The sequence below is a fragment of the Molothrus ater genome, chromosome Z, assembly GCF_012460135.2.
Source record: "Molothrus ater isolate BHLD 08-10-18 breed brown headed cowbird chromosome Z, BPBGC_Mater_1.1, whole genome shotgun sequence".
NCBI lineage: Eukaryota > Metazoa > Chordata > Aves > Passeriformes > Icteridae > Molothrus > Molothrus ater.
The window spans coordinates 12,922,093-12,994,181 of NC_050511.2; the positions used below are offsets into that span (position 1 = coordinate 12,922,093).

A 72,089-nucleotide genomic window follows, 5' to 3' on the forward strand; every position below is an offset into this window, starting at 1 on the left:
AGTTATCTGCCTTTTAAAATGATACCTCTTTGAGAACTATCCTTCCTCCTTATTCCAAACAAATTTTCCAGTAATTGTCTGCGGGGTTCAAAGGTCACTGAGGGAGATGGACAGGTAGGTTCAATGACAACATAATTTCATCAGCCTTGTTTCCTTGTGGAATTTCTGCTAAAATCTGGATGGTAATATGACAATTCTTTTGTCCTTTTGTAATGTGCCTCTGCTTTCTCATAAAATCTTTAACTCATTGATATAGTCAAGAAACAGTGATGAACTCATAATAGCTCTAGTGAAGCTGCATGTCGTCATAAACATCTTGGTCATCTGTGCCATGCATTAGAGGTAAAACATAGGGCTGAAATAAATCTCCAAGGGCATTTTGCTGAAGATAATGACTCTTCAAAGTTCTCCTCTAACAATATACCGTCAAGCAAATGATGCTACATACATTATTCTTGTAATTGTGCTGGATTTGAGTTCTTGAAAATCAGTTTGAAAACATGCTAGAAATAATTATGAAAAAACATTAATAAAGAGACACTCCATTGACTAACAAAGATGGCATATTCATATTCTAGTTACAGCAACAGATAAGTAAAAGATACAGCTACTGTATCAGCACATCTCTGGTTATATGTTTATAGTTTATTACTTTGTTTTGATTACAGATCATTTAAGCTGCAGGTACTTTTAAATCACGCCATTACAGTGTCCTGGTGTAGATAGCTGGCCAGCAGAAACTGTGATTTGTGGAACTGGTTTGGAATCCATTAATGTTTTCTGAAAAAAGATGAAAAATAGTGAAGAAGTGATACGAGATAGTAGCTACAACATATCTATTTGGTCAAAATTTAAAGGAAGTTTTACTCCCATAGCTCACTAAGGTCATGATTTGATTGTGTCCCAAATATGACAGTAGTATAAAAGAATTGTAGTGAAGAACCATCTGGACACAACTGTGTGCCATGTGCTCTGGGATGAGCAGGGAGATTGGACCAGATGAGCCACTGTGGGCCCTTCTGACCTGATCCATTCTGAAACTCGGTATGATTCTGTGAAGAAGCCAAATGATTAAGGTTAATATTTTTTCCTATGCCATAGCAGAGGAAACATTGGTGAAATGTGCATGTCATGAATAATCATTGTGGTGTTTGCTCTCATGGTTGAAGTAAATGTTAATGATACAGTGCAAGAATAAAATTAAGCTGCTTATGAGGTTTGTTTTTATTTTAATAACACCAGCTTCATTGAATCAAGCAAAGGCTAACTTCATACCCTGAATTTAATAAGAGGACAATAATACTGACCTAGGAGTAGGGAAACACATAGTAATATGTTCCCAGAATACAGAATCACAGAATCACTAGGTTGGAAGAAACCTTCAAGATCGTCGAGTCCAACCCATGCTCTAACACCTCAAGTAAACCATGGCACTGAGTGCTACATCCAATCTTCTTCTAAACATATCCAGGTATAGTGACTCTACCACCTCCCCAGGCAGGCCATTCCAGTACTTTATCACTCTTTCCATAAAAACCTTTTTCCTAACATCCAGCCTATATCTCCCTTGGTGCAGCTTAAGACTGTGTCCTCTGGTTCTGTCAGTGCTGCCTGGAGAAAGAGACCAACCCCACCTGACCACAGCCACCTTTCAGGGAGTTGTAGATGGTGATAAGGTCACCCCTGAGTCTCTTTTTCTCCTGGCTGAACACCCCCAGCTCCCTCAGTCGTTCCTCACAGGGTTTGTGTTCCAAGCCCCTCACCAGCCTTGCTGCCTCCTCTGGACACGCTCAAGAGCCTCAATGTCCTTCCCAAACTGAGGGCCCAGACCTGCACACAGAACTCAAGGTGCAGCCTCACCCGTGCCAAGTACAGGGGGAGAATGACCTCCCTGGTGCTGCTGGCCACACTGTTCCTGACACAGGCCAGGATGTCCTTGGCCTTCTTGGCCACTGGGGCACATTGCTAGCTCATGTTCAGTTGGCTGTTAGCCAATACCCCCAGGTCTCTTTCCACCTGGCACTGTCCAGCCACAATAGTTTCCAATCTGCAAAAATTGATTCTTGAGAGACTTCCTGAGTGAGCCTGATTATCTACCTTTAATAACCTTCTATTTTTTGTGTTGAGGTTTTAAAATGCATACTTACTTTTGGTATGCCCATTGTGTGGGCATACCATTGTGTTTAAAATCAGTCTGTTTAAAATCTACCTCTTGCTGGTTTATTTAATTTGTACTACTTATATCTGTCCTTCCAGATCTGTATCATATTCTTCTCTCAATGAAAGTTTCAAATCTGCTTTAACACTAGCTTTGATGGATTTCAACATTCTATTTATCAAGTAAGAGACTTCAGTCTCCTAAACTGTCTTAATATTTTCTTTCCTGGAAAGTCTCTTCCGTCTCCTTAAGACATAAGCTTTTTGATGGGTAGTCTGACTTGAAATGAAATCTGGTTTTTTTTGAGGACTGTATTCTTAGTCTATTCTTATCCAGAATTCTATTCTAATCCTGAGTTCAGTAATATAACATTACTTGTCAAAACATTCAAATACAAATCTAACAATTCATAAATTCAATAAACAGTGGTTGGTCAAAAGTAGTTTCAAATCACAGATTTAAGTGAAATATGTAAGTGAACTTACCCATCACTTACTCAACTGCATTTCTGAAATGCCCCAAATATTGGCTGAGCATTTATTCTAAACTGCAGTAACATATTTAAAGAGGCTGCTTACCTGGTTTTGAGGAGCATAACTATTTCCCTTCTTCACAGGGCCGTTTTTCAATGCTTTCTCCCTGGCATGGCCTGCCACCAGGTCCTGGTGCAGGATTATTACACTGGCGAGTTCGAGTGCTCTCTCCATTGATGCAGGTGGACCAGGCAGTCCAACAGCTCCAGCCTCCATCAGTCACAACTGATATGAAGACATCATACAGGATTAGGCCATCTACCTCTTTCAAGGTAGACCATGATTCAACTCAGTTATGGTGATTCTGCAGATCATTGCAGCCTCCTGAGCACAACCCATCACAAAGATTTGACATTTAAAAATGCGTTTGTCAGTGGCAGTGCTTAAGAACCCTGGGCTTTCAACATTTTTTGTCATGCTAGGAAACAAGCTCTGAGGTCCATTTTGGGTACCTGTGCATTACAAACCTGGCCCCAGAGAATGAATTTACTGCACAGTAAATTTTTTTAGTTGTGGAACTGCATTCTTTTCCCTTTCCCCCAACCTAATATTAAACTAGCACCGTAATTGTGAAACATGATCATGTGCTAGCAGACACCGAGCTTTTGCAGGAAACTGAAGACAAAATAATTTAAGACTTGGTGAGATTGCTTTTGCCTGAAACTGGTTTACCAGTACTGCACAAGACTTCAATACTCTGTACTTAAATGAACTTTGTGTCACTCTAAGACACAGTAATGTATGTGGGACAATGAACTTTAAATTAGAGTACCCTCTTAATGGAAAGAACCCAGCAACTTACCTTACCTTCCATATGTATTTGACAGCAGTAGGTATAAAGGAATGCTATGTTCTTATGAAGGCTCATTTTGTCAGCATATTGTTACAACAGATATGTTCATTTTAGTTTAATTTGAGTATTTACTCACCTTTCACTAATGTAGATTTGGGAATTTGACAAGCAATTCCCTTAAAATAACTGGAGCACAGGCATGTACAGACTCCATCTACCAGCACAAGGGTGCCTCCATTTTTGCAGGGTTCACATTTGCACACACTGTATTCGGAAATGTAGTCATCAATTGCCCTTTCCAAATTTTGTTTCTTTAAATATGCATCTCTCATCTTAACTGGAACAAGTGTATGTATTGGAGAAGGCTGTAGAAGGAAAAAAGCCCATGCATAACACACTCTTCCAAAGTTCGGAATCCTTTTGATATAACCATCACTAGAATAAAAATCTGAAGAAACAGTTAAGATAAAGGCAATGTGTGAAAGTTCATTATAAACTTGGAATCTCTCCTCCATCATAGAACAAAAGCTTTCAAACTGTAAAAAGCCACAGCTTTGAAGAAGCTATACTTACCCTTTGCTGTATCACTACTGGAGCATCAACCAAAGATTTAGCCCATTCTATGTAATCCTCTACATCAACTGCTTTGGCTCCTCGTAGTAACATTTCTTTGATTTTAACTGAAAAGTCAATCTTCCCTCCCTCAACTAAGGAAAGGACATCATCAATGACAGCATTATCATTCACTTCTGCTGCAGAAAGAAAAAAAAAGAGGGTGAAGCAGGTTGTTTAATGTCCATGCATCTGGAAGAACAATTGTCCTCCTAGTGCAGCCAGTCCCTCTTTGTAAAATGATTATAGAGAGAACTCTTGGTTGTAGCAGAATTCAATATCTCTTTGCTTATACCTCTTATGTGGGAGGAAATCTTTAATTTTGAAATTAAATTTGAAAACCCTAGAAGGAAAAGAAAGGATAGGACAAACAGACACATTATGGAGATCACAGTCCTTTGAGATGAGCAAAAGATAATGAGTAATTCTACTGTATCCCCTGAGCTAAACCAAAATAGGTCAGGAATTAGAATAGTAGGAGCTTTTGCTTCATAATTAAAATACAAGAGCAGAGCACTGAAAATAATTCCCTTTCTTATGCACTAGTAGGAAATATCCTTCCCTTTTGCAATTTTTATTCCACGTGAAACAAAGCCCATCTCCAGACACTTATGAGGAGCTGAGGGCAACAATGACAGACAGGGGAAGACAAACAAAGTAATCAGAGAAAGGAGCCCCTGCTTTGACTCCTCCCAGGCCTGTTCCAGCAGAGCCATTAGCCCTGTAGGATGGGGCTGAGGATGAATCAGCAGCAAGATGAGTCAATGGAAGGGCTCTCTGGATGCAAAGAATGGCATTTTGTGATTGCATTAACTTAAATTCTTAGCATATATTTACAGGAGTGATGTTGAAAAAATAAGGGGGGTTCAGGGTGGCTTTGGGAGGAGCAAACTTGAGAAAATGAAGGGATAAAGGCAAAGAAAAGGGGACTGATTGCATATAGACAAATGACTGATCTGTGAGCTACTGTGCTGTGTATTGCCCTTCATCTTTGCAGTCAGTCCTGGCCTACCATTAAATTCCATTCTAACTTTTTCCTAGGGTGAAGGGACTCTATTCTGTGTGCATGCATGTGTATAGAGCCCTGTGTGCCAGCAGCTAGAGCTGGACGAAGGCTGATAGGCACCTGGTGTTTGTGGTGGCAACCCCTGGAGCAAGTGACAATTCATATGCCAGGGTGTCAAGCCAGACTAGCAGGTGAATATAGGGTAAGTGGCTTGGGAGCCAAGTACCAGAGCAGCTGCTGCTTTGGCTTAGATCTGGTGGCTTTCCATGATGCAGTGACAGCAGCAGTCAGCAAGGGACAACCAAGAGATGTCATCCACCTGGCCTTCTGTAAGACCTTTGATATAGTTCCATGTGACTGCCTTATCTCCAAATTAGAGACATATGGACCTGAAGGATGGACTTATTGGTGGGCAAGAAACTGGCTGGATGGGCAAAGCCAGAAAGGTGTGGTCAATGGTTTCATGTCTGGGTGGAGGCTGGTGATGGGTGGTGTCCCTCAGGGCTCTATTTGGGACCAATTCTCCTCAGTATCTTCATCAGCAATAGAGTGGGGTCAGGTGCACCCTCAGAAAGTTTCCAGACGACACAAAACTGAACCATTAACACAACAGAAGGATTGGATTCCGTCCTGAGACACCCAGAGAAACTTGAGAGGTGATCCCACAAAAACCTTATGAAGTTCAGCAGGTCCAAGCGCAAGGTGCTACACCTGGGTCAAGCAATAGTGGGCCTGAGCACAGAGTGGGAGAAAACCTGTGGAGAGCAGCCCTGCCCAGAAGGGCTTGGGGGTGCTGTGGGTGAGAGGCTGCACATGGCCCAGCTATGGCACTCACAGCCCAGAGAGCCAAACGTGTCCTGGGCTGCATCCAGAGCCCCGTGGGCAGCAGGGCAAGGGAAGAGATTGAGCCCCTCTGCTCTGCTTTCATGAGATCCCACCTGCATTCAGCTCAGGGGTCTCTAATACGAGGAAGATGTGGACCCTGTGGAGAAAGTCCAGAGAAGGCCGCAGAAATGGACAGAATGATGGAAGACCTTTCCTATGAGGGACAAGCTGAGAGAGATGGGGTTGTTCAGCCTGGAAAAGAGAAGGCTCTGGGGAGACCTCATTGCAGTCTTCAAATACTTGAAGGGGACTTATAGAGAGGAGGGCAATATTTTCACTTGGTTAGATACTCGCAGAACAAGGAAGAGTAATTATAAACTAAAAGAGAGGAGATTTAGATTAGATGATAGAAGGAATTTCTTTACTCAGAGAACAGTGAAGCAATGGAACAGATTACCCAGAGAAACTGTGCCTTGTCCCTATAAATGTTCAAGGCCAGGTTGGATGGGGCTCTGGACAGCTTGATCTACTGTGTTGAACCCCTTTCCAAAATCATGTGCTGGAACTAGATGATCTCTAAGGTCTTTTCCAGCCCAAACCATTCTATGCATTTCTGTCTCCAGAGTGAGACAAGTGGAAGAGCTGGGTACTGGGTTTATATGCCAAATACTGGAGAGACCTCACAGTTCTGGGTTTGACTGAGATGTTTTCTCTTATGAGTGCGCTTCTGTCTAAGGCAACTGGAGGTAAGATGGTCTAAGGGCCAATTGCTGGATCGACTGAGCCCCTAAGGCCAGTCCCTGGAGACATCCACAGTGTGTGTATCTTGGTGTGCATCAGAGAGTCTGCACCAGCAATGGGAGTGGAACTGTGGGCCTGGTGTTATGTATCTCTGTTGCTAACAGGACAGGCTAAGGATGCAGTTGCTGGTTCAACTGGATATTTAAGGTTAACTGCTGGAGTTATCTGTACTGATTATATATAAATATTGTGAAGGGACTGAAGGCATGTGTTGCCTTGGACAAGGTGGCCTCCAGAGGACCCTCCCAACCCTCAACTTCCCTGTGATTCTTTGATATTGCCCACTGAAAGACTTCTCTCTGATTAAATGGAGAGGAGAAAAAGATGAAACCATTTGTACCATTTGTGTTTGCCTGAGCACTGTCTGTATTTCGTCTGTATTTATTTGTGGCCAGTGATCTGTGTGTGTGTGTGTATGCATCATGCTGTGTTCATGTGTGTGCAGGCTGGGAATGCATTCTCAGGCTGTCTTGACTTGGGAGCATGGAAGAATGTGAATCTCACCTGTAGTGCTCTACTGGATTTGTCTTTCCCCTGACAGCAATAACTATATTGATTATTCAGGGGAAGCAGCTGGTATTATCTTTTCTTAAGCAAAAGATATACTGTAAATCAAGAATATACTTACATTTGTCCTTCCTATGAATATTTTTACATTTACCACCATCAACATTAAAATTGGCTTGTATGTTTTCATATGCAATATTGGCACCTAAGTGATAGCCAAGGCATTTTTTTACATCATCTACAGTGATTCCTGGAAGTAGAAATAGGTAATTAGATGGATTGAATAAGCATAAATAACAAGATATTATTATTCTTACAGAATACATTTCAGGCCTATTGGAAATGTTTGTGGCTTTCCTCTTGCCATTTATCTTTTACTTTTTCTTTGTCTATCTAATGAATATGAGGATGACTGTAATTGAAATGCCTGAATAGATGCAGGTGAGATCTCTAGGAAAATACCAAAAATGGATTTCTGCTTTCTTTATCTAGTAGAAAGCAGGTTCAAGAAAATGGTCCATGAATTTTTTTCCTTTTATTACATTGAAATTTTGTCTTTTGCAGTTGCTCAATATTTACTTATTTTATATACTAAATTACTGAATTCTCTCAGTCTCTCTCTTCTAACCTCAATTATGTTTCTCCACTCCTTTTCCCCATAAAATTAATCAAGGCCACTGATCTCTTAAAAGTATGCTTTTTCCATTAATTCTAATCTACCTCTACCCACTACTGTTTCCAACATCTCCTTTCTCCTTATTGAACCCAAACCCAATATCATCTGCCACTTCAGCACCGTGTTCAGAAAGAATTTTGTGTAAAACCAGGACTTAAAAAATCCAGAACTACAATCTCGAGGTGATGAACAGACTAATAGTGGGAAATGAAAGTGACATATTTGTCCTATGTCCCTTTTCATAGCCTGAATATTTGATAGTAATATTGATATTGGTGATGCAAGCATCAGGTACTGATTTTCTGATCTCCAAAATCAATGTGAGAATTGTCTTTTCTCACTTTATTCCCGTGTGATCACTTTAATCCAGCACAAACCCACATATATCTGAACTGCACATGAGGGAAGATAAAATTTCTACTTTCCTATTTTAATGAGGGCATGGAATATTCCAGTGAGAATGTTGAGAACTATGAAATCAATTTCAACACACTCACATACTCTATGTGGTTTCTAGAAAGCACTTAAATTTATTCCTTGTATTTTGTCACCACCATACTTGTAGAGTGATTGTACCACAAAAAGTTACCAAACAGGATTTAGGGTTTAGGCAGGTTTTCTTGTCTTTGGACAAGATCTCTTGAGAATGATGCAATTATTGCTAGCGTGTTCATGAGGTTTGTTTAAGGTTTCTTTGGCCCCCTCAGTCACAGACTTAAAACAAAATTTGAAATAGTTTTGTTATGAAATTGACTCTTTTCTCTCTAATCTCACGTAATTCTATAATCTCACTGGTGTGCCACAAGCAGCATGCAATAAACTGCACTTTCTCAGTATTTTTCCACATACACAGATCTACCATCACATGTCTCTTTGAAAGTCTGGGAACTTGGTCATAGCAAGGCCAACAGAAAGCATACCTTGTCGAGACATAACATAATCATCCAGCACGTAAACAAGTTCATATTTTCCTCCTATAGTTCCAGAGACTGCATAGTGGGTTCCATAGTCTTCTAGGAATTTAAAATACTCCCCCTTGTCATATTCAGCAGGCAGAAATTTTAAATCATCAAGGAAACTATCTGTGAGACGAACATCACGACTCCGAATTTGGAACCTTCCCAGCTGAATCTGTCCTTTTACATGCAGAAAGGTTTGGTTCTGAACGCAGGGAGAGAAAAAGAGAAGAGAGTGCCATTCTAGTATGCAGCACAGCACAAAAATCTATTCTGTTTTACTTGTAAAGAAGCTGCAGCACTTTTCAACATGGCATTTAATCTAGCATTATGGAAACGGGACAAATTTGTTTTATAACAATTAGAAAGCTCTCTGATCTAAACTGAGGAAGCAGCAAGAGAGCTATTTTAGTTCTTCCAATTTAGAACTCTTCCTTTATTTCAACAAGGCCTTTGTGATCTATTTGACAACAGGTGTCTTGAAGCACAATACCTACTGAAAAGTGGCTTTCTGACTTTTGTAACATTGAAAAGTAGTTCTACATGGCTTGCTAAATAGCAGAAGCTGCCCACTCAGGTCAGATGGAGTTTTCTCTTTGTTTATAGTCAGAGCAGACCTAAGTTCTCTCTCTTTTTGGACCACTTCCCTGTTATTCTCAGATTGTCAGAAGGAAGGGCACAGCTCCAATTAAAAACAAAAAACCCCAAACCAACATCATAAAAGGAAAATTAATGAGGGAAAAACCCTCCATATTATGTATTTGAGCCATACATACATTGTAAATCTAGATATAACAACTGATATTTTTGTAAATTACACTCCAGGTGATTTTATATCACATTCTAAATTAGGACCTAGCTACTGCCCATAACTTGTGAAATAAAATCTTATTAAATAGTTGCACTTAAGACTCTAAGAGAACACATGCCTTCTAAACTCCATTATTATTTGCAGTATTTATGTGACTCCCTTAATAATAGTGCCCAATAGGAGGTATGTGAAAGGGACCTTGCTACTGACCGTTATGTTATCCAGCACTGTTAAAAGGATCTTAAACTGGGATCTTGACTCAGATGCTGCTCAAGACTGGTAGAAATCTTCAGGTACCTAAATCACTGTCAGGAAATGTTTGTAGGTGCAATATTCCTGCCAACCAGCATACACAGTTTCTTGCCAAGTGCGTCCAGACACCTCCAGGATTATGACTTTAACTTTCAGGTGGGCCCTAGAGGGTTCTCATGCAGGGACTTTCACTTCACTACCCTGGAGCCCTGTGACTTTGCAGTGATAGAACTCTTCTTGTGACAGGTTGTGACTCATTCTCTGATCTCTCAGCAAGAATTTGAGTCCAAACTCCTATCACAGACCACTAGACTATAAGCAGACATTAAAACCCCCTGAGCTATAGTGCTTGATCTTTTACATCTTTGAAGATTCATGGTTTGAGGTTGAAATAGTTTGTTTCCATCCCAGGAAAACCCATAAAACTCATTTTTTCTCCCTGCAGTACAAAGGCAATGTTGGTTTCAGCTTATCTTTACTGTGCCGATCTTTGTCTTCAGCATTATTTCAATTAATCAGTGATAAAACTTAGTTTCACTTTTCCTTATATCTATTCAACCTCCAGAGCTCTGAATGGGTCCTAGGCAACAAGACTGATAAACTTGAAAATATTAATTAGTTGAGGCAAATCTAGTATTCCTTGCACATGGAGCACTTCAGCTCTATGGAGTTGATATGCCTTGTATATGATGGCATATTGGAGTCACAGACCTTGGCACAAAGTGTGGAAAATTGTAACCTGATCAGTTGATTCCATTGGCACACAGCTGCTGGATTAAGCCATAATGTTGTGTTCTGCTCATTTTAGCTGAGGAAAAAGTTAATTTTCTTCACAGTGGCTAGCATGGGACTGTGTTTGGGTTTTTTGCTGAACACAGGTTTGATAATGCAGAGATGTTTTTGTTACTGCTGGACATTGCTTACACACAGCCAAGGCCTTTTCTTTTTATACTGCTGTGCTGGCAAGGAAGTTGGGGCTGCTTGGGAGGTTGGGGGATGCACAGCTGGGACAGGTGACTCAAATTAATCCAAAGGATTTTTCCATACCTTATGACACTGGCTCTGTATATAAAACAGGTTAAAGAAGGAGGAAAGGGGAGGGTGTTTGGAGTGATGGCATTTGTTTTCCCAAGTCCAATGTACATGTTATAGAGCCCTGCTTTTCTGGAGGTGCCTGAACACCTGCCTGCCTGTGGGAAGCCATGACAGAATTCCTTGTTTTGCTTTGTTTGTGTGCATGGGTTTTGTTTTCCTGTTAAACTTCATCTCAACCCCAGAGTTCTCTTGTGTTTACTCTTCCCATTATCTCCTCAAGCCTGCTGGTGGGGGAGTGAAGAAGCAGCTGTCTGGGGCTTATCTGCTGCCTGGGATTCAACAACAGCATGTCTAACATCACTTTTTGTAGTCTATTTCATTTTGACCTCACTAAATGCTAACTACTTCTTTACTATCAAATAAAATGGGGTAGGGTCTTTCCACTGTTTCAAAGGCAGGTAGAGGTATGGCTTATGTACAGTCCCAAAATGGGCTTGCTTTTCTCTAGGCTGTCTACAAGAACATTCCCTTCAAACATGCTGTGGGGAAGTGCAGGATAGGCATTGCTTATGAGACCTAGCACTGACTTAAATTGTGCCAGCAAGTTAGTGAAACTGTGGATTATCTTTATACCAATGCTAGTGCCTGTTCCCTATAGCCCTGGCTAGTTTATTAGTACACATGTACTCACATATCTGAGATTTGGCCTTTTGGTCATTATTCCTAAATTTTTTTTTTTTTTGCATTTATGTAGTATAGGCCCCCTCAGTGGCAATTTTTCATCACAAGACTTATCCAATTTGCCCACATTGCACTAGCTCAGAGCTGCTCTTTAATCAGGATGAGACCAGACATCTTGATCCTTTCTAACACCAAGCCCCTGATGAAGATGAGGGTGCTTGCTAGTCAAAGATAAACGGTGGAAAAAAAAGATACTTTGAGTTGCCAATTGGCTGTGACTGAAATCTTAACCCTATTGTCACTAGTATTTCATTAAAAAAAAAAAAAGCAGCAGCTGAGTAGAATACTTAGATTATTATTTAACAACAATAACAATTTTAACACTGCATAAACTGTACCATTTGTAAAATAGTTACATTAAAACCTTTAAAAGAATTAATCTCACCCTTTCTGTGTTACTTTGCAGGATGGAACTAAAAGTATAAATCTTTCTGTAGTCATATGTGAAATTTCCTCCTAAATTAGTTTTGTTGTTCGCAGCAGTAGGTGTGTATTTCAGAGAGGCACCAACACTAAAATATTTCTGTTTTCCTATGTAAACCTCTCGTAACATCTTCACACGATCATGGTAGTACACAGATGAGAAAGTTGTGTCTGCTTTTGTCTGAGAAAAGATAGAAAAATGGTTGTATGAGAAAACAACAGGCAGTAGTTGAAAAATCTGTGTAGCACTTTAAAGCTTTACTTGTGACAGAGCACATCAATGCATTTTCTTACAGCTCTTTTTCCTTTTAAACCAAAACAAATGGAAATAACATTCCCTCCACAAACTATCTCATTGGGATCAGTTCAGTGGTTCAAAAGTGAACAGAAAGCTGCAGTGACCATAATTTAGTGACTATTAAATCTCAGCATGTAACACTGTAAAAGTAATTTATGTGTGTCAACAGTCCCTTTACACTGTCTACAGCTTCCTTGTAAGGGAAGAGGAGAGGCAGACACTGATCTCTGCTCCCTGATGACAGTGACAGGACCCGAGGGAATGACCTGAAATTGTGTCACGGGAAGTTTAGTTTGGATATTGAAAAAGTTTCTTCTCCCAGAGGGTGGTTGGGCACTGGAACAGCTCCCCAGGGAAGTGGTCACAGCACTATCCTGGCAGAGCTCAAAGAAGCGTTTGGAAAATGCTCTCAGGTGTGACCCTTGAGGTGTCCTGTGCAAAGCCAGGGGCTAGACTCAATGATCCTTGTGGGTTCCTTCCAGCTCAGGAGATTCTATGATTCTCTGTGAGGAATAATAGTCTCTCCTAAAACAGAGTTAAAATTTGCTAAAAGCTCCTGACTTCTGAAATAAGTCAGAATTATGATTCAGCCTTCTTTTCTTACAGCAAATAATAACTAATCCAGTTATTTTATTATACTCTAGCAGAACATCACATTTTAGCAACTGAAAATTGTTATACATCATAACCAAACATAACCAGATATCTCTGGGTCAGATTTACTCATTTCAGGAAGGATCTTGTTTAAATTGTATTTGTTTTATCAAGTTCCTACTTACAGTAATTTAGAAGGCAAAATTGTGCTCTGATTTCTGAAAAGTGTCTAACATTTTTTTCAACAATCATCAACATTTTTGGTGTTCAAACCTCACTGAAAGTCATAGTCTGAAACTTAAAAGCCTAACAATTTTTCCCCAATGGGACAGAGAAAATCATCACTGGCTAGAAAAAAACAACTAGGACCAGAATATTGTATTATTATGTCTGCCTTTTTATCAGAGGCTTTTACAGGTCCTTGAAAATGTATCTTATTTTGTCTTCTACCTAGTATAAACTGGGTATCGTAATCCTTTCTGTGCATCTTCTGTTCATTTCTCCTGCTCATGTTTCAAACATTCCAGAAAGATAGCTCCATTTATTGTGCAAAGGTTCAGCACAAAGATGTGGGAATTTGTCTGGCATAACTGAGCTTAACTGCCGAAGTAAAGGATAACATAACCTCTTTTTCTTTAGCACAAGCTTGAGCCTAAAAAGCTGCTGTCTGGCTCAAGAGATATGCTGAGCCTTCCAAGAGTATTCCAGGAGCTGGCATTCAATTAAGCACATGATATCTTGCAAAGGATTTAAACTTACATCGTAAATGAGAACAGCCACATTCCACGGCTTGCGGTAGTACATCCGTGTGTTCCCATCACGCACCCGCTCACAAAGACCATTGAAAAAGTCATTGTCAAATGGGCTGGCCATTGGTTGCATCCCTAAAACATTGATTCTACAAGAGAAATACAAGAGAAGTTATACTCAAAAGAGAGTGTGCCAGCACACGTGATCTGTAGACTGGAAAAGCTGTATTCTGTCAGAAATGGAAACTACAGCTGTGGAACTGGATCTTGCTCCATCCAAGCAACTTGTCTCATCTCTTGTGGCTTTTCATCTCTGTACTGGAGATAGTTACATATCTTGTAAAGTTCTTGAAGGATCATATATGAGAAATAAACAAATAAAAGTCATTAAACCTCAAACACGGTGAAAACCTTAGGCATAAAAGGAGGTAAAAAACTTTCTTCCTTACCAATATATTTGTAAGAAAGAGCATTTGTTCTTGACAAGTACATCTGTGAGAAAGCATTCCTTGTAGACTTAAAATGTACATATCAGCAGCCGTATGTATTTTTAATAACAGTTTATTTGCTGGTAGGCGCTTGTTTATCAAGCGTGTACAACATCCATCAAATGTTTAGAAGGAATATACAGCTACTCCTAACATTTTCTCTTCTTGCAGGGTGTGATTTAGTGGAATGGCAGCATTTCCTGGAGTATAGAGAGAAAATCTAAACCATTACAAAACCAGGGAGGCAGGCACATCAGCTGTATACCTCTATGCATCTATATACTGATGTACAAGAAATACTTCCAAAAATAACTCCTTGGAGGATTCTGTATAATTTATTCGCCCTCTTGTACATGATTCATACATTTCAATCTTTTCAGTATTTCCAATATTTACATCTGGCAAACGTATGTTCACCTTTCTGAGTGCAGAAAGTGGTAAGCAAGCCATCAAAGTCGCCAGATTAGTATCATTACTGAATCTCTATAGAACACTTTTTCATGCAAGATTTTAGTAACAGATTGTAATAGAAGCTTCTAAAATTGTATTTATGCTTAGTTTACTTCCCCATGCTAAAAAACCAGCATTTTTGCTCTTGCACAGTAAGAAATTAAATTAAAAGGATGTATAGTTTTCATTAAACACATCATTAAACTCTGGTGCAGTAATATACTTTTATCTTCTGTTCAGTTTGGATTGCTGCCTTCTAACTCTATTTGTAGGTAAACAATATGTCACATTTTCTTTTTGTTAGAGATGAAAGAAATCCAGCAGGATCTGAGAACAGAAAGATTAATTTTCTACTTAGATTAATGATGAATGCTCCTGTAAACAACAAAGATCAGGACGTGGACAATGAAATACTGGAAGAAACTGGGCATAAAGTGTTGTTACAGTAAGGCATCCCATTATATAAATAGTCAAGAGATATTTTCTCCCTTTTAGACATGCATTTTAATAAAGTAATTGACAATTACTGATTGGTTGTGAAATATCATTAGAAACAAATCTATACACCTCTAAAATTTACATTTGAATAAAATGTAAGTTTATTCATGTGACATGTATGTGTGATTCTGTTTACTAACATTATGACCCATTTACACTGTCTGCAGTGCATATTACACTGCACGTTTTATCCTCACAAGTATACAAAATAAAATGGTAGTTAAGTGTTCTTGCAAAGGCTACTTAGCATTTCTGAATACAAATGCTACTATGATTCATATTCCACTTTTGGGAATGTCACTGTGACCGAGTTTTTTCAGCTGGCTTTGGAGACAATCCCAAACTCTTCACTAGGCCCTTTTACTACATACCCATGTCCTGCAGTCCTGCCAACTTCAGACACATCAATGTCATGGTTTCGGCATGGTGACCGTGGGTCAGATTCACAGTCATCTTCATCAGAAAAGTCTCCACAGTCATTATCCACATTGCACACAAGTCTTTGCTTTATACATCGACCTGATCAAGGAATAAAACATTTCCTGAATGCACTTTTATCAAGATGGACTTTAAATGGCATCCTCAGCTACTCTTAATAAAGATCTTCCTCTATGTATTTCTACTGCTGTCTTGAGGGATTAAAATCCTATGCTCTGCCACTTTCAAATGAAAAAAAACTGCATACTACTGTTATTTGTAAGTTAGTAGGATGACTGAGAAAAGTAAGTTGCAGGAGAACTGCTGTTATCTGAAGAAAATCTTTGCAGTCTAGACTGTTCTATAATAAAGTTCAAAAGCTTGGTTGGTTGGGGTTTTTTATTTGTGTTAAGAGAATACAGGGAAATATCAATTCAACATCAACAAAAATTCTTTCTAAATCATTTAAATTGTTGCTGTTTGGGCTATATTATTTGAATAATATGGACATGTAGTGTCCAAAACTCTAGTGATTTGTGCCCTAAAGCAGCAGGGAAGTAGTAACTTTCCTGAGTTTACATATGATGTAGTTTTATAAAGATGGTTGTTTTTTTCCCTACAGGATTTAAAGACTTTAGTAAATTAGCTGTAGCATAATAAATCAACATTTTGATATCATCAACCTCACCTGTAAATGCCACACAATCTCTGTGAACTAGTAGGTAAAAGTTTACTTTCTAATTTTTAATTGCTTTATTTGCACGTTTCAGTGTTTGACTTAAAAGCAATACAAAAATTGGCTTGGAACTTCAAATTCATTTACCATCATTGTGTTTTTCTTTTGACTAGTTTTTACTCCTATTAGCTTTTCCTACTTTATTTTGATTTCTGCTGAATCTTGAGCACTACATTTGTATGCCTTGTATCACTTTTCAAATTTATATCTTATTTTGGATCTAGATGCATGCTGATCTCCAACTAGCATCTATCATGCCAGTTAGATTGGTGGACATCCACATCCATTCTGTTGAGATTCCTTCACTCCTAGCTTTTTTTTCCTGGTGATTTTTTTTTTTAAACCTAGTGATCCAGTAGGAAGTGGGGCAGTTAAGATAGAAGAAAGGATGTGGTCAGTATGGTGCTTCTCACCATGGAGTAGAAGCTACAGAAGAATTTAAATTAGGTGCAAATTAAAATGGAAGATGAGAGGAATGTACCGCTTGTTAAGGGGTTTTGCTGCTGTGGTTTTGGCATTTTGGTTTTGAGCCCACCTGTCCATGGACTGTTTTTAAGGGCTAGGTTGAAGCTGATGTAACTTATTCACAGAACTAAAATGTGGTTTCTGAGTTACTGCTTTACTTGCTATGACATGAAAACAAAACCTACCTGAATTGCACTGAAAGTCAGCACCACAGTTTGGTTCTGGGTCTTCAGGACAGGCTTTGCTGGTTTTACAGGTTTGTGTGTCTCCTAGGGTGTCCAGGCATGCTTTTCCACCAAACTGCCCAAATCTTTCAATACGTCTGGAGCGAAACTTGAAAGAGAAATAACACTATTAATGCTGCTCAGAGAGAAAAGAGAACTCTACCAGAACTTATGGGTTTCCAGCTGAGCTCAGAGCTTTTCAAAACTAAACCTCTTTGGTGAAGTTTTTGTTGACAATCCACAGGCAAAATTAATAAATAAAATAACATTGAAATAATAATTATGATTAATAATACTTAGATAGTATGCAAAGATGCTAATTTTCATTATTTAGTTTACTAAATAGTGTGGAAATAAATAATTTATATTTTCATATATATTTTCATATATGTTTTCAAATTTTTGATTTTTTAAAGCCCTAAAAGAACTCCCCTAAGAAAACAAAAATTTTCTGCGGAAAAGAAATTATGGTGGGGTTTTTTTTGTTTGTTTTTTTTTGTTTGTTTGTTTGTTTGTGGAGTTTTGTTTTTTTTTTAATTTAAAAAGGGAAGAATGTTTTGAAAAATAAAGTTTTAAGCATAGATACTTTCTACAAAAGTTTTTTATAGATACTTTCTATGAAAAACCTTTTTGAATGAGAACACTTGAGCAATATTTCACAACTGGTTGTAGTATTCTCTTACTCTATGGCTTCAAATCTGACATTATTGTGGGTTTCATCAAATTATGAACATACATAATTAAGAGCTGAAATCTGACACTTTCTGATAACCAACAGGCATACAGACATCCCTTTGGTTGTGACTTTGGAACAAAGACTTCCAAGTTCAGCTTACCCTTTGATTGGTGCATGGGTCGCAGGGCCCCCACGCGCTCCAGCTGCTCAGTTTGCAATCTATTGGAGATGGAGCATTCAATTCCCTTGTTCCCCTGTGGAAAGATTTTTATGAAGAGCTGTCAAACAAAACATTCCAGTACAGTCCTGGGCAGTATACTAAAATCACATGTAAGTTTGTATTTAAACCATAGACTAATATTTTGGAAGCACCTTCAAGCGGATTTCTGTTTCACTTTCATAGCAGTACTTAGATGTATCAACAGCTGCCTAATCTTAAATTCTTTGGTGGTTTAAAATTACATTAAAAACAGCTTCAAAGACTTAATAAGCCAGGTCTTTCTTCCTTTTTTAGATCTTTGTGCATACAAATGCTCTTCTGGTGGGTCATGTTATTGAAGAGAAAGAAGCAATAATACGCAGAAAACATCTGCACTTTCCTATTCAGAGAGTGGTTGTGCTCCCCAATATGTGAAGCTAAAGACTCACACACAGCAGCACATCTCAAATGGATGTAGCACTTCAATACATGTTAGCTAATTTTAGCTAATTGACTTTGATGGTGTTGCTCTTAACCCTGCATAAAAGCATAAATGCCTTCCAGAATTGAAAGAAATCTTATTAACAAAGGTAATGTGATTAACTTGGTAATGGGATAACTCATATTGCTAGAAAAAACAGACATGTTTAGCTTCCTTACTATTGTTCAGCTTGCCAAGTTGAATACTTTTGCAGCTAGGCCTATTTTTCTGAGAGTGACTTGTCATTTTGGTGCTCAGTTTTAAATATAATCAAACTTCCAGTTCTCAGTACATGTAAGGCCATTACTTAATAGAAATCAAGTTTCTTTAAAGCACCCACTGGTAGATATTAAAAACTGACGCATTATAGCATAAACTTGATTTATATCAAGTTTAAAAGCCAAGGCTATTACTTTACTGGTGATCTTATCTTCAGAGGTAAATAGCAAAGGAATAAAGGAGCATTGAAGTATGAATTGCCTTTTTTACTCTCAGTAACTTATTCCAATTTGGCTTTACATGATGATTATTCATTCTCTGTGAAGCAATTCTCTCTGCATCTCTCCAAGTTAAGGCTCTTGCTTTTGCTCTACAATGGGACCTTCCTTGCTGAGCCCAGCTGGTTGGCAGATCTGCAGCTCCTGCAGTGTGAGGTACCAATGGGTTTTCACTGCAGGCAGGGCATGCCCTCTGCTCTTTGACCTCCTTACATCATACAAATATTGCAGGAGTCCAAACAAATGTAATCTGATTCCATAAGATTAAGAAATCTGCAGTTTGGAGAACAAAGACATAGCAGTAGGTCCAACTTTCTGGTGCCATTTATTCTACGTTAAGTTTACATATGCACAAAGTTGTCATTGAGAAAATGAATCTACCTCTTTTCAGCTATCAAGCCTTAACCAGCTCAGGGATCACAGACTTGCCCAAAATTTTGCCATGACAGCTATTAAACATAGAAATAGGCTACCCAGGGAAATGGTAGAATGTCCTTCCTTGGAAATATGCAACACTATCATCAGGACTCCTGGATAAATTAATCAAAAGCCCTGTTTTGAACAGGTGATCTCCAGAAGTTCCTTTCAACCTAGACTTTTCAATGTATACAGCAGTTCTGTGAAATTCTGGAAAGTTGTATTGTATTTGAAATTTGATGTAGCTCCCTAGCCTCTTCAAAACTAACTCTTCCATCCATAAATAGGTCATCTTACAGGTACCCCATACTAAGCAAGTAATCCTTAAAAAGTTCCTGTGCAGTTTTCTATGTATTTCCCACCACTCAGCATGACAGTATCATCAACAGGGGGGAAAATGAGAATTTTTCCCTGGTAAATGGATGAGAATCAGCTTGTTCCTTACTGTATCTCCAGGATGCCTTTCCATTTTCTTACTGATGAAGGACTGAAAACCTCTGAGTAACAATATCTATTCTGGCATCTTGGGTTGAAGACTGACAGGTTTTCCTTAAAGACAGTAGAAGTGAGAAACGTTAGATGCTAGACCTATAGGATATATTGACACATCTGATGGGGCACCTGGAAGCAGATAGTTATCTTATTCCTAGCAATTACCAAGTATTCTGATGTTAGACAAATTTACATTGAAATATATTTCTGAACTGTTACATTATTGCTGTAAAAACAGAGCCAAGAACCCTTACAGGCAATAAGGATTAATCATGGAAAGCAGCCATGTGCCTAAAAAAGCAATCAAACTCAAGCTACCTCACATCCTAAAGATTTTCCCAGATGTTGTTGTGAGGCATTATTTAGAGTCTAAAGTAAAAATCACAGGCAGAAAAGACTGAGTTGAAGTCTTCAATGCAAGTGGAAGCCTTGCCATCAACTGTCTGCAAACTAGAACTGATGGTAGTCTCTGACTTTCAGGTAGCAGTATTTTTTCACATAATTAAAGATCCTTTTCCAACCTAAGTGATACTTACATTTATAATCCCAATTAGCAATTAATAATAATCACAATTTAGCAACTTTACCAAGAATATTCATTGAATGATGTACACACACCCAAGGGCCTTCTCCAGCAGTGTGCATGAGGTTCACATGATTTGCTGCAGATTTAGCTTTAGGGTTTTGAATTTACTTGAGGTTAGATAAACAAAATAAAAAAAAAATCAGAAAAATCTCATTGCAAATTATTCATAAACTCTGAAACACCACTAATGCATCCACTATTATCTGGGAAATCATTTGGACATATTTTCAACAACATTGTTTAAAAGAATCAAGATACTGCAAAAATTTGCAAACCTCTCACCTCCACATTAAATTTGAAGAAAAGGTGTTACAGGAAAACCACATTGAAACAGATACTAAGTTGCTAAGTCACACAATTTAAATAGGAGAGGAGGTAAAAATATTTCAGCTACTGAAGAACATCACTGAAGGTGACAGTTCAGAGCACGAATTTCAGGGGTGGGCATGGAAATCAAAATACCTTCTCTTCTGTTCTTTATTGAGAGGTTTCAGAGACAGAAGAGTACTCTTTGGAAAGCAAAAGCCATTTCACAATCAGTACACACAACAGTTTGCACCTTGTCTTGGATTGCACAGTACACTCTAAACACCTGCAGGCCACACTGCTCTGGTGGTTTGTTATTGAGTCATAGTTCAGAAGAGACTTCACTGCTGACTTCATCAGTTACAAAAAGGATGACTCAAAAAAGAGTCTTGATTTGATAATTATCACTCACCAAGAAATAAGGCACATCTCTCTTGAATTTGAAGACATTATAGCATCACATGAGAGCATAACTTTGTCAACAGTAATTGCTAGCACCATCTTCAAGCTGCATAGCCTTGGGTATGCTGGGAAGCCAAGCTGCTGGCCAATGTTTCCTGATGGGGATTCTCTCTAATAATCAAATCTTCTGTCTGGACCATTTCTAACTGAGCATGCTAAACCTGTGCTTTAATTGGATCTGAATGTTAAAATAAAAATGACCATCAAAACAGAAGGAGCAAGTGCTTGCCCAATCTAGTGGCCTTCTATGGTGGAATGTCTCCATCAGTGGACAAGAGAAGGGCTGCAAATGTCATTTATGTGGACTTCTGTACAGCCTTTGACATGGTCCCTCATCACATCCTTCTCTCTGAATTGGAGAGAGATGGATCCAATTCCATACTGATAGATGGATAAGAAAGTGGTTTTATGGTAACATCCAGAGGTTAGTGGTCAATGGCTTGGAGTCCCAGGGACATGTGTGACAAGTGGTGTCCCTTGGGATCCATATGGTGGTAAGTGTTATTTGATATCTTCAATAATGACACAGACAAAGGAATCGAGTGTACCCTCAGCAAATTAGCAGATGACACCGAGCTGAGTGTCATCTGACACTTCTGAAGAGTGAGATACCATCCAGAGGCACCTGGACAAGCTGGAGAAGTGGCCCTTGGGAATCTGATGAGGTTTAACAAGGCCAAGTGCTGGTGCTGCACCTGGGTAGGAACAACCCCACTATCAGCACAGGCTGGGCATGAACAGCCCAGAGCAGCCCTGCCCAGAAGGGCTTGGGGGTGCTGTGGGTGAGAGGCTGCACATGGCCCAGCCATGGCACTCACAGCCCAGAGAGCCAAACGTGTCCTGGGCTGCACTCAGAGCCCCGTGGGCAGCAGGGCAGGGAGGGGATTCTGCCCCTCTGCTCTGCTCTGCTCTGCTGAGACCCACCTGGAGCACTGCATCCAGAGCTGGGGTCCTCTGAACAGGAACAACAGGGACCTGTCAGAGAGTCCAGGGGAAGCCACTGAGATGATCAGAGGCATAGAGCACCTCTCCTGTGAGGAAAGGGTGAGAGAACTGGGATTGTTCAACCCGGAAAATAGGCAGCATAGGAATGACCTCACTGCAGCCATCCCATATCTGAAGGGAGCCTACAAGAAAGATGCAGAGGGCCTTTTTACAAGAGCAAGGAGTGACTGGATAAGGGGGAACAGATTAAAAGAGAGTAGGTTTAGATTAGATGTTAAGAAGAAGTTTTCTGTTGTGAAGGTAGTGAGGTGTTGGCACAGCTTGCCCAGAGGGGCTGTGGATGCCCCATCCATAGAAGCATTTAAAGCCAGACTGGATGGAGCTTTGAGCAGCCCTGTCTCATGAAAGGTGTCCCCGTGCTCAGCTGGGACTCACAGCACAGACAGCCAAACTTGTCCTTGGCTGCATCCAGAGTAGAGGCAACCTTCAAGATCATCTTGTCCCCACCTTCCTGCTGTGTGCAGGGACACCTCCCGCTAGACCAGGTTGCTCAAAGTCCTTCCCAGCCTGGATTTGAACACTGCTAGATCAGATCCTCCCTGGGCAACCTGTTCCAGTGTCTCACCATGCCTACACTGAAAAACTCCTTCCTAATATCTAACTATAACTGCCCTTCATTTAGAGTGTGCCCATTACTCCTCATCCCATCCCTGTAGTTCCCACCACTCCAGGTACCCTGTAGGCACCTTCAGATACTGGAAGGTCTGAGAAATATAAGGTCTCCACACAACCTTCTCTCCTCCAGGCTGAACAGCCCCAACTTTCTCAGTTGTTGCTGTAGGGGAGGTGCTTCAGTCTTCTGATTAACACTGTGGCTTCCTCTGGACTTGCTTCAACATATATCAATTATAAGGCCCACATTTTTTCATCACTTAGTTTTGACCATTCTTGTGAATGACAAATTTCTGGTGTAGCAGCTCTTCAGTTTTTTTCACATGACTATTTGGTAGGGACCAGGCCTTCCTTCTCTGTGGCAGCAGCTCTCTGGCCACAGAGGGCAACAGACTACTTGCCTGTGTTTTCCTGGGGGAGGCTGTGAGAAGATCAGAGGAAAGAATGAGTAACAATTCTTATCTCCACTTGCTGCACCTGTTGTTGTGCATATGTGGAATGTGTTATGGACATTTGTTTACCAAAGGGTGATTTCTTAACTGGACACTGGATAGTGTTCTGAGGGATTGACCAATTAGGTCAAAGCTGTATTGGAGTGTCTGTAAGGGCTGTGAGCTTCTCAACAAGTATAATATAATATAGTAGAATAAAGCAACTGATCAGCCTTATGCAATCATGGAGTCAATGCTAATTATTACCCAGCTGTGGGCCTGGGGCAACAGTACTCCTCCTAGCGATACTTGCAGTGAAAACACAAAAGCTGTATTTCCAAAGATTAGAAATAGGCAGTCTAGAAGACTTTAAATATTAAGAGAAGTACTGTCAGCACAAAACTGTTCAGCTTCAGGAAGAAATAGATTGAGATTAGGTATTTTCACACAGCATGCAACAGAAAAAAGGTACCTGAGCTTTACCTGCCTGCAAATATATGCCTTCAGCTGCTTCAACAGGCACCTTTATTATGTCACATATATCCAAAATAAAGAGATAAATCATTGTTATTTGACTCCTCAAAATACAGCAAGAAGTAGGGCTTTTTTTATAGGATATCTGAGCAAGGTACCATTAGAAATATCCACACTGGATGTTTATGCTCTATGTCAGAGAAATGAAACAGTGGAGACAGCTGCAGAAGAAAAGGAACACTTACCTTCTGCTTTCCTGCCAAATTGAGGCAACTGTCTCCACATTGCATAGTATGGCTATAAGCTGCAGAATAACATGCATGGTTCTCATTTTGTAGGTAAGCAGACTGGAACTATTGTGACTGAATTTGTAGTTTATTTATTTGTTCCTTTAGTTATTTATTACCAAGAGAACAAACAAAAAGCAATGTGTACTGAAGAATGCCAGTAACTGCCCATAACTGCCTTACTGTAAGTGCTCTAAAGTCCACTTTTCAGAAAATTCCACTTTTTCCCTGAATGGGGAAATACTGTGAAGCACTTGCAAGGTTAAAAATAAACCAATTTTGTTTAACAGTACCTTTTGAATATAGAAAAGAGATTATATATTGAATTAAGAGAGCCATTATCTGCCTAGTGAAAAAGTTGTTGTAACTGTGACTCATGTAAAGAACAAATAGTTCCTAAAGCAGAGCTGTTTACAAGAGCAAGTTCAGTGCATAACAGCTTTGGAATCCTCATTTGGAGTACTGCAGGGCTGAAGTCCCAAGATTCTTCTTTTATTCCTCCCCCAGCCAATATAAAAGAACAACACATTATTTTTGTGGATTTAAATAAGACTAAAACTCTTTTAGCTTTCACTCTGTCAAAAAATCCAAACCACAAGCCAGCTCTTTAGAAGAGCATTTCTTTTCAGTGGTTTGCTGTAATCCAGATTTAAGGCATCATGTGTTGGACACAGTCACAAGTCACTCATAAATACCCTTCTGTTTAGCTGTTAAGAATTACATATTTGGATACAATCTTAAAATAATAATCTGAGGTAAAGATTTTCCAAATTACCATGGGTAATTGAAAAATACAACAGAAGCAATTTTATTTTTCTCTATTCCCTCTTTTTTGTGGCAGGGTGAGGGAAGTGTACAAAGTAAGACAGGCAAATTTGCCCCCTGCTCAAGCCTTGATTTGGATTATTTCACTTAAGGAAATCTTCATCTGCTGCAGCCTCAGTCCAGCTTGATGAGTCCAGTTACAAAAAAACTCATTTGTTAGGCAAGAATGCAAGACACAGACACTTGTAATATTGTATTGTTTCATCAAAACTGCTATCACAGTTCTTGGTTCTTTAAGACAGAGACTCAGAGTGAGCAGCTATTCAAAGTTAGCTAGCAGACCAGCAAGTATCTTTGGCCAGCTTGTCAGAGGGCCTGGTGAGCCAGATGCACAACATCCTGATGGCCGTTTCAAAATCTGAACAGCAGTGATTTAAATCCTTAACTCAAATGCTGGTAAACATATTCCTTCATATTGGCATTAAGGCAGTCAACTGTCCTTTTATTTTTAATACTAAATGATATATTGCCATGCAGTCAAGAAGATAAAAAAGCAAAAAACAACAAACAAAACCACAAACTGAAAAAAGCCAACCAACCAACCAACCAACCAAAACCCCCCAAAACCAAACCAAAAAACACCCAAAAAACCCCATTGTGATTCTGCAGACCCTCTTAAGACCTATATTTCAAGCCGGATAACAAATCCCTTGCAATGAGTTGTTTTTAACCCCTTAACCATCAAACAATATTAGAAATAGGAAGAAAAGTCTAAAACAGCAGCTTGCTAATGGATTTATTATTTTTTTAATCTATCTCTGTTAAAGGAGTATATAATTTCTTCTGAACACATGAAGATGTTCTAACTGAGATTTCCCAGCATCAATTTAGATCTCCTGCAAAGCTGGAATATACAAGCTGAATTATTGAAACTTCTGAGTGCAATGCAATTTAAGTACTTAGCTCCCACAGTCCGGCAGAAAGAAGCAAGAAAGCATCTTCAACATCAACAAGCTCAGGCTGAGCAGCCAAAGTTCTAATGATGGTTTTTACTAAATCAGTTTGAGATTTTTATATTTTAATATGGCACAGCATTTGTTGAACAGGTCCTATGCAAGAAGTTACAGAAAGGCACTTCGCCATCAGACAGCTACAGAATCTGTGAGGAATGATTCTCGCCAGGCTTTGAACTTCTAATGTCAACTAGACCACAAGACAGTTACAGAGGACAGAATTAACAGCCACACTGATGCTCATTTGGTATGAAGAGTTGCTTCTTTTTAATGCCATTAAGTAACAGGTACTACAGTTTTATATAACAGTGTAACATCAATAAGTTTCTACATTTCCAGTTTGAGACAAATACTTAAATTCATGATTTTTTTTTTAATTTTTAAAAACATTTTTGCATTACAGAAAGTGCAAGAGAAGTTTGTATACAAGACTAATTGCATGACTGGCTGTATTGGGTACTAAGGTGGTATTCAAGTTGACTTTCTTAGTTCTCCAGTTTAGCAATGGCTTAGGCATTTGATTTAACAATAACATTTCAAGTTTATACTTAACATTAACAGAAAAACTTCTGACACATCAGTCATCACCACTGGCCAAGAATGTAGCTGTCACAGGCAGTTGTAACTGGTTCCAAAGCCTGTTAGTAAAGAGGCTCTTGAGAAAAGGCAAGCTTTCCAAGAGATGATTTTTTTACCTCACATTAATGGCACAGAGGTGGTGCATCTGTTCACCAGGAGCCTAGGCATGGAGTGAAGCCTTTTTGGTGTTTTTGTTTTCTAGCATGCTGGAAACATACCCCAGTACACCAAGTGACAAATCAAACTGAGCACATCAGGAATTCACAGAGATATAAGCAAGAACCCCACCTGCTTGTTTCATTTGTTTGCCAAGCCACCTTAACAGGAAAGTAATCCTAGTAGTTTTCCCTCCCTGAAAACTGCCACATTAGCACCAAGACAACAGTTAGTGTCCACAGCTACCTAAATGTTCTGCAAGAAGTTTTTCAGCTTACAGTGTAGGCCTCTAGTACTCAGGGCTTCAGCAGTGCTGTTACAGACTCCGCAGTCCCTTAATGACACATTTATGGTGGAATGATGCTTTTACTTTTAGTTAAATAGACCAATATTAGATTATTTTCCTCTACACATAGTTACATTTTTGTGGCTAAGACACCAAGTATTCTGTGCAGTCACCAATTAGACCTCCGTAGCATCCCCTTAACTTTACAACTGGCTGCTGCTGTCATCATGGGCAGCTGACCTACTTGTTTAAGTTGTGGAGTTTCAGCTACTAATTCTACACCCTTATGCAAAGGCAACACCTCTCCCCTAGGAACATTAAGCTCCCCTCTTTTGGGACAGTAAGTGCTATGTAAAGGGAAGTGGTACAAGACACATTACTCAGTGCTGCCAACCTCTCTGTAAAGGAGTGCAAAGAACCAAAGTAAAGGTAACATCCACCAATTTGAATTTGGGTTTTCAGCGTGAGTCAATATCCCCATTTGCTTTGCCCTGAATTATTGTCTTCACAGCATGTTCTTTGCGGGTCCATGCTTCAATCCACCTGGATATAGTTTAGACTGCAGACATCATGAAACATCAGCAAGAATAGCAGACAGCAAAGTGAAACACATAGAAAAATCACATTGAGAAGAGGTCCAGTTATTCCATTTGTTCTTTTCTGGTTACACCTAGGATGATGGAAAGGAATTAGTGTTAGGATGGTTATGAATTGTGCTTTATTGCTTAAACAGAGCCACTGAGAACAAAATTCAAGCAATAAATATCAACACTTGTTCTTCTATCAGAAGCAAAACAGTATTTCAGGGGAAGACTGAAGGGTGTGGGAGAAGATTTGCTGGATCAGTAGATCATGCTCTTCAGTCAATGGTATGAAACTTCAAATTACATTAGTTTCTAGCAACAAAAATTCTTGCAACAGCTTTTGATAAAAAAATCAGAATAATAGTCTAGTAGCCTTACTCTAGTTTTATTCCAATTTACCCAGAGTCCAAAACAGCCATTGTTGAGGTGATTAAACTTCAGAAAGCTGTATGCTGAATAAATAGCACTCTATGCTAACATTCCCCACAGGTATCTGAAAGTGTTAAAGTCAGCTCCTCTGAGATCTGCAGCATGTATATAGTCATTAATTTTCCTCCAGGAAAGGAAATCTACATCTACCGTGGGCTTGGGATTTAAATCTGTGAAAGAATGAAATCTTTATTTCTAACAAAGTGAAGCTGGCTAGGCTTAGACAGACTACAGCTATGTACAAATCTGATAGAGGTACTCTAGCAGAAGTTCCTCCAAGCACTGTTTGCCGTATTTCAGGGAGCATTAGTGTGAAGCTACTGCAGTTTTTGGATATCTCTTTGCCAAACATTTCCTCAATAAATTTCAGAGGATGAAGTAGGTTGGCTTGTTAATGGAAGACTTACCTGATCTATGCAAATGGGTTACCAAATTGATCATCAAAAGGACCAGAAGGTGGATTCTGAGATTCCTTCTAAGGAAAGAGAGATAAGCTGTTAGTGGATTTCCAGTTTTCACCAGATTTACACTGCATGGCTCTAGGAGCTATTTCCTGTTCAAACACCTGAAAAGAATACTTCATAGCTCCTGCTAAACACACATTTACTGTACTGCTTCAAAAAAGGAAGGGGGCTCTAAGCCATGTTAGCTTTTATGCTAGTCCAAGGCAAGGACTTTTCTTCAGAAAACTGTTTGCTACTGACACTCCTTTGGAGCAAGTGGAGTCATGATGAGTATATTTTAGTCAAATGCTAGAATTCTTAAGTCAGCACTCTGGTATTGATCCAGAATTTTCACTGACGGCTTTAAGTGCTCTGTCTCAATTAGAGTGATCTGGTGAAGCCACTTTCTCCCGTACAGAGCCCTGAACATGGAACCTCTCATTTGTTCAGCTAGAGAGCTTCACAATCCACATGGCTCAGTCTGCTCTAAAGAGTCTAATGTATAACCAAAGTGGAGTATTTCTGCAGCTACATTGTGGTACTCTTTTGTAGAGTGTCCCAATACTACAGGACTTTGCACCATGGGCAACTGGTTGTGGTGCCAAGCCAAGTGGAATAATGCTTTGTTAACCTTTGTTAACCTTCTTACAACAGATACCCTCTGTTAAATCACATGTTAGCCTCAAAGATGCAAGTTTTTTGTTTGTGGCCTCTAAAGCCAGAACTAAACTAGTGCTCAAACATTGGCAACATAGTTATTAAGGAAAAAAAAAGGGTTTTGATGGCTTTTTTTGTGGTGGTGATGTCATTTGGGCGTTTTGGTGTTAGGGTGTTTGTTTGTAGTTTGTTTTGTTTTTTATTTATTTGTTTTGTTGGGTTTTTTTACTACTTACAGATGAGGCACTGAAAGGGTCTGTTTTATCTTGACTCTCAAATAGGCCTTCAGCTGGCAACGCACTTTGTCGAGGAACAGGCTTTGGTGGTTCTAAAAAAGAGAGACATACTGCTATAATTACTTGACAGATTTAGCAACCACTCAGGTCTGCTTGTATAGCACCACCACAGCTCATCTAATTAGAAACACAAAAAAAAATTAACTGGAATTTTCTTGGAGTGACTTTGAGTCACAATATTAACTCCTGCCTGTCCCTCACTAAGCTTAAAACAGGTGGAAATTCTATCAACAGACTAAGGTTTATCTCGTTCTTGTCAAATGATTCAGGCACTAGGTGTCAGTGTTCAGCCATGCTGCTGCTAAGTCTTCGCTTTTTCTAGTTGAGCCAGCCCTTCAACCTTCTATTTCAGTAACCATTAACTCCAAAATGTAACCAGTCATTTTGGCAGACAGCTTGCTAGCTGCTATTTCATCATGATCTGTACCATCTTTAGAAATGCCTACTTTACTACTATAGTAACTGCTGAGAACTCCAGGAGCACCTGAAAGGCTTTGCTGTTCTCCTCTCCTTGCTGGTACTGCAGGTGGCTTTGTCAGCTGGAAGTCTTTGAACATTTCCTTGACATCCTTCATTTCTTTATCCCCAAGTGGATCCAGAGCAATGAACGCATCGCTCTCTTTCTTGGACAGCTCCTTCTGCAGCGTAGTTCTGGGTGGTGGCTGGGGTGGGCTAGCTGCTGTTGACATGGAGGGCAGTGCTGAGGCTGTCTGAGCTGGGAGTGTTGGAGATGCGAACATGCTGCTCTGGAAGGGATTCACAGCACTGGCTGGCTGTGCCCAGGAACTGGGTGTAACTTGTGCTGGCTGTGACCAGAGACCAGAAGACTGAGCGGGTGTGGCACCAAAAGATGAAGACTGGTTCCAGCCTGGCACTGCCTGAGTACCAAAGGCAAGTGGTTGAGTAAATCCTGGAGACTGAGCAGGCATCATTGACCCATGAAAGACTGATGAGGCCTGAGTGAAGGAAACTGTCTGTGGGGTCCATGGTGATGAAGTTACTGGCAAGCCACCTGGGGGGAGATTGTTGTTACACAGCACTTCAGTCATCTGAAGATCACAAGCAGGAGTGCATTAATTCCATAAACAGTATTAGCAAAAGATTTTCATGTAGTGTTTGCAAAAATCTCTTGATTTGCACTTCCAAATCAAATCATTTGGGAGAAAGGTGGTGGGAGAAAGGGTTTAAATTTTTACTTTGCTGCATTTCAGTGCTGCAAGGACATAATTGAGGTTGTTTGTAAGGGAAGAAGGAACATACTTAATTCTAGCACAAAAGTGACAGATGGATTTGCTCCTGTTTAAATTATTATTAAGACACTATGCAGCAATGTTACTCTGACCTCAAGTTGTGCTTGGCTCACTTGAGCCTTGTGTACCTGAAGCAGGTAACTGCTTTAATCCTGATTCAGTTGAGGATGCAGAGTTTAGCACTCACAGAACTTAATAGTTTCGGGCAAACAGCACATGGGTTAAAGGGTATAGCACTACAAAAGAAGTAAAGGAAGACTAGAATCCCTGTTTTGGTGTTAGAAGATATCTTGGAGTAGAGCAAAACATTTACTTTTGTAAACTAACCTAGAGCAGCCAATGGAGATGCTGTGGTAGAACCTTTTTTGAAGAGGTCCAGTGGATTAGTTGGAGAAGCTGCTGGCTGTGGCCCTGAGCTCAGGCTCTCTGTAGATGGCACAAAGAAGTCTGAGCTGAACAAGTCATCCGATGCAGCCTAGAAAGAATAGGACAGTGAGATGCCATGGCAGAACACATGCTAGCACAATCAGGGCTCCCTAGTCCGGAGTCCAAAGGAGACTTTTTTCATCTAAAGCAGAGGAGGGAGTTTTGATGTAGCATTTGGAGTATAGGAGTTTCAAACATCACCCTTTTGTTCATGCCTATGGAGATACATGGCATTAAATAGGTAAAATCTGTAGTAGTCACAAACCGACAGCAGAAGAGCAGGACTGATGGCTAAATTATTTGCTACAAGTGAGCTTCCCTCTGCACCCTACCCCTTTAAACTCTACAGCTTAGTCTGCAGAAACCCCTGTGGTTGTGGCAAGGCCAGGAGTTTTGCATAATTTGAGTACAAGACAAATGAAGCTGATCCAGGGCTACACTCTGCCTAATCAGGCAAGTTAATTTCCTTCAGTAGGCAAATACTGAGAAACCACATGGGCTTTGGTAAGCTAGTACTAGTATCTTACTGTCACGAGACCCTAGGTTGATGGGCATACTGCTATCATAAAAGGTTATACTGCTATCATAACAGATTCTGGCATGATATCAAGTGTTAATATGCATAGCAGCATACTTACCAGACCTTTACAGGAGTATGGCAGCATTAAAGAAGAGAGTATAGAATTTAGTGACCATAGCTACTATGAAGCATTCATTCATAGATATTAGAAGGTACTTTGGCTGCAGAGAGGTTAGTGTGAGCAGGATAGGCAGAAGCAGACATGTTGTGAAGCTAGGTAGCCAGTTATACAGTAATAAGAAAGAAAAGCTTCCTTCACCCAGCTTCTCCAAATAAAATCATGCATATCACCATAAATTACTTGAACACTCTTCACCTTGACGGATCTCCTTCCTCTTCCTGGCTTGGTACTCTGTGGTGGTGGGCTAATTGTTATAGGCTCATGTGGCGTGAGTTGGATATTGTTTTCAGAATCCAGTTTTACTCCATTCTGCAGAGATGTTCCTTTGGAAGCACCTTCCAGAAACAGGTTTGTTGGGGTTTCAGGAAAGCCATTTCTTTCTCTCTCTGGTATCACATTGGGAATTCTTGCTGCAGGTGACTTATTCTCAAGTGGCCACTGGCATGTTAGTGCTTCTCGTTTGCCAGTTCTATTAGAAATCTGGTCAAACTGTTTATCAAAGTAGTCAATATCACCATTTGGATCACCATTACCCCCTGATGTCAAGGTAGTTGGACTTTTCTTCTGATCAGATTTTAGAGAATCAAATGAAGGTGGTGCAGATTGGGCTGGCTGTGTGAAAGGATCATCACTGAAAGGGTCTGGATTAGGTGTAGGAAAGAAGCTGAGATTGGTAGAGAAAGAACTCTCAGGCAAGAAGGGTGTCTGTGCCTTTGGTTGTGGAAGAGAGGCTGTGATGCCATTCAAGAAGAGATCCTCTTTAACAAAGGTTTGTTTGGTCTCAATTTCAGAATTAAAATCCACTAACAGAATCTCTTTAGCTTCCTATTTTTTCAGAGAGAAAAATGAAGTTAGTTATACATAGATTTTGCTGCACAGTGAAAAAGATCAAAGAAAATAGCTGCAAAAGAAGAGATCCTAGTATCCAAAACATTATACAGGTAAATAGTCAAAATCACACAGGAAAGCACTGGTGTTTATAGTCAAATTACAGCTATTTAGTCCCTGAAATCCAATACTGAAACATCTGTTTTCAGATCCCCTAGTTAAATATCAGATACTTATTCTTCAACCTAATGACTGTAGAATGAGTAGGAACTAATTACACCTAGGCTTTCACCTGAGTCACAGACCCCTGCTTGAGTTCCAGTCCTTAGTTCTGACAAGTTGTGAAATCACACTGTCTTGGTATGACTTCAAATTGCAGTCTCAGCTTCAGAATAACACTGTAGAGCTAGTGGAAGGTAACATGATAATTCTCCACCAAACATGCAGAAGAAGGGTGAGAATTGGTCACTGGCTGGGTTGACAGCACCAACTGCATCCTGCTGATGGTGGCTTGCAGTGCCAGGTTTAACATGATGGATTTTTGGGGTCACTGAGCTATGATAAGGCTCATACACTTTTTTGTGCAATTAGGCCAAGTTTTGAGCTAGAGCTACTGGAACGATGTTAGTAGAATTAAGTACTAGAATGACATCTAGTGGCTAAGTGGATACTTTTATGGCCCTACCCCACTAGCACAGTGATGACTGCTAGGCGAATGTCTCAATAAAACCAGTACTAGGACTAAATTTGCTTTCAAAGAAAAAGCCAAGGCAAGTAAGGTGGACTCTACTTACTGTGGGACTGCTCATATCAGGGGGTGTTGACATATCCCCAAACAAGTCCATCTGGTCAACTCCCTTGAAACCAGAAATATTGAAAGAATTGGTATCTGTTAGAGCTCTCACAAGAAAAAAAATCAATCATCATGCAGATATACTGTAAAATCTGCAGTAAACACTATAAACACTGCATTTCCTACCCAATATGGGGACAGTCAGTTTTGGACTCTTTAATGCCATCAACAAAAAGTTTTGAAATTTAACCTACCGGTTTCATTTTTTCAGCTTGATCAGCAGGCAGTTCTTCACCATCATTCTGTAATAGATGGATAACAGTGTCAGAAATTATTGGAATTTCAAAATTTGCCTTAAGCAAGGAACTCATGGGCTTTAAAAAGCAAGTGACAGGGAAGGGAAGCATGAGAGAGATTACTACTCAATATTAGATCCACAGACCCTTTTCACTTCCATTTCAATGTAATTGGGCATCTGACATTGCCTTCATAATGCTGGCAGCATAGAGAAAGTAAAAGTTAGATGTGGTCCAGCAGCATACCTAATCAACAGAGGCTGATTCCACTTCACAGTGGAAGTGACCTACCTCAGTCTTACTTACTGCACTCTAAAAAAAAAAGAAGACTTTTAATACCTAAACATCATGTAGAATATCAAAAGTCTCTCACTTTGGAGGAGCTCACCAGACCTAGGCAGTCAGACACCTGGCACAACTGCCAACCAATAGCTTCCAGTGTTTCTGGATTTAGGCAGAGCTTAGCATCAAGTCTTACAAGAGCCCAAAAGTCAGCCAAAATTGAAACAAGCTTTATGCAGACTCCTGCAGTTTCTAGATTTTTACTCACCTTTTTCTTTTCTTCTTCTTCCTTCTTCTTCATATTATAAATTAGTTGGAAGAGGTCCTTAAGATCAGAAACCAGAGGCTCGGCCTGGAAAAGAATGTAGATTTTAGGCCATGTATTACTTTTACCTGGACTTCTACTGCTGCAATCAGTGCAACAAGCCAAGCTTCCCTAAATGGTGCAAGACTTAGGTTGAGATAACAGGAAAATCAGGAGTTTAAAGACCTGTTTAGTCTTCATACAAGATTCTGCTTATGCATAATCCAAGAGGAGCAGAACACAAACAGTGTAGAACTGTTGTTAACTCTACAAAAGTGGCTGTACATGAATTTGTGCTAACCTGCTATGTTTTTGCTAAAAAGCTAATGGCAATACTTCTTAAGTTCATGGCAAGTCCTAGAACAGCAAAATTTATCCAAGCCTTCTGGTAATCTCCAGAGAGGAAGAATATTTTGCATTTGTCTATTTGCTACCAACTCTAGCACTGAATGTGGAGAAAACTTCTATATATAATACTATTTTACTTTAAACAGTGTACAAATAGCAAAGGAGCAAGGCAAGCATAAAGTAAGATTATCATCACCTCAAATGTGTAAAGCTTTAGAGACCAGCTTTAAATGGGATCTGTGACATGATGACAGTTTAGTGTGGATTATAAAGGCAAGGCATGCCCTGTGCATCCATTAACAAGAATGTTGTTGTTGAGATGGTGGTGAGTTTAGCTGCACTGCTTTGGAACACTTGTCAGTGCCTGGAGTAGGACACCTTCCCATCTTCAACCACTGCCATTGGCACAAGCAGAGAATCCTTTGTACAGATCTCACTGCTTTCACCTGAGCACCATCCTCCCCCAATCAAGGGGTCTAAGGCATGCAGCTGTGGGAAGAGCCATTGCAAGAATCATCACCTTTAACAAGGAGTAACAGCTGCAGCAGGCTAGAGCTGCAGAAGCCCTTACTTACAAACAAATTACTTACTTCCTTACTTACAAATTTATGACAAAAACACACAGCAGCAAGTCAAGAGCTGTGTAAGGCCTGGCTGGGCTTAGAGGCTGGCAAGCAGCACCCCATGGTGAACCGAAGGAATAGACTCCAGAGTGCATACAAAAGGCTTTTGTGCTTAACCTACAATGCCACCAAAATCAATACAATTATTGGTCAGAATGCTGACAAATTAATAAAAAATACCTAAAAGAAGGCCTTATAGCTGTTACTGAAGTACTAACATGTTCCAACAAGGAGCTCCTCAGTGGAGGACTTGCAGTGGGTCCAAAGCTGCCAACAGGTTCTCCAGGAGGGCAGGTAGGAATGGGTAAAAAAAATCTAGCTTTGAAGTCTGGGCTCATCAAGTCATTATAGTGATTATTATGAAATCATTATAAAGACAAGCTGATAAATAAAAACCACCTAACTTTAGGTTGTTTATGAAGCTGCATAATTCTTTGTGGTATTTTTTAAAGTAGCTTTTTCCAGAATCCAGTATTGAGATTCCCCTCAGAGAGACTAACCTTGTAGACAGGATTTCTGCATGTGAGGAACTTATCACAGAAGGATCAGAATCCCTCCCAACAAGTTCAGGTTAGGAGGTCCTAGGAGGACCAGATCTGTCATTTACAGGCCCCAGAATCATTGTTGCAATTGAGTAAGTGATTTCCTTGCTGCACAAGGCAAAGCATCATGTGAATAGACTAACTAGTTCTATATTTCTGTTAATTCAGAATGAAGCTCTGGCTATTTTCTTTAAGAATTAGTACTTTCACAGTGGGAAGCCTGTGCTAATGGCTCTGTTCATCTCACTAATGACTTTCATAGACAAGTTAAGTATTGTTAATCATAGTAACCAAGACTACTTGAGGGATTTTATTCTGGACTACAAAGAAACTGTACAAGACAGAAGCCAGTGGTGACACAGTCAATTCCTATTGTCTTTCTTTCAATAAAATCTGTCCATGCATGCTGGTATTCCCCAGAGGAATTTTGTAAGATTATCACAAAACCCCAGACCTTTATCACATGTTAAATATTTACACAACAGCATTATCCATAGCACATGAAAGAAAGTGTCTGATTCATACCTGCTGGGCTGTTTTTATGGCAAAAAATTGGTGCTGGCCTTCTCCTCCACATATATAGCCAAAGGCACGATTGTCTGTTACATCCCGAGCAATAAAGGAGATTTTGTTTACTGGATGCTCATGTTCTATGACCTGGAATTGGGAGAAAAGCAAAAAATATTGGTTTAAATTTCTGTAAATATAATAGCTGCTATTCTCTGTAGTTAGGATGATTGTAAAAGATCTTCAGTCCAAACCTCAGATTCATCAGCCTTTGATTAATCACAATAGGATGCAGCTGTCTTTCTGACAAGACTCTTCAGCATCACAAACATTTCACAAGCAAATTTTTATATGTGGAAGTGAGGTATACCATCCAAATAAGGATCTAGTTCATATTGGTCTAACTTCCAGTTGCCTCACTAGCTTTAAGAATCGCATTAAGAAGAAAAGTTTTATCTTACCCCAGTTTTTTCATCTATTATCTTGATACCAGAGAGGGAGATGTTTACGCAGATCTTCTGTTTGTGTTGGCCCTGGGAACGGGCTGCTGCTGCCATTCCCTAAACAGAATGAATGCCAAAGTATCCATGAGACTTCTGTTGGACTGAGCTTTAACTTGTTCTTTGTAATATATGACTGCTTAGGTGTAAAGTGATACCACATATCTAGATGGTTTCCTCTGTAAATGTTTTAGAGCTTTAAAAGAGGTTTTAGTTCACAAAATTGCTGCAGTAGCAGCATCTTTACCTGCTTTTCAGTCTAGTTGAAGGTATGTGAGTGTTCTGCACTGTAGAAGCAATGGTCTTTGTTGCTGCAGGGATTAATTTATTTTTTAATTTTTCTGTATCTCTCAGTGTCACCATTGACACAGGATGCCAACTTGTGCTTTGAGGTCAGTGTTAAATTTCACAGCAATCTCCCCTTCTCCTCGAAAACCCAAGCTCATAATTTTTGATGAAATTCATACTGCCATCATTCATACTGGATGCCTACAGACCCAAAGGAATGTTCCCAGACTTTCAGAGAAATGTCCTTTGAGCCAGAGGTTACAGTACAGGAAGCAACATCCATCTAGATGGTGCTGTTAGTAACTACATTACCATTAAGCTGTATCTGAAATTTTGCCAAAGTGACTGATCTGCTTTTTGAAGGCTAACCAGAGATTGGTCCTTACGTGACAGATCAAGCCCTTACCTTCAGCTTCATCATTGAATCCTGACTCATTTTGTCTCCTCTTGCCTCAGGAACATCATCTATGCCAATCAGTTTAGCCTTGTATTTTACACCATCACCTTTGAATCTAGCCAAGAGAGATTCATCTGTTTTTTCGGGCCCTGGAGAAAGAGAAAAGTTTTGGTGGGTCTGTTTGTTTTTTGAGGTTATTTTTACGTTTGGGTGGATTGGGTTTTTTGGTTTGGTTGTTTTTGGTTTTGTTTGTTTTTTTTAATGATAGAAACAGCTATGTTGAGATTCATGATCTTTAAAAAAAATATACACCATATAAGTATACACCAAGTACATGTTAGAACTGTCTCCTGAGTACAGCTGACTAACAATCTGTGTGCAGTGCTAGACAGGTACTCCTTTAAGGTCACCGTACTCTTGCAGAATGTAGCCTCAGTTCAAAGAGTGGAGCCCAGTGCTTAATGTCTCAGGGCTTCAGAACAATTGTTCACCACATAAAAGACTAAAATGTGGATAAGCAACAGTCAAGTAGATATAGGTGCTAAGAATTAAAGACACCATGCAGAAATGGTACTTCCCATGGCCATATAGGACGTTCAGTAAGGCCTTTAGGTGTTATCCCCATGTTCTGAGGTAGGCAGATCTCTTCTTGCTGTGCAAAAAGAACCTCCCAGTTCACATGCTAGAACCTGATATCAGTGCCATCATACAATGAGTCCTGCTACTTTGGTCCTAAGCATTTGGGATTTTAGCTAATTTGTTATTTCTGCTGGTCCTGCTACTAGGAACTACTTTCTTCTCTGCATGTTCAACATTGCTCAAGTATGTACCTAGGTATGTATTTTTATATGAGGTAATTATATTTACATGATCTAATCTAGCAAAAAAATCTATTATCTGATATACAATAATTCTCATGGAATGAGTTTTCTAGCTTCTCTGGACTAGAATTTGTATTCAGCACAAATCTCCTTTCTGGAGGCTTGGGAGGAGTCAGGTTAAAGTTCAGACTAACAGTTACCACAATGCTCCAGGGTCTGGTCACATCCTCAGAAGAATCTCTCTTCTCTGGGCTCTTGCTTACTTGTCAGGCTCAGCAAATGACTCACTTAACAGTGGAACAGAGAGCTTTAGAACTTAAGGCTGGAAAAAAGCTTTTAAAACTAAAAGCCTACCTTCTGGTTAAGTTTATTATATTGGCATATTTACTCATTCTTCTGGTCAGGTGTAAACTCAGAGTTATTTCGGCAGTAGTGGGAGGGTGATATTAGTATTGGCAAATTTCTTACCTTTCTTTTTTTCCTTCTTTGAAGATTGTGCCTTTGGTGGAGCCTGTTGTTCAGGCTGGCTGTTGGTAGCAGTAGTTTCAGCTTCAGTAGACATGATTATGGCCAGTTATGTTCACTGTAGGCTTAAAAACCCAAATAACAGTTAGAAGACAGAATTAATATTTTACTTTGAAGAAGAAATACTTTTATTAGAGCTTTTAGTCCACCTGAAGTTCTGCTGCACACTGATGCCTGACAAAGCCTGAAACCATAAGGAGTGATCATATGGCAAGTCTGACTCAGACCACACAGAGCATGAAGTCACTGCCAGGAGGTGATGAACCCTCACCTCAGTAACACCCAAGCAGTAGGGCACACTGATCTACACCAACGGGCTGCACCAGCATGTTTTAATCTGTCAATCTTAAGATTTTTTTTACCTTTTAAGGCTATTTATAGAACCTCAGGCATTTTGGTCTATTCTTGTTCAGGACTGCCAGCTGCATCTCTAAAGTAGTGTAGGAGAGAATGCAAGAAACATTTGCTAGGATCTGTTCCAAACTATTATGAGGATGGCACCAAAACACCCAAAAGATGCAGTAGATATTGTTCATGTTTTTATAACCAGCAAAATCAGAGGTTATACCACCCAACAGGTAAAACCAAATAATTTCCTCAGGCTGTAGACAGACTGCTCCAATAAAAACACAACAGAACCTCATGCCAAACCCCCCACATGCTTGTCTTAACAGTAATCATGTAAACTTTAGATTTTCAAAAACCCTGCAAATCGACAAGAAACTATGGAGTTTTAGGACTTACCTCTATGCCATATGACCCTTTTGCCTCTGAGACACAAATTAAAAAAAAAAAAATTACAGTCACCATGTTTTGTTCCAATACAGCTGAAGCGTTCACTCTTACCAAACAGAGGTATTCAGAGCAGCTTTATGGAGTTATGAAGATCTAAACCAAGCTAGAAAGAATTGGATATCCACATCTGCTACCATTCTCTCAATATTCTCTCTGGGATATTGCAATGGCTGCAGTTAGTCCCTCGAATTTTAGGATAACAAATGAAGTCAAGAAATTATTTACATGATAACTAATAATATTTAAATAATTGTGCTCCTTTTTAATTCACCCTACATCCAGGCAAGCTGCTGACCAAGACATCCCTTTTATCTAGCATTTGAAACACAATTTGTATGTAGATACAAGTACTGAAGCATTGCATAGCCCCTTGCATTAGAAGTTTGTTAGTCTCAATAGTGAATTCCTCATTTTCCTTAGTAATAGCTGAAGCTTTAACACATTACTTGAAATGTACTTTCAGAGTTTTGCTCTCACTCCTGCCTTCCCTTCCTCCTCTAATTTACTGCTAACTAGACTGACTCAACCAGCTTGCCACTAACTGAGTAATGGCTGTAAATTCTTAACTGACTCTTAACCCAGGAAGAACACAAATTCCTAAGTCCTAAACAGAGAATACCACTCTGAAAGCCCCCATTTCCATTTAACCAGGAGGAAGGCCTTTAGGGAACTAGCTAATCTAAGCAAAATTAGACCTAGCTTCTTACCGGATGGTTTGTGAATTGCATTTAGCATTGGTCAAGTAAATCAACAGAGATAAGGGTGCTCAAATGGGAAAGAACGGTCAGCTATACCTGTTCTCCTCTGTAAGCAACTTATCTGGCCACGGTTAGGGAACATTTGATGCAAGTGAGCAAAGGTGTTGCTGTGAAAGTTTCAAGTGGTTCTGAGTAGAAATTCATGTTAGAGGAGGAGTTTTTTTAGCAAGCCATGGTTATTTAAGAAATGTTATCACTGAAAGAGTGGCTTGCGTGTCCATTCTGACAAAGGGTCCAAGGGACAGCTATTAAGCCCACAGGGATCTTGCAGAATACTTGCAACAATGCTGAAACAGATTGTGCCTATTGAAATCCACATTTTAATCAGATAAAATAAAGTCAACTGAATTCTTCTTTCAGAGTAACTAAGCTACTTAGTTACTCTGAAAGAAGAGTTACTATCAGCTACTTGCCTGATAGTATAGTTTTGGGTAGAGATATTTTTTAGACATAAGCATAAGGAATCCCTCCCTAGATTTATCAGATCCTTCAGAAATAAAGGAAGGAAGAGAGTTAAGGTAGGATCATTAATTAAACACCCACTGCTGTATGGAAGATTACTGTTGAGAGAATAGAAGGAAAAGGCCCAGAAGAGAGAAATAAGATGTGCTCTCAAGAAGCCAAGTTATAACTTTAGGACATGCTGCTTAGCTCCATTCTGGAAAGAAGAAATAAGAACCTCAAGGCAGTGAATCCTGCCTGTCAGTGATCCTTCTTCCTCTAATTTGCAGAGCTACACCCAGCTGTGTTGGAATCCAACTTGCATCACACGTTGAAGTAAAATTAAGAGGCAATAAAAAAGAAATAACTTAAGAAGGAGCAAATATGCACAAGCAAGACCTCACTTTGACAACTGTAAACTGGTCTATGTCTACACATGCAGCTGCCATCTTTGCATTTGAGGCATCTCTGATTATCACTGCCATCTGCCTCCATGATTTCCTTTGTGTGGAAATCAGACCACAAATTTTTATAGAACCAGATAGCAAAAAACCCCACAGTGAAGGAAGACGGGAAGGGATACACACAAGTGTGGCTGAACCTTTGCAAATACCCTGTCTTACTATGGGAAAGCTCATTTTTAGTGTTGGCAATGCAATTTTAGACTAGTGAGGGCCTTCTGGCTACTTTACAGGACCTACTCTCATATCTGAGATCTGCCAAAACTCATGTTTCCTGGTGAGATTTTGCAGTACATGATGGTCATTTATCATACCTTAGGAGAACTTGGTGTCTTTGAAAATCGCCTCAGAAACCACAGAATTAGTGAAACTAAAAACATATGATAGACAAAGGCAAGCTTAATATGTGTTCATATTTTAAATAACTATTTCTTGATATCTGAATTAATATATCAACTCAGCCACATGTCCAGCACTAAATTGTCTCTGTCTTCACCTTAAAATTTCCCTGGGGTGGTGGGAAACATGTAGCTTGAGCTAGCAGTAATCTATTCTGCTCGCTATAAAAGAGCCTCAACCACAAGTAAATACTTTTTTCTTCAAAAAGTTTCTGGGCTTTACATTCAAGATAAAGCTAGCCAAGGTCTTTATCACACTTAAGTTTGTGTTATCTTAGTGGAAAGTGCTGGTGTGCTGTTACTGCATGCAAGTAACTAAAATAAAGTAAAAATCTTCCATTTGTTTCTTGGGGGCTTCCTTTCACAGTACTCAACCCCTTAGAATTTCCTTGCTCCAGCTGCAGGTGGAAGGCAACAAGGCTAAAATTGTTTTCTGACACTTTAATTTTGAGGCCATCTCAAAAGAGTCAGCCAACAAATGTGGCAAGGTTAGAGATGCATGTGCTTGTATGCAAGGGTGAAAGGACAGCTGAGCCTTCAGATATGCTGGCATAGTAAAGAACAAGGTCATTACCCCAGCAACTATGTCAGCACTTAGTTTAAAGCAGTTTGGATCTCGTCCATGTGGACAAGTCCATTGGCATCACCACATATTAATTACTCACTAATCAGTTGCATGGCCCATCTTCATTGCTGTGCTAAATGTGCTGTTTCAAAAATCCAGAGTACAGGTTTACAGATGCTGCCGCCATGGGAGAAGTGCACCAAGCTCTGCCTGTATTACCACATACATATCATACACATTTTTCTCACCCGCTTTTCAATTTACTCCAGACAGGACTTGCAAAGAGACCACTAGCAGTATCTTCCTCCTCTCCTTCAGAGACTATCCTGTGGAGAGCAGATAGACGCTGATGACTCCTCAGACAAACACCATGTCAGGCCCTCAACGCACAGTGCTTGATGTATGACCTGTGACCTACTCTCCATTCAAGACTTGTACTTCATTTTTACACAGTTACCTCAGGAAAGTCAGTCTCATAACTTCTGGTATACTGCACTGCTGGTGCCTTCCCTAAACTCTCTGCAGAGAGGGCTGTCAGTAATGACAAGTCATCCCTGAAATACCTGTTTTTTAGCAAGACTTGGGAGAACATGCCGAACAATTTTTGTTGAGAAACATTTCGTTTCCCTTAGAGATGCTTTTACAGATATCTTTTATTTGAGAAAGGGGTGGAGACACAATAGATACCCTTAATGACTATGTTTTGTCCTGTGCAAAAGTGAATTGAGAATCTTCATTATGGCTGTAGTTTGTCATAGAATTAAGGACTAAACAGAATCCTCACCAACAGACAGATTTTCCCCCCTCAGCAGACAAATATAAATGTCTCAAAGTTGATGAGACATTATCTAAGAGGTTAGGGACACCCAAAAAGTCAGAGGTAGATAAGCTAAACATCTGCTCAGCAGCCCAATACTTTGTCTTCTTCACAGCCTGTGCTCCTTCTTTGTCCCTACAAGTACATGATTCAGCTTAAAGAGTTATTGCATGTAAATATTAACCTTGAATTAGAATCTGTAAGGCCAAGAAAGGACAAGAGAAGCTTTTACTGCTGAGTGAAATACAGTTAGGATGAACTAGTATCAGGAAGCACAGCAACAGCTCAACTGCTGAACATGCTTCTGGGGCAGGTTGTTCCTACCCCACCATTCTTGAAGGGTTACTCAGGTTCTTCTGGTTAGAAGGCTGTGCAAGTGAATTCAAGATTTTAGTTTTCAGGCTAAGAAAATAGACTAAAGGCTGAACAGCAATCACACAGTGACTGGGAAGAGTCAAAGTTGTAAAGCCAGATAGTCTGTTATCAGTAAATTGTCTTGACTGGCAGCCTTCTGCTCACATCAAGAGTACAGCAGCAGATTTGGGTGAGCCCCTGTAGGGCTGACTGACATTTTACATCAAACAATGTACATCTAACAATGACTGACACTTACATCTAGCAATCCCCATCTGATTATCACATTTTCTGCTTAGTTCCTGTCCTGTTTCAATGGCAGTAGCCTTGAGAAGCCCTAGGCATGCATTAATAAATCAAAAACATAAAAGTACTAATCAGACTTTTGCTTTTTAAACAGGATCACTCATGCTAAGGAGTCAAATAAAATATAATCTTAAATGTTTTCTTTTATTGCTAGAACACCCATTGCTCTGGTATCTGGCAGTGTCTAAAGAGTTAAAGTTGAATAAACCTTCTGTAACATGACACAAGAGATTACAATGATTTAGATGGAACATTCCAGATGCTTGTTCTGATTCAAGCATTAACATTAGCCTGTTTTCTCTATTAAAACAATCAAACTATTCTGTTATGAACTGGCATATCCAGCAACAAATATCCATGAGAAGTAACTGTCTTACCTACAGGTAGGTTATATCTGATGTGTTCACATTTACACATGACTAATACCTGCATGAAGACAAGTAGTAGAAGAAAGTTCATAGACAGCTTGGGAACTATTCACCTGCAGTTTTAGCCATGTCTGGAATGCAAGAGCAGTATTACTTGTCAGAAAGATGACTGAATACATACTTTTATACTGCAGAGTATAACCAAAGGTCCCATGGTTTGTCTTGTAAGAGACAGATAAAAAAGATATTAAACTACACTGCCTGGCAACTGCAGCTAATTGTCATTCCCACAATTCAGTAAGGCTTACATTAGCAATGCACCCATCATTCAGTTCAAAAATCCTGTTGAACTGTCCTGCTTAGGCTGTAGATTGGTAGAAATGTGATTTATGTTCAAGAGATCATTTGCTTGATATTGTGACTTTAGTTAAACCAGGTGCTTACCTGTTCAACCAAGTATTTCTAGAATAACAGGATTTTACTTTAGGGAACTTCCAACGTGCAACTTGCTTTTCAAGCCCTCTTTGATGTTTTGTCTTCTTACCCAAGAGGTGGATTGGTATTTTGTTGAGATATTAAAGGCAGACTTAAGCCAAGGGCTTCCTCTGTCAACACCAATTCCAGTTTGGAATAAACTGCAACAGCACTTAACATATTACAGGATGTGGAATATAGTCCAGCTGCATTCATCATATACAAGCAATAATGAGAAACAGGGAAGGGTGACCTTCATCTGCTTAGTAGGATAGAAGTGCAGCACTAAACACATTAGGGAATACCTCCCTCGTGCTGCTCCCTTCCCTAGTACCAGCTACAAAGCAGATAAAGATCTCAGTGCACTAATTAGCCATGTCAGCTACAGATGTTGGCATGTACCATTGCTGGTGCAGGATCACGCCTGTGAAACCACACAGAGAGCTCACCGTTCAGCCAGCTTGCCAGCTGCTATTTCATCACTTGAACAGAACAGTCTGTTCTCATCACATCAGTCTCCTCTGAACCTCTTGGTTTTTAGCAAGAACATAGAAATTCAAGTTCCTGAAAGTGTTTCATACACACTTGAATCATGGCCAAGAGAATATCACTAAGTTAGCAGCTGAGACTGAACAGGTCATACTGTTCAAGTGGTGCAATTCAATTGGGTACTTTTTTTATCATTCTACTATGCTTTCAAGCACATGATCTCTGAACAGATAATAAGTCACTTGTCAACCCAGCTACAGCAGTGGCTCTATTTTGGATTTTTCTTCCACTTGTCATGGACATAAATATATCTTTTGTAGGAAGATTAAAGCAGTGGGCTCAAGAGAAGTAATGACCAATTTAAATAAGCTGTACCTGATGAACAATATTGAACATTACAATTCACATTGAACAATACCAATTCACGAGTGAAAAGCATTAAATAAGCTCATGCTCTCTGGTTCCCTGAAGACTTAATCACAAGATGAACTAACTAGCACTGTCATAGTGTTTGATAGAACTATTTTTCAGCCAGGAACTTCAGTATCCAAAGGTAGTGCCCAAACATCTAGCTAGTCCACCTTAAATTATTATTTGTTCCAGGAATAATGCTGCAACAAAGCTTGATAACAGCCTTTCCCACTCTGTTCCTTAGCTATGGTGACCTAATCATTACTTTATTGAATTAAGAAATTATTTTAGTACCAGCAATACCAACATCTGAACTCCAAACTCTTCCCTTAGAAAGAAATTGTAAGGGCATACTGGGATACCTTTATTGATAGAGAGCTATCACTTTGGAAACAGAGACTAATTAGATTACATATTTAAATTATCCACAAGAATTTTCTTCCTTCCAGCCTTCAAGAAAGATGGCATATTTTACAACCTGCCAAGGGAGCACTCCTCTATACCTCTCTCTAGTTTCCAGTTGTGAAGCCTCACAAATTAGTGGCACCTGAGCCAGAGCTCAGCTGCCTGCTGTAGTCACTGCTAAGGAAAGCATCACCTGCCCCAGGGATGAGGAATCTCAATCAATGTGGCCGCAGTGCCTACAGTTCAACCTTTTACCAATATTCCTTCTTGAGACTCACTGGCTATATCAAACAACATAGAAGCAAAGCAGCTGTTATTCAAGGCAGCTAGTGTTTACCCAGATGCCATTGAGCTTGAACTGAACAACAAATCAAACACTTCATTTCCAACTGTATTCCTAAAGCCCTCCTGCCTAGAAGGCCTGTTTCTGATCTTCTTGCTTGCTAGTATAGTGAAGGACTCTTGCCAATAACCATGCTTTTCACCCCTCCTTCTCAGAGCAGGAACTTCACACATATTGAAGCTGTTATCATAGGTTATGTCAGCTGCATACAGTTAACTGTCTGCTGCTGGCACTGCTATCCTTCTTTGCAGTTTGGGTATATGCAAGCTGTACTGAGAGAAATTGCATATGTTTTGCACAGTTTATTCTTAAGTGTGTTCTCTGCTGGTTCACAAGTTTATCTGTATGATAAATAGGAATTTCCTGTACTATTCCTGCATTCAGACAGCCTAAACCCATGCAATCCTGGCCACGTTATTGGGTGCTGCAGTTTGCTTACCCAGCCCGGTTATCCCATGAGCAGCCAAAAGCCTATCATTAAACATTCATCCCAGCAGCAACTGAAGAGCACTCCACCTACCCCCCAGATACTGTGCCTCTCAATACACAGATTGTTGTAGCAGTTACTGCCACAGGAGTCACTCCATACTGCCTCTTGTAAGAGATGCAAATTATGTTCATTATGTATTCTGAGAAGACTGATGAAAATTCTGCTTGCAGAGCCTACTTGTTGTAGGTTCTTCTACAGCAGTTCAAGTCTTGTTAAGTATTATGAAGCATATTGCTTAATATTAAGGTAACACTTGCCTTCAAGATTAGTTATTACCAAGGCCCCCAGCTCTCCCTTGTATCTGCAGCAAGAAAGGCAATGAATAACTACACAAGACTCAAATCTAAAAAGGTGGTACAGAAGGATCTGTACCAGAGGTAAGAAAGGATTAATCAGGAATTTTAGAGTTCCACTACAGTTCTTACAGTAGGTATCCCACTGAACAGCTGATAGAGTTTCATAGATGACTGTTCTACAGTAAGTTTCCCTACCAGTAATTATAATTACACATATTAGAGGAAGTTTACACCACAATCCATAAATCCAGACTATAAAGCAATCTTGACCAGGATCTCTCTAATTTTCCATCTCTGTGATAGTCTTGGCAGCACATTACAGGGATGCCCCCATCCCTCAGAAGCATACAAGGAGAAGTGTCAGATCTAGACAGATCTAGAGTTTACCTTCCATCACCCAGGGCAGCCATTGTTTGCAGACAGATCTGTGATTTGAGCTACTAGAAAACTAGTCCTTACACATACAGTGACCTGTGTGCCTTGCCTCAAAGCACAAATGACCGCATTCTGACAGGGCACAGAAGAGATCTGAAAGGTAGAAAAACAGGTTGTAATATTAAAACGGCATCCTTAGTGCTCCCAACTTCTTTTGCCCCCTCCTAAAAGGAAGGTTTCATCCATAGGCATTTTAGCCATGGGGCTAAAATGATTAGGTGTGTGGCACATCAGCATTAGGATTTGAATAGACTTTGCTGGAGGCACAACTTCCTAGCTGACATTGCCATCAAGCCTCTTGACTGTCAAGGTGAAGGTCCATTATCCTGTCTCTTAGACCTACTTTTTCTGCTGAAGAGATAAGCCTCATTTTATTGCTTAAGATGAACATGCAACACGAACTGACAGAACAGCAGGAAATTCAGCTCCAAGGCCAATAATTCGTCCTTAACTGGCCCTGAGCTTTTAGATTTAAGGGGACATGCACCAGCTATGAAGCGATGTTAAAAACTTTTAAAATTAATTTTAAAATCACATAGATAATTAAGGGCAAATATCTACAGGGCATTTCAGCTGAGACACTTCATCCTCAAGCACTCCAGAGCATATGCAAGGCATAGTCTTTCAGATGAGGAGAGACTAGAATGGTCTATGTCTCCATCAGCCAGGGCTGAGAAGACCTGGATGGGAGAAGATGCTTTGTTCAGCACTCAACTGCCCAGCTTGTATAAACAAGATAATCCTGTTGAAACTGGTACCTCTTGTTTATTGACTAGGCCTGACACTATTCTTCATCCAGCTTCTTTATAACCCTGAGACCCTTGAACCCAAGCACAGCCTCAGAATCAGATTTCTAATGCCAGTTTTTTTTCTCAGTTACAATCTCAGACAGCTTATTTGATTTGATCTCTTTAACACAACCTCAAGTTGTACTTTTGTGGAGTCCATGCTGAGGTAGCAAGTAGTGGCTTATCCCTGTTTGTGTTTCACAGCAGAAGCTCATTAAGTCCTCCTGGCAGTTCCCGATACCAGTGGTATCATCTTGATTCTACTAACAATCCATTTGTCTCTATGCAAGATCTGAAGTTCTGCTCCAAAATCCTTGCAGGTTACAAAGTTACCTTCATGCTGCTTCAACGTTTCTTTTGAGAGAATCTAGCTAGCAAGCAGAATTTGCATCAGCCCTGTTTCCAGATCAAGCTAGCTTTCTCTAGATGTGGAATTTATTGCTTTGTACAGGCAAATTCATGCTTCTGTAGTGGTCACATATTGCTATCCTTGCTGAATAAATTTCATGAGCATTCCCAGGGTTAACGCAGCTGGTCACACAAATTTCCTAAAAGTCTGAGGTTTACTAGGAAAGGAGAGCATCAATAAGACAGAAAAATCAGCAGGTTTAGCAACAATACCCAATAGATATGGAATATTGGTGCACTTTTACATCATATCTCCAACTATGGCTTTTCTACTTTGATTTCTGAGCAGCCGCATTGGATTCACCCTTCCTTGACATTAAGTGCATTTATTTGCTTTCACACAGCTACAAAAATCTACCCTTTCCATACATTATAATCACCTACTTAGAGTTTTTCTTCTCATATCTGCTTGAGAAATAGAGGCCTTGAGCAAGAAGAAGTACATCTATAGCAGCTACTGGTCTGCAGGTGGTTTAACAAGTAATGCTCTTCTCAATGAGAAAATAGATTGTGTAGAGATACTTAGCAGCATTGTAGAAGGCATATAGCAGATTAGACATCACCTTTACCTTCACAAAAATTCACTCAATTTTACACTGAGCTTTCCTGTGCACCAAATCATGGTGTTTGCTAATTAAGCCTCTGTTCTGATGACTCACCTGACATTGATTCAGCACTCTCATCCTCCTTACCTTTGCTACCATTTGGTTGTCCTTCCAAAACAAACCTACTATTAATAAAAACTTCTGCTTAAGATGTGACCACATCCTCACACCATCCAGGGAATTTTGAAAAGCTGATTGTGGCTCAAGAAGCATTGTGCTGGATACAACTGCAGTGATTCTTTGAACAGACGTGGTGGGTGACCCCCTTAGAGAGTGCTCAGCTGGAAAGATTTTCTGTGGATTACAATTCATGTCTCCAGCCTCACGTACCTCCCGGAAGGTCCTGATGGAAGCTGACACAAAGACCTGCTAGCATTATAATTGCCTAGGAGGTCACTATCAGACACAATGCCATCCTTTCTGTTTAACGTTGCCTATCAAGTCTTCACAACAAATTACAGCACACACCTTCATAATTAAATTTTTTCTCAAATGGAATCTGCATCTTTAATTTTGTCTATTTACAGAGACGTTGCCCTCCTAGAGCATTCTATGCCTAGAGTATTCTTCCTATGGCCATTCTTTAGCCTACAGCTTACCTTCATGCTCTCAGATATGGTTACTTTTGGGAAGCCTTGTTTATGAAAGTTACAAAAGACTTGTGAAGAAACAAATGCTCCCTTGTAAGCCAAATTTAGCTTAATTAGGAGAAGCCTTAAAAATTTCCAACTCTCAAAATAAAAAAAATCATCAGCGTTACCAGTGAATTTGTAGAAAGCATTTGAGTAACCAGTCTCAACATTTTTGAGGGGTAAAACCTCTTTATAAAGAAGTCCACCTGAGGAGATCTATCTATGTTGGCAACACCTGCATTTGTCTTACGGCTCACCGCACTGGCACTGTCAAGTGTCACCATATAATGGACACTAGACTTTATGTATCATCACCTGAGAAGCCAGTTTCTCTGACACTGTAGAAGACTAATTCCAGAAAATTGTCAACATCTAGAGCTATCCCAGTCTACCCCAGAATGAAGTAGCATACAGAAATTCACTGGCAGACAGGAGTGCTCCATCAAAAACAGCAAGGACACTCTATCCAAACACAGAACAAAACCCTACTCCTGCTTCACAGCATCCTAACCTGCACTCTCATTATCTCTGCTACTGGAGAGCTTCTTTCATACTAGTTATTTAGTATAACTGGCTATAAAACCCAGGAAATTTAGAGTTTATATAGTTAATCCATTTAATGATTTCAACCCCATCCTCCCCACACACAGAACCCAAAACGAGCGTTTATATTGCTTTACTCTCCCGCTTCCCCGGCCGCCCGCCCCGCCGGAGCCGGGAGCAGGATGCGGGCGGCTTCTCCCGCAGCTCGGCCGGGACAGGCAGCCCGCAGCCCGGCTCGGGCAGCGCCCAGAGCCCCGCGGGACGGGACGGGGCCACCGCGGCGCCGCCGCCCCCGGCGCAGCGCGGCCCCCGCGGCTCCGGAGAGCGGCTGCGGAGCCGAGCCCGGCCGGGCAGGCACTCAGCGCCCCTCCATGCCAGAGCCCACCCCGCACGGTGCCCCGCGCCCCGCCGCAGGCACACGGTGTCGCGTCGTCGCGAAAAATAAAATTAAAAAAAAAAAACAAAAACAAAAAAAAAAAAAAAATCTTCTTCCCCCGGTGACAGCTCCTTCGCCCCCTCCCCGGCCGTGCGAGAGCCGAGCCCGGCGCGCAAAGCTCCTTACGGGCTAGATCCGTACCGCTCCGTGCATGATCCGATGAGCGCAGCCGGTAGCCTGGCTGGGACCGGGGCCCCGGTTAAATATTCGGTTGCACTCTCGCCTTCAGATTAGTTAGCCACTCACAGCGAGCGATATGGTTTTAATCAGATGCTGGCAGCTGACGACTACCCAGGAATGCGCTGTGATGTTTTTGCTGCTTGGTCTTGGCTACTCCCCCTCAACGTGTCGGTGCTCACAAGTTTAACCCCTTGCGAGCCGCCGCTGCGGGGCCGGGGGTAGCTGGGGGCTGGACAGGCTCCCACGGGGGGACGGAGCCCCACGGGGACACGGGGGACGTGGGGACAGGCAGGTGGGACCCTGCGGGGACAGGGATCGAGCGGCACCCACAGACTGTAGCACCCTCCCCGCCCTCCATCTTCCCCTAATCTGTGACCTGCAGAACCAAAATATTGGGTCAGTGTAATTCAGTTTCTGGGTCACATCGAGACCTGACCTTTGTAATTCCCACTCATCTTTATTCAAACATCTATCATGGTTATTTTCCCCCAGAGTAGTGCAGCTGTTTTCCAACTTGTATGAAAGAACCTCTGATAAAAAAATGATATTTTTGTCCTTGTAGCAGAATGGTGCTTCTTTTTTTTTTTTTTTTCTTTTCAAGGCTGCTAACCTTTTTTTTTTTTTTAATAATTTCTGTTCAAAATTGTGCATTTGGGACTGCACCATTACCCAATTAAAAAAAAAGAAAAAGAAAAAAGAGAGAGCAATACTTTTTTTTTTTTTCCCTGCTGAATAGATACATTTGATCGATATTTCGAAGTGTTCAAAATATGGAAATATTTAACACAAACTTATTTTACTGCCGGGAAGGTCAAGGCTCAAAACTGGCATTTGGCAAACCTCCTCATCTAAAGCTACTAAGTGAGACAATGCTTTTCTAGATATGGCATGGTATTCTTATTTTTCATTAATAGCTAGACCGTACTATTCCTCCTCACCTCATGCCTGAGGTGAGTACGAGCTGATAGTTGTGTCTCACTTGCCTGTATCAGCCTTTCATCTGAAAAGTGCTAATTTCAACCAAAAAGGACACGAGAAACGCCTTTTTATACTCTAACCTAGCGTTCACAGAAGGAAGTGCATGCCGCAGAAGTAGGGAGGATTTTGTTACAATTAGCAGGTTGCTGGCTACACACACGTCGGTATTTGCAGGATTAGCTCTGAATTCCTTGGGACACAGTTAAATTCATGTTTAACAAAGTTGGTTTTGTACAGCTGGCACTGTCCTGTACATTGTTTTGAACAACTTGTGCTAAACACCCACCAGCAGGACTGGAGCTTCTTGGTCCTGGGGCAGTACGTATTTTAAAGAATAATACTTAGCATCCTTTATGAGACTCATACAGGCTGCCTGACATGAAGGTTGACATTGTGCCTACTTTAAACATGGTGCAGTAACAAAACAACTTCTATGAAACAGGCCAGCCTGGAGCTGGCATAAGCAGGATTATCATCTGTGTTTTGCCCAAACAAACTCCTGGCACATTGCACCAAAATGCCTTAACTAGTCACACTAATGATTAAAGATATGATTTATACTATTTGTTATTGAATTTTGAATAAAGGAAAATGCTTTTCATTTGCCAGAAGTGAGCAGTTTAAGAGCCCTTTTGAGGTGCAATGAAATTACATCGAGTACAGAAATGGCAAGAGGTCCTTCAATATGCACCAGCACTTGGAACATCACTAACAGCCCACAGGAAAACTTTTTTTTTAAACTAAAAAGTGGTTAATAACTAACTTGAAAAATTATGGTTTTCTTGGAAAATAAAAAATGAAGGAATGCACTATTTTTTTTAATTGGCTAAGAACATCTCCCCTGACATCCCACATTGTTGTGCTAAATGCTAAAATTCAGAAATGTTGCATTAAACATATGTCATAGGGTTGCCTTGCCTTCTGAATGCAGGAGGAATCCAGGCAGAAAGCCCCACAGGAATTCAGTTATTTCATCTATACTGCACTACATGAGGACATATTTTATACTTTATGAAAAGTACAATTATTTCTATTTCTCTACAGCAAAACCAAAACCAAATGCACCATGGCTGTTATGACTTTAGGAGTGACCAGTTAAAGGCTGTAGTGGAGAGGGAGTGCTGTTTCCCAAGATTATAACTTTTTTCTTATATTTTTTGTGTCCAATTTTACTACTGCTGGCATAGGCTCAGCCCCCATATAAGGATTTTTTTGTGTAAGTTAACTGCTTTTTGTACAGAACAGTATCAGCCTCAGCACTTCCCAAACACAAGCCATTTTTCAGCAGGTCTAAAATTATCTTGAAGTTGCAGCTGGAACCCTTCACCTCAGTGAGTTTTTCTATAGCTTTCCGGATGTTAACTCTACCCAAACCACAGCCTGTCATTAGGATCACCAGGATTCCAGTCTGGGTGGAAACTGTGGCAGCAGCTTGAAAAACCCCACTGAAGGGCAGAGACCTTCGGAAGACATCAGCTTTCACAAATGCCTCGCAAGTGGTATCAATAACAGTTTGTGAAAAATCTGCTCACAGCAAAGCAATCTGGTAGCTAATCTTGCAATGGCTTGCTCAGGAATGCATGGTTTATTATTAAAGTAATCTTTTAAGATTTTATTGGAATGTGCTTCCACAGAGATGTTTTTGCCTTTGTGTGCTTTACTATGTGTGTGTCATCTTGTCCATAATTAAACTTTTCACTGACAGATCTGGGACTTTTTTTTCCTTAAACCTCCCACTTTGAATGCTGGAATTTCATTTGAACTTTAAATACTTCCTTGGAATTTGCCATAAGGTAAACTGTCTGCTCCCATACACTTTCCTGCACTGCTACAGACATTGCAGACACACAATAAATGACTGAATGTAAGAGAACTTGCAAACTTGTGTCTTACTATTAAAAAAGTCTGACAGGAATGAACTAGAGCATTCTCACTTTGGAATATGTGAGAGAAAAGCATAATGGAAAACTGCTCTAGAAAGTACATTTTCAGTGAAGCTTCAACTGCTGACAACTGGAAAAGGTGAAGTATGACAAAGGAAACATGAAGGAAGAATTTGTACTTCAGCCTTTGGACTTCTCAGCCAAGTTTCTCATGTGACTTGGACTTGCTGACCACTTCTTTTTATAAATTCAGTTAAAGATAAAGTCCACAGAGTATCCGAAGCAAAAAGCTTCCTTGCTGTTTTAAAGTCTGAAATTACAATCTATAGTTAATTTTAGTTCAGCTCTAGTCATGTCTCCAGGAAATGCACATTGATAACCTCAATACCCAAATGCTGATTCATCAAAAGACCTCAAACTTGTCTTGAAAATATTTTATCCTGGAATCAAGGATTGACTTGAATAATTATTTCATTGAAGGTTTGCTTCTTGAGGCCCAAATCTGAGTGTTTCAGACTCAGACTGCCACAGGGATTTTCATTGGTAATATGTTCAGCAATTCAGTAGTGATTGAGTTGGAGAAGTGTAAGAGCTGTTGAGACTCAAAAACTGTTCTCAGTCTGTGCCTTAGCCACTGAGGTAAACCCAATTATTTTAGATTGCTTTCAGTGGTATTTACTAACAGGTGAAGCTAACAGCTCTCTCAGCTGATGATTACTGATGTGTGGCTGAGAGTGGATAATTTCCAGCAATAGTTTACTGTCTGACTTGCTTCAGGTAGGAATTCTTGAGGAGGAGATGGTGAATTTTAGGACTAGAAGCATATGCCTTGCCACTGCTGCAGCCCTCCAGCTCTTCCAAAACAAGAGGCTCTTTGAGTTGTTCAGCGGTTTTTTGTAAATCCTCTCATCTGCAGCCATGTTTTCCCTCAGGACCATGAATTTGTCCAAGCAGAAAATACATTGGTAGGCAATATTATCTCATTTGAAAGAGTGCATTACCCCGACCCAGGTTAGATAAATAAACAGAGTATTTTGTTTGGCAGCCATCAGGACCAAGAAGGGCCAATACCTAAGCCATGTTCTCCGACTGTGAGGCTACTCTTTAAATAGTGGGAGGTGACTTCTTTCTCTCTTGACAAAACATGGCCAGAATCTGTGGCCTGGTTGACAGTACATGTGCATGTACATTCCTGCTTTCAGGAAGGGATCTTGGCTATGGTGTGCTTCTTCTCTGGAGAGGTGTTATGTCCAAAAGAGAGGGAGAATTTCAGACCATTCTTCTTGGCAGTGTTTCCTGTTGGCCAGCTGCAGCTCCTTCTGTTTTTGTGTATTACATATCTTAGCTCTGTTTTTTGAGTCCACAGCTGGGGCTTGACTTTTGGGCTTCATAATATTTAGCATCCAAACACGTGAGTCTCTTCTAGGATCTGGCTCATTATTCCTAACCTGTTAAATGGAGTTTGACAGTTGACTTTCTTAGCTGTATTTGCAAATTCTGGTTAAAATGCCTTGATTTTAAATCATTTAGATAGTTTTAAAAGCCACTCTTACAAAACAAGTCTTACTCCTTTCATTTAATTGAAACCTGTCTTTGATGTGCTGTATGATTCCCTGTCTCTATGTGTCAGTGTGAAAGCTTGTTCTCAACCCTTGTGATTTGTAAAGGAAAGTTGCATAAATAAGCCATTACACACAATTTAGATCTTAGAAAATCTAGAAAATGTATTGAAATCCACAGGATCTTATTTAATGTAGCATAACTGGGTGTAGCTATCCTTATGAATATGGGTTCTGTTGCATTTTTGAAGCTTGTAGTTATGAAGTACATAAAGTGAGCAGAAGGGAGTCTGAGATTAAATAAATTTATCTGAAATTCCTGGAACTGAGCCTCATATCTGAATTTGTGCAAGTAAATGAGTAAGTAACTGAGGAGCCCAAACAAGTACAAACTAGTGCCCGAAAGTGTTAGCTTAATCTATATGAAACTGTAACATTATTTTTGTGTTTAGCTCATAAATAGTCAAGGCCAGGAACCAACACTGCTGGGATCAGTCATCCAAAAGTAGAAACACACGTAGTTCTTTCTTCTGTTGTTTATACAGGAGCTACTTTGGTTACAGCCTTTCTGTGCTCATGTACTTTGAGAAATCTTCCTCAAATGGTGTTCACTATGTAGGTTATTTCACCCTCATTCAGTCAGTGCATTCCCAAGTAGCACACTGCTCTGAGGACTGCCCTGGCATATTTCTGTAAGAATACTCAAAAGGTAGCATAAATACTTTCAAAAACACTTTTGGATGAAAATATGCAAATATGCATATTGGAGAGATATGATTTTAACAGTTTTTATCTGCTCATCTTCTTTCTCTTGGTCCATGTACCTTGTTCCTCTATGTCAGAAACATGTAACATAGTGAAATACATTTTTAGTGAACCTCTCAATATAGAACATAACATTTCTATTATGTATTCAAAAACTCTTTGCAAGTAAATTTCTTTCATTAACTGAGGTTAAAAAGAGTGGAGTTCAGAGGGGTATTTTATGTTGCAGAGTAACTTGACATTCAAAACAGAATTAGAGCACAAGAACTTCTATAAAAGTACTGAAATTAACCTGCTTGAGCAAAGGCTTTCACTTGTTTCCTAAAGTACCTAGGCTAAATTTTGTTCTTCTATACTATTTATTTCAACATCCTCAAGGTACCAGAGTGATAACTTCTATAAAATTAACAGAATATTTATGATATTTAGATGTCGGTCATATGATATGTTGTCTGTGGAGAAGAATGAGTCCTCTTTGTGCCCTTTACTTTTCATTGAGGTTTTCTTCTCACTTCATTTGCTTCTCAGCATTCCTGAGAGCTATCCCTGCACTTTTCACATGAGGCAGTACATATTACCTTTGCTTGTTGCTTGGTTCTTGTTTCTCTAAATCTCTGGAGCTACACCTTCAGCTAGGATTTTCCAGTTGTCCTTGATCCTAATTTTCTAGAATAGTTTCTTCCTAGTAGCCTTGCTGTCTAATTGTCAACTCCTATTTTAGGATCTTCCTTTTCCACCTTGTATAGCACATCATGAGGAATACAGCGAAACTGCTGCTTCTTCCTTTTTTGTTCTTTTTTAGTTTGTCAGTCTCAGGCATCAGCTCATCAAATGTGAGCTTTTTACCAGCGTTTGTGAGCTGACACATCTCCAATTCAAAGAGAGAGACAGATATGGGGACCATCTAAACTGACCCATCCCTTCCATTCTATGGCTCATTTCATTTATCCTAAATTTGCAAAGTTTGGCTAATAATATTTTGTTCAGATTGGCTCTTCCTTACTGCCATCCAAAATTGTTTGTGTTTCACCCAAGGTTAATATTTTTGGTTTTAGTTAACAGAAAAAGACACAGAGAATCATTATGCAAACCCCTATTATATGTTCCTAATCTAAACAAGAAAATGGAAGCTCAGTTTTTGATGTTCGCCTCTGAGAGAAAAACAATGATTTTAGCTGTTGAAAGCCTGAACTGGTCTCTTATGATTTATCTTTGAGGTAGTGAGCTTTAACAGACTATGATTCCTGTTAATCTGAAATGTTTTTATCTTAGACAACTGAGGTCTTGGAGTTTTGGTGCTTAGTTTGTGGCCCCTGACCACATCAATTTGTCTTTGCTTTACTCAGACTAGCAGGAAAGCTAGAGCAAAGCCATTTAGTAATTTCAAACTAAGTAAAGTTTGTAGGGTACTTGCAAGATCAGTGTTAGGATATGACTCTTACTTCTTGGACTTTGTTCATTCCTGCAAACTTCCTGTTTGCAAAATTTTTCTTCTAAAAAGCTTTCTCTCGCTGTTTTTCAGAGTTTGATTTTTTTGCTAGTCAAATTAGACTTTGTGCTTCCTTTTGTCATAACTGATATAAAAATGTTGAGAAACATTTGCAATGTCATAAGATGATTATGATTTGTAACACCTGAAAACATTCAAATCCTGTTGCCTCTCCCCAGCTGTAGCATTCCAAGCAGTCTGGAAGATAAGAACACTGTCATTGCTAGAAGACAGATGGTTTGCAAAATGAATTTAGGATTTTCCCAAGAAATGCAGATTACTAGGTTATTGCTCTATGAAAAAAAGTTGGATTTTAGTAATGTAAGATATTAGAGAAGCGTAGAACAAATTCCTTTACATAAATACAACTATAAAAATGTATGGAGTTAAGCACAATTTGCTTCTTCTCGGGAAAATGATTGCTGCAAATACTCTAGCTCATGCTGAGGAATTGACATGATAGGGCATAAACTACTGTATCAATGATCTCTCTACAGTGCATGACACTGATTACTTAAAATACATCTTTGTTTTCTATAAATTGGTGTAGAGGTAAATAGAAAAATCATGGCAGAATAAGTTTTTTTGCAATAATAGCCACAGAATTCCACATACAAAAAAAATTGCTGACAAGAAGCCTCATTTTCCTTAACCTCTTTCCCATACTTTCTTCAATCAGAGCAGACAGAGGTTATATTTTTTGAGAGAGGGCATCTATCCAAGTTCTGTCTCATCCCATCACTTGGCAGTATATAAAAATGATTTGCTAATACCAGAGGCCCTCTTTCTCTTTGGGTCTCATTTGTTTAAAATATAAATTACTGAAATACTTCAGGAACAATACCTATGTTAAGAGTGTTTGGTAAAAATGTGGCTTCCTTTTCTTTTAGTTTTCTTTTAGGAATGTTCCTTTATGAGTTACTATAGCAATGCAAACTCTATTGAGACTGTAAACATTAATGATGACTTGGAAGTTGACACCCTACAAAAATATTTCAGTCATTCTAAGTAAGACTTCCAACAGCACTGCCATAATATGCAACTCCTACTGAGAACAGCAGGATTCTGAGTTTTTGAAGAAAATAGTCTATATACTAGACAGCAAAACTGCAATGAAAGGAAAATAATACACTCTAATTTTGCAACAAACCAAAATTCCCATTTCAGCATATTCTGATGCCATATTCATTATGTTTTGGGAGGTCTGTCAAGCCATGTTTAAAGCAACATTTGCCTGCCAAGTCCAAGCTGGCTCTACATCTTTGGAATGAAACTTTTGTTGCTGTTGTTGTGGCCTTCCTTTTGAAAATGCAGTGAAAATATGTGTTAGGTTACATGTAACCATGAATATAACTTATCGTGTAGAAAGCACAGAAACAAACCAACCACCAACCCAACTGGATGCTCACAAGATATTTTGAGAGGGCAAAATCCAAATCTGGGCTTCACTCCAAATCTGAGAGATTTAAAATAGAAAAAGGAAAATCACAGGTTTGTGTCTTGAATACATTTTTCTGATTGTTTTTCACAAATGCAGTTGGCAAAGAAGGCTGAGGAATACTGTTTTCAGTTTCTGCTTACAGGGAAGGACACTCCAAATGTTGGGTATTTAATGATCACTAACACACTGCCTCTCTAGAAAGAAATAGAGCAGCAGTTAACAAAACTGAGTGAGAAGGTAAATAGTTTTAGGGACTCATCACTACATAGTTGTCCCTCCCAAATTAAATATACTATTTGGGCACATTTTACAGGACAATTATGTTGGAAACTTTTTTGACAAACAATCTTCAGATGAAAAAGGCTGTACCAAAGATAAATTAAAAAAATATTCCTCTCCCCTGGGCTTTGCTTTTGTGAAGGCTAAAGGTGGTGATGCTGAGCTGGAGCTTTCCTTCCCTCTTCCTGTGCCATACTGGAGTCTTTGTGGCTTTTGGTGTTTTGCACCATAGGTTGTAGGCTTGTTACAGGGTGTTGGGAAGTATTTTGTGGTTTGTGGGGGCCCTTCTGGACTAAAGAACTCTTTTACATTGTTGTCTGTGACTGTATGAGCCTGGACTTACGGTCCTCTCCAGCACTGTGTTTCTGGAAACTGCTTTCTTTCAGACAGAGTTGATCTCAAGGGTGAAATGTGTTCCCCTGCTGAGGTTGCTAAGTGTGTAAATAGAGCAGCCATTAATTTTTCTTGTGTTGCACTGCTCTTTCACAAGACTTAATGGAGGGCTGTGCCACTTCAGCTTTGAGACTCCCCAAATCTGGAAAGTACAAACTGTTCAGTCTTCGTTATGGGCTAGAAAATGTGCAAATTCAGATTTCAAATAACTTTTTTTTGAGACAAACCCATACTTAAAAATTCAAATTCCACATTTAAAAAAACACAAAAATTTTGTAAATAAGAACTTGACTTCCACTGATTTACACTGAGCCGATATCTTACATCAGGCCATCTGAGCCAAGTACCAATACCAAAAGTCCCTGTTCTCAAGATCTCACAAAGGCAACAGGTATGTGAATCAGAGCACAGGAAATGATGAAGGGCACAAAGAGTTTGCTGCAAAAGTATTCCACACAGAACACATGTTGTTTTAGTGACAGGACAAATGCTTTTAAGCATGTTCATCTTCTACAAGGATGAAATTTCTCCATAATTTGGAGAAACCTGATAAGCAGAACTTGAAAATTCATAGAAAGGTAGCTTAGGGTCTACTGATAAAGCTGCCATAAGGAACATCTTTTAAGTATGTGGGTTGACAATGAGTAATTGTGCACACTAATACTCCAGTGGTTGTTAGAAGGGCCACTGTACTAATGGCTCTGTTACTTTCTGATACAAACTTCACCTTAAGCTGATCTTATTAGCCCCCATTTTGAACCTGTTAATCCTGGGCTGTATCTTCCCCCAGTGCCCATGCACACCTCACCGTGTACTGCTCCAAAAGATGTGGCAGCTGTGTGCCATAACACCCTGCCTTCGTCTGTCCCACGTTTTTACCTCCTCTTTCCAACCCTCTCTGTGCCCTGAAGTTTCATGCTACATTCAAACAATCTGAATACAAGGCAGCATTAGCTCTTAGAAGTTATCCAGCTACTTGCTACTTAAATCCAGAGTGTCTGTTTGGAGCTTAGAAAACATCTTCCATGTCAGTTTCCATGCTGCTCACATGTCACAGGCTATCTGTATTATTCTTAACAGGGATCACCAGTAGAAAGAGAGGTTTTGAAGCAATTTTTGTACATCACCACGCTGGGTTTTTTTTGGTTTGTTTCTTTTTTTTTCTGTTGTTTGAGAACCCTTTTCCTGTTGTCTGGGAAAATGAATGTAGCCTTTATAGAAAAATAGTGATTTTTTTTCACCCTCCGAAGATTCATTCAAGGTCAGCTTTGATAGAGCCCAGCTGCATAAACTTGGATTGAGCTGCTGTGAAAACAGCTGATAGGTGTCTGGTCTAGGGCAGCTCTCAGCCTGGGAGCCGTGCTCAGGATCAGACACCTGCTCTTGGTGTTCACTGGAGATACACTGCAGATGTGCTGGGCCAGCACAGACTCAGACTGGCAAAAGATCCTCCTTGAAAGCCGTCTGTCATTGCTGCTGTCATCTGTGTGCTCTGTATGGCAAACACTGTGGCTGGTCTCAGTCTAATTCCTAGGAGGTACACCCCAAATTTCTATCAGAATTTGCACTAGTCAATTTAGTTCCTGAGAAGGTGGCACCACATGAGGACCATGATGACAGCATCACTCTCCCTGGTGAGGGGTGATGCACACCTGCAGTTTATGCTAAAGGATCTCAGTCTATTGTTAAAATATACTATCAAATCTTGTTAAAATATACTATCAAATGTATCTTCCTTGTATATCTATAATAACTTGTATTTTTTAATCTCTGTAGAGATTCTCTACACACACGTGGATCCATGTACACTGTAAATAATGCACATTTTGGTTGACACAGCATGAATATGCAACATAACATAAAAGTAGGTTTCAAAGAGTACTGAAAGATTTCAATTTATTTTTTGCCTTCTTGCATGAGGTAAAAAAAGCACATCCAAATACAGTGCAGCAAAAATATCCTGAAACCCAATTACCAGTCTCTGAAAACAGGAGTAGTTGTCTGAAATGGACACCTTGGAACAGAAGTTGACAGGATTCCTACTCCATTTATACAGCAAAAAGTCCAGAAGTGTAAAAAGGGTAAGAGAAGGAAGTGTGTTATCCAACTAGATTTCAAATTCACACAGTGGAGCTGACTGAGAAGCTGCCCATCTCTTCCACCTCTGCCTGCTTCCTACCTGGGTGTCAGGTTAGAAGAACAAGGTCCCTCATTACATGGCAATTTTGCAGCTACCCTAGCCCATGCTGAAATTAAAGAGAAAAAAATGAATGAGGAGTAGTGTATGCTTCCATTTACTACCTCTACTTATTTCTTTCCAGTGTACAGTTTTGAGAGAAACATTTGCATTTCTCTACTGCTGTTCAACTCTTTAAAAGTCTTAATTTTTAAACTTTAACTTTTTATTACATTCTTTAATAAATAATTACTAAAAGGGTACAAATTCTGTGGTCCCACGGCTTGTCAGTATGGGGAAGTTGAAGTTCAGTGAGATCCTGTGTTGATTTTCTGCTAAATCAGTACATAGTCGTGACGAGTGATATATTTGAATTCTTTTCAAAAGCAACACCAAGAAAATATTGCAATACCACAGAGTATTGTGAAATCATTAAACTGGCTATAATTGGGGTGAGGGGAGGCAGTGGGTAGGGGCAAGGAGGATTTTTTCCATTATTTCACTTGTGGCACATCATTTCCCTATTCTCAAAGCCATCTGATTTTGTTGAGGGACCAGAATTTGCTTTGTAGAACTCCACTGTCTGTTTCTCTGGTTCCTGAGGTCCCCATCCAGACCTTCTCAGCACACCTCCCACTTTGGCCTCTCCCTTTTTCTGGGCTTCATGGATGGTATGGGCGTGGCAGAATCTCTCTGTTGTGGAGCTGGAGGAGGACCAGAATCTGCCAGATAAGATAACAGACATGGGTTACCTCCTGTTAGACTCTTGCTGACACATTGCTACAGTGCAGGAGCTGCATTCAAAGTCTTCCTTGAATTTTTCCCTGCACTGGTGAGGACGGACCTCAGATTTTGGTTCAGACTACTTAGATCCCACACTTAAATGTGCAGTTTTATGAATGCAACCAGCCCTGAAAAGTGCAGAGTGACTCATGCACCACTTCCAGGACTGAGACTAAAGTTGGCTCATGGAGAAGTGAAAGCTGAGCAAGATAATGATGACACAAGGGTATTTGTTCATTAACAGCTAATGTTGACATTACAGCTGTGGCAATATGGGGAACTGAGTGTTTTGAATTTGTGAATCATATAATTCGCTAAATTATATATTAAATTTTCTTTTTATTTCAAGGCAAAGAGACTATTTTAGAGTGGCTATTTCCAGTGTGTTGCAAATCCCATTTCTGCTGCTTTTCTGTTTGTGTTAAAAGTGCATTTTTAACAGGAAAAAAGGGCCAAAAGAAAGTAACTATATGCTTGTAAGCTCATACTACTAAAAGTGATTTGATTAAGTGTACATGGATCCACGTGTATGTAGAGAACCTCTACAGAGATTAAAAAAGACAAGTTATTATAGATATACAAGGAAGATACATTTGATAGTATATTTTAACAAGAAACAGTGTTCCAAATTGGAAACTTCTATCTGCATAATAGGAAAGCATTTTTCAAATGTATTTAATTACTGACTGAAATTCAAAAGTTAATGAGGTGAAATTTTGTAAAAACCAATCTACATTCTAATTAGTGTTTTTCATTTAATTGCATCAGTAACTACAGTTATGACTTTTAATTTGATATTTAAATCTAATTCATCCTGAACATTGTCTGCTAGGATGACCTTTCATTTGTATGACAATGATAGATGAAGATCTAATCTACATTCAGGTAATCATACAAGCATAGGAGTAATTGACAGGATTTTCAAGGAAATCCTGATGCATTCTGGTGTAACAAGAAAATAATGCAGAAGTTGCATAAATAGACCTCATAAAAATTAATTGGTTTGTGCTACGATACCAAAGGAAGAAAACCCTACTGATCAAAAGTGGAATGGGGTTTGGACACATGTAGTTATCCATTTATGTCTTTTGCATTTGTCTGCCTGCAGAGTGATGATTCTCAATGCTTAAGCACAAGTTAGACTTAGAGAGTGCCATCTCTATTGCTTCTTTTTTTTTTTTCAGAGTCAGGGTTTAACTGTTTCAGTGTCTCCCTACAAAATCTTTGCGATTAAAGACCAAACACAAATTGGCATGTTCTTGCTAAAGGAAGGGTTAAAGCCATCTGTGTCATCTGTAGCCTGGGAAGAATAGGGGAACCTATTGTATTCTGTGGAGGAAATAGGAGAACCTATTGTATTCTGACTCAGCTGGAAGGTGTGTCTCACTGAGCTGGCTCCCAAAAGCAGGGCTGGACCCATTTATCTGTCAGGACCACAGTGAAGCAGAATTAGCATGACACCTGCTTACCTGTGGCTTGTTCTGGGCTTTGCATGCCTGTGGAAACTCCTGGAACCCTCTTCACAGATAGCTGGGATTTGACTGTGGCAAAAAGGGTGCAAATATTCAGGTTTCTTGGCATGTTGGGGATCTTTTGAAAATTTTTCTCTCAGTATAGGGTGATAAAGCCAGCTCCTTAGACTAGATATTGCTGCAAATCCACCTGCTTTTGCAGCACCCTTCTGCCTTGAGTAGCAGAGCTGTAGCGATATTGTATTTCAGGGTCCACAGTTTGCAAAGCTAAGGCTGAATCTCCTAGATGTCTGGATGGTTTGCAGCTATAAGTGTCACAGCCCATGCAACAACCCTCTGTGAGCAATGGCAGGCAGGAAAATGTGTCCTGTAAGAGCAGCATGGTGGGTACCGGCAGCTGACCCCAACCTACACAGCTCTCTTGATGTCAGGGCTATGTTGAAAAAGACAGTAATGACTATTTGCAAGACCATCATTATTTTTACTGTGTAAAGAGTCAAGTATCATATGGCACACATGGCATTCTCTTTGAGGTGTCTCTTAGATACTAACAAAGATTTATCTGCAAGTGCTGTGCAGCCTGGATGGTGACAGTGGCAGCCATCATCTGAGTAGTTTTCAAAAGTAGATAAGAGATAGCCTTTGTGAGATAAGTGTAGAACTGAATCCTGGTGAACAAAACTGGGTGAATCAGATAATACTTGAAATTATTCCAAAGTTTCAGCTGTTTCTATAGCTAGATAAAAATGTGTCATCTAGAGTATACTGTATAAATGGAACAGATAATTCTCTGCTTGCTAAGAATCTGGGTTAATTAGACTACTACATTTAGAAGCAGTCTACTACAATTACTGAGCTTACTAAAAGAAAATATGGTAAGAAAAAAATTTGCAACTCAGTACTTCCTGTACTTCCTGATGCTAAAAAGGTTTTTTTTTTTTTGCCTGGGGAGGTGTTGGCAAGCACAGATGCATGACTAGGGTAGAGTCCAGTTTGCTGCCTGCAGGCAAGAAGTATCTAATTCAGCCCTTCTACATTTGGGTGTAGCTCTCCTTCAACCGAAGACTCACCATTTGAACACAGAAGAAATTTTGTCCTCAGCCAGAATGTTATTATGTGAGGCTGTAATTATGTCGTTTTGGGGGTGTTTGCTTTCTACAGAGTGTTAAATCAATCTGCCTGTGCATATGGGAAACTGCTGATTGTGAGTTAATGTGGCTCATGAAATACACTGTACACTATTATGCTGGAAATTGTTGGTGAGACTGTTTATTTTCAAGCATTAAATTCTTAATTGTAAATAAAGTAAATTTACACCAAAAACCACAGGACAGAGGGTTTTTTTATTTGCCTGCTAGAAAACTGTAGGTGTATTTGTTATTCAGTAAGGCATTAGGAGCAAACACAGATACTTATAGACCAATTCTAAGTACGCATGCTGGGTGAAGGAAATTGAATATAAACACTCTGGAGTCAGAGGCCAAAAGTGGTGAACTTCCACAAGTAGCTGTGGAACATTTGCATGGACAAACACCATTCCCAGACATGTAGGCTACTCAATAATAAAAGGTATGCATCTCTTGTCAAAAAATATAAGAATCTTTTAGCAATCCAGCATTCTTTTGTGTGGAAAAGACATGCCTGGGGACAATATACAAGTGGTCTATAAAAGGGCAAGAGTCATGGCTCAGAAGAGAGAAAGTGGCTCTTTACAACACAGAGCACCTGACCAAAGCATGGTACGGTAGGAAGGAGCTCACCTGGGCTCCAGGGATGACTGAAAATTCGGGGGGGAAGGATACAGTAAGCATAACCAAGTGTGTGGAAACTTCATGCAGCTTAGGATGATCCTTAGGTGAAAACATGGGAAGCTCAGAGAGTCATGTAGAATTATACTGTACACATGTTCTTATATGCACTTTCTCAGCCATCTACTTAATGCTACTTTTGGAGACAGGCTAGCAAGGCCTTCAGGCTCATTCTGAACTGTGACTCTTCTTGTGATGATGGTGGGATAAATGGTTTATGGAGTGGCCCATATAGTGGTAAAAAAGAATCCTGAGAGCCTGATAAATCATTGACTTACTCCTTTCCTTTCTCCTTGCCTTCCCTACATTCCTTTATTTTTCTTTCTTTTTTTTTTTTTTTTTTGAGGAGACAGTTGAAGAATGCATCTTTGCATGATTTATGAAGATGATCTGAAACCTAAGAGTGTTTGTTTTGTTGTGAAAGCTATTTGATTCTTGCATATGAAAAACTCATTGGTATCTCTAGAAGTGTCTTGGTCTATCAGACTGCAGATCAGACTGGCACAGCTTCAGTGTTTCCTAAGTCAAACAAGTGAAAAAGGAAGGCATTTTGTGAGAGTGCTCAAAAATCCTTTTCAAAAAGAAAGAACTGGCAAAAACTTTAGGAGAACCAACTTAAGACTCAACTTGTGATTACAAGTATTTAAAAAAGGCAAGAAATATGGAAAGCAAACTAAAAAATGGAGATACTATCCAATCATCACTCTGAACAGTTAAATAGTACAATTTTTCAAGCCAGATTTCTTAAATTGATCTCAAATGATCCCAATTTTCCATTTTATATCCTGTCAACTGACAACATATGAAAATTCTGGACTAGATTAAAGGCAATCATTTGTTGATTTTGGGTGTACTTGTGCACTAAGAGTCAATTTTCTGTGGTTTGAAGAGACAGAATACAAGACAGCCAGGGGTTAATCAATAAAACAATTCAAACCCATGTCCCCATGCAAAAGCAATAGTTGGATTGAATGATATCCTGGTGGCTCAGCTCCAGAGGGAAGCCCTTGCACTGCTGCAGATGATGCAGGTAAAAGGAGAATATGCAAAAACAAAGCAAATGAGCAAAAAGCCTTAGGGGCTGCAGCAGCAAAATCACCGTGTTGTAGGACTGTGACAGGGTAATGGAGGTGCAGCTCCAACCACCTGTACACATGACAATGATGATATCAGCCGTGATATGGGCAGATACATAGCACAAGGAAAAGACACAGGCTGCAGAAATGCTCTTTCCTGCTAAAGAGGAACAGAGTAGTAAAGGAAAGCCTAGAAAGAAATGAAATAGTTAAAGAGAAAAGCAAATACACTCTGAAAAGCAGAAATACACTGGACGCCATGCAAGCCTTGGCTTACATTTTGCTTCTCCTTTTGTCAGTTTCCCATGATTATTCTCTTGCTTCTCTACTTTTATTGTTTACATGGCTTTTCTGTCTCATGCACTATGTCTATTTGGGTTGTGCAAGAACTTACATTGTGAACTACTCATTTCCTTGCTGGTGTATTAGAAAAAAGCAATTTTTTTTATTTTTATAGTAGTATTTGGAGTAAAGGAAGTAAAAATATTTCATGAGGAAAGACTAAGCTGTGTAGCAAAAGTAACCTCTTTGTCTGTGGGAGACAGAAGCTGGATTGTATGTACTTCTCATTTACAAATGCCTGTGCTGATATTTTTCTAACTGGGATATTGCAATAAAATGTAACAGGGAAATTAGACCACTGTAGGATAACCTGAAATGAAAAGATTGTTTCTTTCTGGGCATGACAGGAGCAGTTATCAAACAAGATTGCACGGACTGAGTGGGACATATTGATACATTCTTTTTGTAAAAAAATTATTTAAATGAGTCTCTACTGTTGGTGTCACCCCAATCACTGCGTCAGTGAAATCTACTCAAAGTTCGTTGACTAGCCCAACAAATAGCACAGGACTTTTGAGAAGACTCCAGCTTGTTCCCTTCCTTTGCTGAAGATATCTTTGCGTCAGATATATCTACTTGCTCTTTTCCTCCTTATGTGAATCATCTGTAGTCGTTCTGTCAGACAAAAATATTTGGTAAAGTGATTGAATTTAGGCAGATTGCAAATGACCTTTGTTGTAGTCTGAGTCTTTTCTGTATCGCATGCTCTTGTCCAAACAGTGATTTTTTACTGCTGAAAAATTGTAGTTTCCATAGTAAGTGAAAATAAATGCTGCCACTTGTTGAGTTATCTAGACAGGACTCTAGCAGCTCTCCCTAAAAAAGTAAAGGAATGGGTCCAAAGTAAGAAATGTGTCATCTCTTTAACACAGATGGTTTTTGCATGTGTGCACAAATTGAGGGGGTGGGAATGGAAGGGAAAGAAATTGCTGAACAAATCCAAGAATAGCTTTTCCAGTATCAGAGGAAGATGATAACGTGAGACAGATTTCTCATATTTCCTTATTTACTATTGTGCAAAAATAACCAAATGTTGATAATTGTTTTTGTACTGACCTCACAGAGAAATTCCTTAAAAAAAATTCTTTTTACTCCTCATTCCACATAGTTCTTGGAAAATACAAATTGTTTGGGTCCATCATCTTTGAGTGGTGTTAAAAATGCCTCAGGCTTTTACTTAACTAGTCTGCTGTTTTCTGAGAAAGTAAGGTTCAGATGCGTAATTAAGGCATGGAATAGTTGTGTGAAAGGTAAGAGCATTACACTGAAAGTAAAACTTAGCTCTACAATGTAAATATTACAAAGTAAATCGGCTTAGCTGAGGACAACACTTTAATCCACCCATGGGACAAATTAATTGCTGAGTCATACTGCAACAAAATGCATGTTTAAAATCAAAGCAAATTAAAAGCTGGAATGCAAATCTCTGTGAACACTAAACACCAGATTTGAGTCAGACTGTGGTATTTTATGTCAAGGAGTCTACCCAAGCTCAGTTCTACCTTTGTACTGTGGGCATGACCTAATGCAGATACAGACCAAGCATTTAATGAACTTCCAATACTCAGGACTTCCAACTACCTCTCTTTTGTTTTGTGATGACTTGAATATATTTTTGGTACCTTTCTTTATGTCCTCATGATTTTATTTTTGGTTTGGAACATGAAGTGACTGTGTGCATTGTCTGTATTTGGAATAAAACAGAAACAAACCAAAAATGGTTTGGGGACCACAGTGGAGGGGTTTATATTCAACACTAGCATGCATAAAAATTGGCATAGTTTTTCTGCCTTCAGTGCCATGGGATTTAAAGGAAATAGATTTAATGGGCAGCTGCAAACAATTACTAAACTTTTTAATGGAACTCAACAATGTTATGATTCTGCTCTACTTCTTCAAAAGCACTAAAAATTTTTATTATTTGGAAATAATCCCTTCCCACTTCTTTTAAGTAAATCCCGTGTACTCAACTTTTTCAGACACCAGAGTTTCTTTCTGCAAGACTGGACTTGTCAGAAGACACCATTATGTTCAGACTTTGTCTTAGAGGCAAGAAAAGAAGGGTAGCCAGAAGCAGTCCTCCAATATGTTTTTATTTCTTCTCTCCATACACATTTCCTATTTTTCTAGGTTTACCTCATGTTCAGAATTTCAAAGCAGTGGAAACTGGCTGCTGGCTGGGGAAAGAGGGAGAGTTGTGTACTTTTATCAGGAAAAATTCTATTCGTACAAACAACGTGGTCCTTTCCACCTGAAAGGAACTGATTGAGAAACATGGTCTCTAAGTGGTCTTCTCATCACTGGGCTGAGGAATCCATGGTTAGAACTGAGCTCACAGAGTGATTTCCTGAAAATGTTTAACCCCTTGCAAAGGTTTGTAAACTCCAAGACTTGGGAAATGGATCTGTGAACAACAAATCAAAACAAAGTAGAAAGGTCAGCATAAACTGTCAAGAGATAAAGAGTGCTTTTGGGGGAACATGAACAGCAGTAGTCTGATTCCTCACAGAGCCATTAATGACTTCGTGAAAGAGAAGAGAGGAACTTACTGCATTCCAGACATGTCTGTAAATATTACACTAGTCTATTTATTACTCAGTGGCCTAAAGTCACATTATATAGACTATTGAAGGTCAGCAATTATAAAGACTCCTGGTCACTTGTTAACTGTTTGCTTTTCTTTCATTGCTACAGTAAAAGAGTAACTCAGACTACTGATTAAACCATGTTATGCACAGGGGTCTGATAGACCAGAAACAACCACACCACCAGGGACAGCAGATTGCAAAATGCAGACAGAGGAGGGACTGGGAAATAGAAAACATTAGGTAGCCTCTTTCTCCTCCTGAATCTCCCTCTACAGCTGAGCTGTGAAACTTTCCAATTTCTGTGTGTCAATCCCTTGTAGAATTTTTCTTTCCCAGCTCTCCCATAGACATTTTCCAAAACCACTAGGCTTTATTTCACAACAGAAACAAGACCCTTCAGACATCCTTCAAAACCTCATCTTTTCCATGAAGCTGAGATCTTTACATTATGGCTAGTTATGCAACACAAAATAATTGGCCAGCATACCACATGAATAAAAGCCACCAAACACACTGTCAGATAAAGCATCAGAAATTCTTAGACAGTAAGGATTCTCTGTTTCAGCTAGCATGGATTCACCATTAAATGGTGATATACACTGAAGGCCTTTGTATCCTTTCACAAAAAATTAATGTTATGATAAGTAAAAATACACAGGGATGATAAGACAAGAAGGAATGTTTCAGGGCTTCATCACATGCCCTTTGTTATCACGAGACAGGTCATAGACACAATATATATGATTATTTTCATAGAGCACCACCTTCATAGATCTGCCCTAAGTCATAGTCTCCTTATTTTCAGATGGTGGTGAATAATGACCATCCCAACAGAGGGTTTTTGAGATACCAGAAAAGCTCCACTCTAGATAAGATTTAAAAAGATACAAGTATCTCTCCAGCACTTTGTGCCATCCTGTTGTTAGTTAATTGCCTGTTTGCATTGTAAATGACCAGCTTGTGTGTGGTAACTGTAGACCCAAGTTCCTATTTCTCTGAAAACCTGTGCCCCTGCTTTGAATTCCAGTATCCAACTACAATTATAGAATTGTAGAATTGTGTGCTTATAGAAGAGAATATAAATTAGAAAAGCCAAAAGGCTCATCTAAGATAATTGTTTATTTATAGACACCATTGTCCCATATTGATTGTGACACAGCAGTTTCCTTTAGTCAGAGTACATGGCATAAATCAATCTGTCTGGGTATGTTTGTGGTCTCTGATACACAATCTTTTTCAGATATCTCTGGAATGGATCAGGCATGTCCTTATTGCAGCAATACAAAACTGTGTCTTAGTGTCTTAATAGCACAGTCTGCCCTGGAGAACTTCGTGTTACACTGTTACTCCCTGGGCTAGTCTGTATTTGGAGAAATCTTTTTATTATTTTTAATAGAAGTACTTATGCATCAAGAATGACTTATAAAAGGCTTTAAGGATTTTTAAGGAAATACTACGTATTATTCTACAGGGATATTTGATAAGATAGAATTATAAAGAGGTATACTACAGGTGTCATATAAAAAATAACAATTTATAGAAAATGAAAACATGAATTTGTCTCCTCAGAGCTGTTTTGTGTTATGTTTGTCTTGCTTTTCCCCTGGAAGTGGTCTTAATATATCTAATAAAGTTAAAACATGTGAAGTGATTTTTCCGTAAATGACTTGGGGCTAAAATCTTCAAGAACTGAATGCCACTTTTCTTTAGGGCATAGTTAGTTAACTTGTGCTGGATTGCAACAAAGATACTCCCTTGGAATTGCCTTGGGATTCCCATCCCACAAATTAAGTGCCTGTGGTCTTTCTTCAGAAAAGATACACAGATTTTCTGCTTTCTGTTTGATTGGTGGTTTGTGTTGCTTTCATTATTTCTTATAAAAATGGCCCTGGAGAGGAGATAACATCAGCCATTCTCCCTGAAATTAGGCAGAGCTTTCACCCAGATGCTAGACATGCAGGTACAAGCTCCTCTGGTTTTCAGGCATCAGTCACCTCTCTTGTTGCAGGAATATTTTCCATTTTTCCTTTCATGTTTTCAGTAGAGGACAAGTGACTGTTCAGTGGACAAAAAGGGAGAGATCAGGTGTAATGCCTTCTAATTAAATTCTTCCATGCATTGTGGAAACATGAAATTCCTGGGAGAAGGGGGGGCACTTGAATCTCTGGGTTGGCAGAAAGGATTTCTGTCTGCTGTGGAAAATATGGGCTTAATATTTTGATTTTTCAGGTCTAGAGAAGGAAGCCT

The 72,089-nt window shown here is 39.6% G+C and overlaps 2 protein-coding genes across 6 annotated transcripts; both read right to left on the bottom strand.

The window, feature by feature from the left end:
• Positions 1 to 636: 636 nt before the first annotated feature.
• C9 (complement C9) lies at positions 637 to 24,017 on the bottom strand. Its single transcript, XM_036403591.1, is given in 12 exon segments — positions 637 to 780; positions 2,737 to 2,916; positions 3,621 to 3,849; positions 4,058 to 4,236; positions 7,357 to 7,485; positions 8,832 to 9,072; positions 12,092 to 12,310; positions 13,781 to 13,919; positions 15,578 to 15,725; positions 17,010 to 17,157; positions 17,885 to 18,002; positions 23,932 to 24,017. Coding segments are annotated over 11 exon segments (1,797 nt in total). The 3' UTR covers positions 637 to 780; positions 2,737 to 2,755.
• Positions 24,018 to 25,520: 1,503 nt separating this feature from the next.
• Positions 25,521 to 50,900, bottom strand: DAB2 (DAB adaptor protein 2). 5 transcript variants are annotated; one of them, XM_036403694.1, is made up of 14 exons: positions 50,772 to 50,900; positions 38,556 to 38,670; positions 37,276 to 37,415; positions 36,543 to 36,641; positions 36,100 to 36,231; positions 34,026 to 34,109; positions 33,434 to 33,481; positions 33,181 to 33,243; positions 31,754 to 32,383; positions 30,759 to 30,906; positions 29,666 to 30,193; positions 29,122 to 29,213; positions 28,193 to 28,260; positions 25,521 to 27,442 (listed from the first exon to the last, which is right to left on the bottom strand). In XM_036403694.1, the coding sequence occupies exons 2-13, from the start codon at positions 38,647 to 38,649 to the stop codon at positions 28,198 to 28,200; spliced, it is 2,121 nt and encodes a 706-aa protein (XP_036259587.1). In that variant the 5' UTR covers positions 38,650 to 38,670; positions 50,772 to 50,900; the 3' UTR covers positions 25,521 to 27,442; positions 28,193 to 28,197. The 5 variants fall into 5 exon arrangements, with proteins under 5 accessions (XP_036259587.1, XP_036259584.1, XP_036259585.1 ...); XM_036403691.1 differs by having other exon boundaries at positions 38,556 to 38,677; XM_036403692.1 differs by having other exon boundaries at positions 50,757 to 50,900.
• Positions 50,901 to 72,089: the final 21,189 nt, after the last annotated feature.

Bases quoted from the DNA above. Each gene is read 5' to 3' on its own strand.
- DAB2 (XM_036403694.1), bottom strand. From the start codon at position 38,649: ATGTCTACTGAAGCTGAAACTACTGCTACCAACAGCCAGCCTGAACAA. The intron at 33,244-33,433 runs GTAGGTTAAATT...TCTGGTTTCAAG, and splicing joins AAGCTGAAAAAATGAAACCG to GGAGTTGACCAGATGGACTT. The intron at 30,194-30,758 runs GTTAGTTTACAA...ATCTCCCCCCAG, and splicing joins ATCTCCATTGGCTGCTCTAG to GTGGCTTGCCAGTAACTTCA.